At 36.5% G+C, this 69,064-nt stretch overlaps 2 protein-coding genes across 4 annotated transcripts in view; one reads left to right on the forward strand and one right to left on the reverse strand.

The window, feature by feature from the left end:
• The window catches only part of SYNRG (synergin gamma), a 54,265-nt gene extending 46,409 nt beyond the window's left edge, over positions 1 to 7,856 (reverse strand). For all 3 annotated transcript variants that reach the window (XM_072422451.1, XM_072422457.1, XM_072422442.1), the window contains exons 1-4: positions 7,758 to 7,856; positions 4,864 to 4,904; positions 4,173 to 4,297; positions 2,809 to 2,939 (exon numbers count right to left, since the gene is read on the reverse strand). In XM_072422451.1, coding sequence (XP_072278552.1) covers positions 2,809 to 2,939; positions 4,173 to 4,297; positions 4,864 to 4,904; positions 7,758 to 7,804 — 344 coding nt within the window. In that variant the 5' untranslated portion in view covers positions 7,805 to 7,856. The remainder of the gene's footprint in view (positions 1 to 2,808; positions 2,940 to 4,172; positions 4,298 to 4,863; positions 4,905 to 7,757) is intronic.
• Positions 7,857 to 18,740: 10,884 nt separating this feature from the next.
• Positions 18,741 to 57,935, forward strand: HNF1B (HNF1 homeobox B). The gene is made up of 9 exons (XM_072422468.1): positions 18,741 to 19,235; positions 32,991 to 33,190; positions 34,349 to 34,613; positions 35,129 to 35,373; positions 49,349 to 49,509; positions 50,891 to 51,032; positions 51,961 to 52,152; positions 52,977 to 53,095; positions 55,366 to 57,935. The coding sequence occupies exons 1-9, from the start codon at positions 18,898 to 18,900 to the stop codon at positions 55,384 to 55,386; spliced, it is 1,683 nt and encodes a 560-aa protein (XP_072278569.1). The 5' UTR covers positions 18,741 to 18,897; the 3' UTR covers positions 55,387 to 57,935.
• The last annotated feature ends 11,129 nt before the right edge of the window (positions 57,936 to 69,064 follow it).

Here is a 69,064-nt window from a genome sequence, read left to right on the forward strand (position 1 = left end):
AAACGATAATGTATTTTGCTACATTTGTGGTGAATATTCCCAGCAAAAACAGAGAAGAAACATTACAGAATTTGTAAAACAAGCATATCTTGCATATTTTGGTATTAAACTGAGGGACCAAGATAAATATTGGGCTCCCCATATGGTTTACAAAACTTGTGTAGAGTGTCTACATCAGTGTAAAAATGGAAAATTGAAAAGTTTGAAATTTGGTGTATCTATGGTGTGGCGAGAGGATATACAGGGTTTGGAGTGTAATCCAGAAGTTAGCAGTGGAAGTGAATATGAAGGAAGTGTTTCATCAAACCAGAAGTTCTCCAAAGAAGGAGCTCAATGATTTAATATGTGACCCAAGTCTGTCAAAACAAGCATCTGAACTTTTAGCATCCAGGCTAAAAAAAAAACAACTGTCTGAGATGGGAAGTTAAAATAATGGTTTATAGGACAAGAGAGGTGACACTCCTACCATATTTCAGTGAAGATGAAGACTTGGTGTACTGTTGTACCCTGGCATATGGGCTAGTAGTCGAGTACCAGAATACTAAGCGGAAGACTGGCGGCTTTTCTTATACAGTTCCACTGGAAGTTTGAAATCTGTTTTACTGCATAATGGCAACTGCTATGTATCAATTCTAACTGGTCACTCGACAAAACTTAAAGAAGAATATGAAAATATCAAAATGGTCTTACAAAAGCTTTGCTATCATGAACACCAATGGTACATATGTGTTGATTTATAAATGGTGAAATTCCTTCTTGGACAGCAATCTGCTTGTGGGATAGTAGAGCAAAGCAGGATCACTGGAAAAAAGTGACATAGCCTCCAAGAAAACATGAAAAAAGGTGCAGCGAACATCCTAAATGAGCCAATGGTTGACAAAAAAAAAAAAACATTTTACCTCTACTACACATTAAGTTGAGAATAATTAGGCAATTTGTTAGGGCTCTGTGAACAAGGATGGCGATTGCTTCAAATATAGTTTGTAGATTCTTCCCTAGATTGAGTACTGAAAAATTCAAAGCAGGAATCTTTGATGGATCCCAGATTCAGAAACTGATAAACGATTCAAATTTCACAAGTTACATGACCGATACTGAAGCTTCTGCCTGGCACAGCTGTGTTGGTTGTCAAGAACTTCTTAGGTAACCATAAAGCACAATATGCTTTATGAAGAACAGGTACAAAACTTGCTCTTAAACTTTAAAATTTTGGGTTCTACTATGAGCATAAAGTTATACTATCTCCATAGCTATTTGCAAAAATTTCCAGAAAACCTTGGCAATTTCAGTGAGGAACAAGAGGAGAGGTTCCATCAAGATATAATGGAAGGTGATGGAAGAAAGGTATCAGGGCAGATGGGATGGACACACGAATGACAGACTACTGCTGGAGCCTTCAACGTGATTCTCCTGATCATCAGCATAAAAGGAAACCATATACATACAAGTCAATGAGTTTTTCATTGACTTTTTGTGATTAGTTCTGTAAGTATACTGAATATAGAATATATTGACATTAGGTATTTCAAAAATGTAGTTTTGTATGCGTAGGCATATGTAGTTTAATTTTGCTTAATTTTCATGTTTCATTAGTTTTCTATGAGGTCATTATTGAGGTCATTATTTCAAAAACTAAAACCAAAACCAAGCAAAACCAATACCATATTTGCCATCAAACATAATGACTTAAAATGACTTTAATCTGTTTGGCAGGAAAATATTTGTTGACCAGTGTTTTAGATTTGAGTGCTCAACCTACTGTTTTGTTCAAAGAGACCGGTCATGCGAGAAACATGCAGATTGTTAATCTTTTTTATGATGGTAATAGTTACTTCATTGTGATGCCGATTCCCTGATCTAGGAAAAAAATGAGGATAAAAAGTGATAACTTTTCCCCCATTTTCCCTAGCTGCATACAACTGTACCTAACAGTAGGGCACTGTCCTACTGTTAAACAGTTTTAAAAGCATATCCTTAAATACCTTCATGACCTGATGGGCAGTCGTGTCCCACTTTGCCTGGATGTTGGTATCTTGAGCATTGTCCATTTCTAATTTAAGTCCCAGTTTTACATTCTTTATTCCTATTTAAATTGTGCTTTGATGTAATGTATGCGTTGTTTGTGTAGGCCTCTCATGCTCTTTTTTGGTCTACATATGTATACTTGTATCGATAGTCAATAAACTTTGTGAAGACACATTACCAACCAGGAAAAACAGCACCATATTCTCTCTTGACAGGTTTGCATTTAAAAATACTGGCAGGAAATCATCCCTACCTTCCATAATATTCCTTGATTTGATCTTTCTCCAAAGCTATAATTCTATGAAATAGTGGCAAGGATGCCCCAGCATTTTCCACAAAAATTTGGAGACAACAAAGTACAGATCAGAAGTACAGTTTCATATGAAACCAATTATGTAGCATCAAGCCGAATGAGCAGCCTTCTCAAACGATTTAATCCCCAAAGGAACCCTTACAAATGTTTTCAGGTCTTGGGGAATCCCTGCTAAAACCAATTTATTGACAGTTGCACAAAAGCCACACGGAAGTCAGGCAGGTGGCCTGGAAAGGCTTCCACTTGACTTTGACACCAGAACTATGCAGGCATCAACAAATGGAAGGTCAATTAGCCACAATTTGGGGAACCCCTAAAAACATTTGGAGGAAGCCTGGCTAAGAATGATTGATCTAGGGGACAAAGAAGCTTTTTCCTTGAAGAGTCCATCCTCAAGTGAGATAAATAAATGTACAGAACTATAAATTCCTTTGATAAATTCATGGTGCTAAATAATATAATTTACTTACTGTTGTTCTTCAACATACTGTTTTTGCATGTCAGGAGTGTATGCAGATGCTGCAGGAGCCATTCCTAAGTAACCGGCTTGACCCATAAAAGTGATTGGTGTTGCTTGTATGGCACCCATAGGTAGTCCACCCTGCATATTAAAGAGATGCTTCAGTTCCAAAAATCACATGTCTACAAACACAAAACACTTTCAAATGTACAGTGACAGAATCCTATATAACCATAGAAGTGTAAAAATGTGCATATGTCTAAATGGAAAAAAAATACACACAAGGACGTATTTGGAGGGATGTAATGTGTGTGTGTTACTGGAACACAGTTATAGCTAAGATATTCTATGGATCATATATATAGTATAGGTAAAGAAAAAAAGTGTGAGAAAAATGCAGGCCAGTCAGGCAGTTTAAGTCGATAGAAAGTCAAAAGGAAGGCCTGAGCAACAGCAAGTTAAACCACAGCAAGTGACAAAGGGAAGTACATGTGGTAAAATTTTGTAAAATTCCAGGCTAAAAGCGAAGTTGGGTATTTTATCATTTTTGTATAACTTATTTTTATTGGTATAACCATTTTTTTACATTTTAAGCCTCTTTATAAAGGATCAAGCTGTTCACCAGAAAAAACAATTACTATACACAATGTCATTGTACCATTTGCTGAAAAGACTGTCATTGCCATTTGCCATCTAACCTGATCGCCACTTTTACACTTACATGTTCTGTATAAAATAAATATCAGTGCGATGGCTACTTTATACATTGTCAGATTTGTCATAGACTGTTGCCACTTTAAAAAAGGTACCATAGTTCCGCTATACTCCACTTTTAGCAACTGCACACACTGCATTACTGCGTGGCCATCTATGTACATTACCTCTAGTTAGCCCCGGCTGCAAGTGCTTATCCAACCCTAGTTCCCAAAAGATAGAATTTGGTAAGTGCATGCAGCCAGGGTTAGCAAGATTGAGCCCACACAGTAACTCACTGCAAGTGGTTAGCGAGAGCAGATGCTTAGAAGCCTGGACATCTGGTTCCTTAAAATGGAGACAAAAATCCTCTCTACTTCCTACATATAAGAATATAATATAATATTTTATAAGGATTATTTTTTCTGCACTGGTAACTGTGATTTACACACATTTGCATGCCAAGACATGTAACATACTTCATGTTTAGCAATGAAGTTTTTTTAGGTTATTTTTACAGCTAACTGAGCAATAGATTGGCATCATCACCTTTGTCCTGTTACCTGTTACCAGAATAAGTAATGCTAAATCATTAAGTAGTAGTGTGGTGTTTCAGGAAGTGCAGCAGAAAACAAAAGTCACTCAATATGCTACTTCTATAAATATCAGTGATTGAATTACCTGTAAGGTCATTGCTGCTTGTGGAATCTGAGGACTGTATCTAACTGCCATCATATTTTGTACATTTGGTTGCATCACAGGTACCATAGGAAACCGACCTGTTTGCTGTTGCATTGGTATAATTCCTAAAGCAAAAAGTAAATAGTCAAATACAATACATCTAATAGTTTTGGCCTTTACAAACCCAAAATGACAGTGACATACTCAACTGACCATTGCCCTAATTTAGCGTAAAATAATACATAGTCACAAGAAAATAAAATGTTTATTATGGCTGCATGTAGCAGCACATAAACAAAAAACGAAATTATTTCTACGCCCAACTGGCCCAAATGAACATATAGGTCACCAGCTAATATAGTAAAAAGAATATTTTTGCCCTGCTACACTATTGTGCAGTAATAGAATCGTACTATATTATATAATTAGTGTCATTTACTTGTGTACAAGTTTTAATGTATGAACCTATCTGCAGCACACATTTAAAAAACAGAACACAAAGGATAAGGATACAGTTTTACTGTACTTTTATTTGAAACTCATAAGCTCTTTATTACACAGAGATTTGATGTGCACTTTGGGGAGTTCCACTGCCTAGGAATTCTGCTTTAGTTCTGTCTCCCAGGTTTTAGCACTTGTCTTTCAAAAAATTCTAACATTCCATGTCATAAATCGCATACGGCATACAAACCTTGAGATGATCCAATGCTGGTTCCTAAAGGAAACACAAAACTGTAAAAGAAAAAAGAAAAATTACCTGAAAAATGTATATACAGTGCAAGGATTTAAGCAAATGAAATTGCTAGTTTACCTACTGCTGTTCCGTTGGCACACATACATGTATTGCATACATACCTGCTTCTTGGGTGCCAAGAGGGATGCCCTCCTGCTATAATTACCAGACTAGCCCTAGTTTTGTAATCAGAAAAGAAGCAGCTGAGAAGTAAAGCAACCACAAGAGAAATAAACTACCTTTTTGGAGTGTACTTTATAGGTAATGGACTTAGAGCTAGACTATGGACATTAAAGTAAACAACCCTCTACAACAGGGGATCGTTACTTTTATTTATTTTTTGTGGCTAACAGTACAAATACAAAAAAAGCATGAATGATAGAGTGATATGATACAACACCATATGTTTTCACATTAACAAAGCAAAAAAAATCAAGAAAGTATAATTACCACTTTTTCTATAAATTAGAGAGCGAGCAATAAAGAATTTTTGAGTTTCACTGAATCGCTCTTGAATTGAACAAGTAACGAGTGTCGATATTTTTTATACTAACCATCGAACCTTAAAAAAATAGTATGGGAGAGTGTCAGAGAAAGGTCACTAAGCTATCTATTTCTAATAGTAAATTTTTTAAGTGTAAACTTGTTTTCCTGGCTAAATACAAAAACATCTGGGTACAAATAGTACCAGGTAAAATTTCCAAGAGAGAAGCTCTAGAATTTCAAAACCTCGTAGTTTGAATTCTGGGGGGAAAGAAGTAATGCATGTGAATGAACAGCTTTTGCCAGTTGGACTAAATTTGGGTATTTCCAGAATTTGTCGATAAGGTTCTTCTAAGGCACAGCAGCAAATTTCTGCGAGGGAAAAGTACATAGGGGAGTCCAACAAACTCTATATAACAAGAATATCTGTGTGAGTTTCTATGAGGGAGAAATAGACATTTGAGATATGCCTGGCCTTAAGACACTCTTCTTTGGTGATGTGGCCCAGGTTCTGTATCCATTTCTCTTCAGTCAGTAATAAGGGGTTAGGAACCCGTAAGCATAGGGGAATAGATATTGTAGATATTAGAACTTTTTTAGCTATGGAGAGCAAGATAGAGTTAATAAGATGTACAAAATATGGTAATTTAGGGAGAGAATTCAGTCTTGAGTTGTCACAAGATTTTGTGATACTTAACTGAATTAAGCAAGTCATTTGCTTAAGCAGTTTTTTAATTAAGTGATCACTCAAATTCAGTCAATTCGGACCTTCTGATATTTTTATCCTGTAAAGGGGTATATTTATTGAATCATTAATACTGGAACATAGATTTCTTGCGCCAGGTGTTGTAGTACAAACTAATAGTAGGATGGTGTGTATATTTTAGGATAATATTCTCCAGTGAAGACAAAGCCAGTTTGTTAAAAAGATAGGATATCAGTATCTGCTTTTGATGATCCTATCATTAGGAATGAATAAATGCCATCCTCCCAAAATGGTGTTACTGTGGCCAAGTAGTATAACCAAAGGCTAGGAACCACCACATCTCCATCATCAACCCAATGGGTTGATGCCTCAAGCAACATCATGCCTAACACCCACCCATCAATACCACCTGGATGCGCATACATTTTACACTTTAAGCATGGTGGTGCCCGTCTACCAACACTATCCGATAATAAAAAATATATATATATATATTACTGCCAGTGACTTTTACTTTTTATTTAGGTATACATTGTTTGTGTACTTTAAAATTTGCATTGTATTTCTTTTTGCAACTAAATGCACTGGAGCTTTAACAAGTAAAAACCAAGGTATAAGGATCTCTCACTAGCTAGCACAGGAAATACAATTTGATATGTCAAAGGACACTGATACTGTAAGACTAACACAAGTACATCATCAATTATATACACTTCACAGTTAAAATTAGGACAATAAAGAACTCTTCCTAGTCGGTATATACAATGTGTGTTTCTACTAAACCTATAACTAAAAAGAGGAAATGGTAGCTGCAGGAACAAACATTTTAGACCTGCAAGAGCAGAAAAATTATCAACTTTTGTTTTCCCACTTCTGGAAACCTGATCACCACTTTGATTACACTATATAATACCTATTGCTTTCTATGCCATTCTCCACTATCAAAGTGGCTAATGCCTCAAGCATTAAAGCATCAGGCAATCAATCAAGCTGATTTTAAATATGCAAAAAATCATGCAAAAAAAAGAAAATGTTATTATTATTGTTTTTATTTTTTTATGATTGCCATGTAGAACATAGAAATATTGGGGGGATAGGCATAACTTTAAAACAAAGAAGCAAAGGAAATCCAGTGCCATGAAATTCAGGGTAAAGCTTGGTAAACACTTTGCAATTTTTTTGATTATGGCAGAAAGCTTGGTGCTTGTATGGGGGCAGGGGGGAGGGGGGGGGGCAAGCAGGGGGCATCCAGCTGCATCCACCCCAAGTGAAACAGTCAATTTTGGCGAATGGTGTTGGGTACAACTCTGTGGACATTTTCATCACCTGAGACAAACATTCACAATTGTCTTCAGAAATGATCTATCATTTGTACACAGGAAGTGACAGGTGTAATGTTCATCCTGGTATACACGAGCCCCCCTGTCAGGTGCAATGACTGTGATATGAAGTGTGAAGACATATTAGGCTTCCTAATACAAGTTTATAGTGCTTATAGGGCACACTCACACCAGTCTATATGACTGCACACAAATGATTGCTACGTATTGCCTGCTTACACTGCCTGATATGGCTGCTGCCCCCAGATCACTACTGAAATCGCCTGACCACCACATTATCATCACCATCCCTTCACAGAACCTCAAATATAGTGTGTACACACCTGCCGCTGCCGCTGCCGGCACCCCCGGCTCCCGGTCTCATTGCCATCTTTCAGTGCTGTAAATACTGGGGCACAGCCTACTTCCGCCAGTACAACGATGTCAACTTCCGCTCGTTTCTGTGTTGTCTATGTTGGAGAATATTCCTTTATCACTGACTGAGTCGTGCCAGAAAGCTGGGATACCGGCTGGGCGTACACATAGGGTTGCAGCTGAGGGGCAGGCTGACACTAATACCCCACAATAGGGAAGCTGCAAATGTCTGTGTCACCTGGAGCCACTATAACGTTATATAAATGAATAGCTTACATTTCACTTGAGACAAATGCATGCAAGTTGAAGAAGAACGTTTTATTCTATTTATAAAACAGGGATGTGCAAGTAAATGTCAGATTCCCTGTTTTATAAACAAAGCCCTATATGTAGTTGTAGATTTTTCTGCAATTTCTATTTAGTGAGATAATTATCACTGGAACAGTAATGTCCCCCTGGCCCAAGAAATAAAAAATGTCTGGCTGCAATATGTTGTCCCTCACAGTACCCATTCTTTATTACAAGATGTCCTCTAGGTGGAATGACAGCTAGTGCCACGGCAGTGAGCTTGTGGTTATCACCCCTTCATACCATACCATGGGCCAGATTTTTTAAAGCTCTCTAAGACTGGAGAACATATACTATCATAGGAGAACCTGGGGTATCCAACAAACCTGAAATGGATTTCTTAAAAATCATTTGCTATTGGTTGGCAAATGTTTTCTATCTTGGACCAGATCCATTCCAAGTTTACTGGATCACCCGGTTCTTCTCCAGTCTTGGAGCGCTGTAATAAATCAGACCCACATGTAGCATTTCACCTGTTGATTTTTTCATAAGGCCATTTTTTTTTTTTGACTATCTGATCAGAATCTCAGTTGGATGTAATCAATTGTTTGTACATATGACACAACATATACTTTTCATTGAGATTTACCAACATGTATGATCAATTCATACCCAATTTAAAAGGGAAAATGGGTTGGGTATGATCAGTTTAAAGTGGATTTTCCTTCAGATCCAAGTGTTTTACTTGATCGAAAGATGTAGGAACAAATTTGCCTGTGTGTTCCAGCCCTAAGGAAAGAATAAATAGAGGGTACCACAATTCTGATTCTTTCCTTCTTGTTTTGGTTGGATATTAAATTTTTAAGGATTGTTTTTATCTTCTCCAGGCAGGCATTGACATGGAATTTCCAGCTAATTTTTTTTTCTTGCTTTTGGTAAAGACAAGGTAAAACCTTCCAATGGAGATGTTCAGGCCACGCAGTTGCAACAGATATCAAGCAAAGTTACTAACCTATATTTTCACAGACTATTTTGAAAACTTGGTGGTCAGGCAACCCTATGGTAGCCCATTTCAAGCTGAAGGTTATGCAGTACTTTAACAATGAATTGCTGGTGTCTAAGCTGCAAGATAAGACATTTGCTTTTTGGAAAAATTGGTTACCCTGCATTACACATTAGCTTTTCATTGATTTTCCCACCACGCTCCTGTCTATGAAGTCCATTCTCTTTAGCTCTGGTAGTGGAATAATGCAAATTCTAGTGCCAGGGCCCAGCCTTCTCCCCTTCTCCTCCTGTTCTCCACATCCTACCCCTACCTGTGGTTATCTAAGTTTCTTTCACAATATCCTTTTTTCTCTCTATACGCCTATCCTACTTTCCAACACTACCTTGAGCTTTCTCCTTTTAGCTACCTTACTCTTACTCTTCTTTCCCGTCTCACGACTCTCTCCTTTTAGCTATTACATGTCAAGTTATTAGATTTCTGAGGCTGTACAATTAGATAGGTCTGCTTTCTTTAATACAAATGCCATTGGGTATCTCCATGGTGCCTTGCTATCTTAGATCACTGGTCTGTTCATGGCTCACAATATTTTTTCAGTATTTTACCAATTTTTAAATGGAGTGGGCTGAGAATTGAAGAAGAGAGAAGAAGATGTCAGCGTCCGGCACAGAGGACCGACGACAGATACTGAGACGACGCAAGACCTGATGGAAGAAACCTCCTGACGGATAGACTAATCTGCGGGATTGAATTTAAGTATGAATTTTTTGTTTTGGGTTTACTTCCACCTTAAATCCTCACTAACCAAACCCTATTCTGAACCTTTATGGAAGGTTGGAAGGTACCCTGAGCTCTTATAGACTGATTGCTCTTTTAAACACAGATTATAAAATTATGGACAAAATAATAGCCAACAGGCTGCAACTATTCCTACACTCGCTACTTACCAACCATCAGCTGGATTTTGTACACATCCCTCATATCTAAAGAAATACGCACAGCCATAGCAGCTACCACCCTACCATACAACAAAAAACACATGTTGATAAGCCTTAAGAAGGCATTTGATAAAATTCCTTTGGACCTACCTACATTCACTTTTAGATAAGAGAAAATTTTGAAAACTTTCCCAACCTATTACTATGAACAGTGGTACTCAACATGCAGGCCCCCTGTTGCATCTTTTACACTGGGGAATGCATTTTTTGTTGAGTTAGATCTTACACTTGTTTTTTACTAATTTTTCTGTGGTGAATCCAGAAATGACCCCAGTTTTTGCTATCACATACAGTTTTTCCCATACAGGGTACCCTCCATTTTTGTCAAAAAACATACAAAAGTTACATACAATGAAAATGAATAATGAAATAATAACTTGAATGTACTGTTTTTTTTTTTTATTTCTTTTGTTCATACAAAGCATTTATTTATACTCTATGACATTTTTTTTACAGTAAAACATTTGAAAATTTATTAGGTAAGCGGTTAAGGTAAAAATTTACACCTATAGCTTTTCCTGTAGTGTTCAGTGTTAGGACATTCCCGCTGCATGCTCCAACAATAGTTAGCCATCATATGTACATCCCATCTACTCTGATACTGTCCTTCCATGACCTTCAAATCTTGGTGGAATCGTTTACCTTGCTTATCACTGACTGCACCAAGGTTTTCCAGGAAGTTAGAACGATGGCTATGCAGAAAATGCACCTTGATGCTCATATTGCTCATATTGCAACCAAGCATTTTGTAGCTCTCCAAGAGTTTCTGAACAGTTTCTGTGGAATTGCTCCTGTTTTTCCAAGAAAGTCCTTGACAATGGCTTTGAATGATAACCAAGCATTCTTTTCGACATCTTTTCTGACATTGTCCTGATGAAATGTTTATCTTTGATGAGCTGCCAAATCTGTGGACCATCAAACGCACCAGCCTTTTTTTTTTCAAATGACAGGCTAGGAAATGCCTAAATGAGGTACTTGAAACAGTCTCCTTCAGTTGGCAAAGCTTTAATGAACTGCTTCATCAGACCCAGTTTCATGTGCAGAAGAAGTCAGCAAAGGACATTCACACCGAGATGTCACAAACACTGGGGGAGAAGTGACCTTCCTTTCCCTGGAGAAACAAAAACTTCATTAATTTCCAGAACAAACTATGCTGTCATTTGTCATCCCTTCTATCTTCCCAAGTGTTTCATGCAGGTCATAGAATTAATTTTTCCAGAGGAAGCTTTCTTGAAATTCTAATTGCTCCATTTCCAGATTTCCTGAATCTAACCAGTGTAAGCAGGAAAGATCAAGTTCTTCAAATTTGGCTTTATCTGGAGAAGTGAAAGAACACTTTGTAGCTGCTACAATGCTAGAAATGTTCTTTTAGATTTCCTGATGACTTGTAGGATTGTCTGCAAATGTTGTAGAATTTTCTAAATCCATTTTTAGATTTGCAAAATAGTTCAACAGCCCACTTTCAAAACACCCTGTCTGCTGTTTTCCCTACGCCTTGTAGTTGTTTGTTCAGTACATTGAAGTGTAGTGTAAAATCTGTAAAAACATAAGGTTGGTAAGCCAGGCCACATCAGTGAGCTATGGATATTCCTACCCTTTTTCATTCATAAACAGCCTAATTTCATCCAAGCAGGCCTGAATTTTGCCTGAACCTCCGCAAGAAGTGCTTGAAACTGTAGAAAATTCAGAGCACGAGCCATGATGTACTTCACCATTTTTGTTGAGATCTTTGAGGACATTGTCAATTTTTTTGCTGCTTTCCCTGGCACAAAGAGCTTCTTGGTGTATAATACAATGAAACTGATTGACTTGATGTTTTGTTTCATTAACAAAGAACTGTATGCAACCAGATGTTGCCCCCACCATAGAAAGTGCACCCTCACTGGTACTTGAAACCACTCTGGTCTTTTATCTTGTGACAAAAAAGCCTCCATCACAGAATTGTAGATCTATCCCTTTTTTTACCAGCTCCTCCCTTATGATGTCACATGGAATATCCAAGCACATGGAATAACAGGCTGCCTTTTGTAAGTCAGTGGTGAGCTGCTGACTAACATTCACTTGCCATGCACTGGACTCGATCTTTAACAGTATTTCTATTTAGTGGCATCTCAAAGATGAGTTGAATAATTTTATCCTTGTTTGTGAAATCATGAAAAAGGGAATAACTCCCAGAGAACATGGCAGTTTTGATAATATCCCCATCAGAGAGGGGCTTACCATGTTTTGCTATGCACAGTGAAATTTGAAAACTGGCAGCTGTCAGATGATTTGTTTTTGAAAGATAGTTGCAAAAACTAAGATACTGGGAATGATATTTCCACAATTTCCCTTTAAGAAACTCTCTTCTTTCAGTTTCACCAAGTTTAGCAACACTTTTGTGGTTGGTGTCTAAGTGCCGTCTGATACTAGATGGGTGTTCAAGACATAAAGGCTGATTTTTTTAGGCGAATGCGCGGAAGCTCGCCAGGTGCATCTACGATCCGTGGGGACAAAGTATTACTGAGATCCGATGGCAAGTGCTGGTGCTCTCGACTGCCGGCTTACAGCATTGATAAATGAGCAGTGGGGTCGAGAATTCACCAATTAAGGTGATTAATTTTCAGCTGCACAATTGAGGTGGTTCTGTTAAGCTCTGTCAATGGTGTCATAGCAATCAATTAGGGCACACCTGGTTCCTGTTCTGTGTGGACCTGCAGTCCATTACAGGTCAATTTAAATCTTTAGTGCTTGATCTTTTTTTTTGCTACATTTATATGTTACATTATACTAATTCAGAAAATTGGTTCATTTATAGTTAGATTGGCTTCAATTGTTGTTTTAATATGTTTTTTTTATACTGGTTGCAACAATGCAAACTAATTCATATCAAGCTGTATAAAAATTTATTAGCACTTTATAATATGTCATCTCATCATATAATAATATGAATGTCAAAAAAAAATGTTCCGAAGCATTTTGGGTCTGATTCAAATTTCATCATAGTTTGGCTTTAGAGAAATCAAATATTTGAAAAAAAGATTGTTGGCAAAGATGTTATAATACATGTATCAAGGAACATTTAGTAATTTCACTTGTGTGTGTTGATGGGACAGGCCAATCGAGGACAGCCGAAACCTTACTTTGGTCCATGGCAATGTCTTGAGCCCAGATATCGAAGCCTAGGAGGTGTACTTGATCCCTCTCAAATTCACATTTTTTAATCCTTGCGAAAAGATGATTCTGCAGGAGTCAAGAGAGGACCTCTTTTACTTGTTCATGATGCTCCTCGAGGGAATCTGAAAAGATCAGAATGTCGTCCAGATAGACCACAACATATACATCCAGTATGTCTTTGAAAATGTCATTAACAAAACTTTGAAAGGTCGCTGGGGCATTACACAGCCCAAAGGGCATTATTAGATTTGAAATGCCCGTACCGGGAGTGGAAGGCAGTCTTCCATTCATCCCCCTGTCTGATTCGGATCAAACTGTATGCCCCGCGGAGATCCAACTTGGTAAATATTCTTGCTGTACGAAGCCTTTGGAATAGTTCAGATATCAGAGGAAGTGGGTATCGGTTCTTGATGGTTATCTGGTTCAGAAGACGATAATCGACACATGGTCGCAGGGACCGTCCTTTTTTTCAACAAAGAAGATACCCACTCCGGCTGGTGAGTGTGAAGGTCGGATAAATCCCTTGGCGAGGCTTTCTCCCATGTAGGATTTTTATTCAGGGAGTTCTAGATAGTAGACCCTGGCAATAAATTGATGAGGCAGTCATATGGCCTATGAGGGGGCAAGGTATCGGCCCCTTTTGGATCGAAGACATCCAGGAATTCTCTGTACACCTCTGGGAGTAATGCTTCCTGTTACAAAGACATGGTGGCCACAACTAAGGATTCTGTGGTCTCTCGGAAACAGTTCTGCTGGCAAAACTTAGAAGAAAAAGAAATGGTACCCTTAGACCAGATATCGGAATGGATCTGCAGCCAAGATAGTCCCCAAATAACTGGAAATATTGGAGAGGGTAGCAAGTCAAAGGATAAGTGCTCATGATGCCCTGAAGGGGTATGTACCTGCATTAGAGTAGTACAGGTGGTAATTGGCCCAGTACAGGGAGTGGAAACGTCGGCCAATGAAATAGCAATGGGAACGTTTCTTTCTTGAACTGGGATTCTTTGAGTGTGGGCGAATTGTATGTCCATGAAACAGTGAGTTGCACTGTAATCAATAATTGCATTGGTCTTGGCGAGGCCTCCTTGCCACTGAAGGATAAGAGAGATGGATATAAACATCTTTCCCACAGTCATTAAAGGATGGCATATAGTTGTCTGTAAGTGAGACTTACCCACTGGGCGGCGTGGGCAGTTCAGGCAAAAGTGTCCCGCAGCATAGCAGTATATACACAGTTTCTCATCTCTACACCGCTGTCTTCTGTGTCAGAGAGGGGTGGATGAATAGTCCCAATTTGCATAGGTTCCTTTTCCTCTGTAGATGGGTTATTGGTGGAGACCGAAGGAACGGCTGCGTACTCGACTGAAGTTTTTGTCAATGTCCCTTTTCTCACAGTCTCTCTCTTTCAAGCGAGGATCGATCTGGGTCACCAACATGACAAGGTAATTTAAAGACTCAGGGATGGAGACATGGCCCCTGATTCATCAAGCAAAATACGAGCGCATATGACTCCAGCCCGCGGTAAACCGGCTCGATATAACGGCGCGAAAGTACACGCGACCAGCAAGTGCGGATTTCATTGATAAATTAGGCCCAGTATGTTTTTCCCTAAAAAAGCTATATTTCTTTCTTTTCACTAAAACAGTGACCAAAATAGGAAATATAGTTAGGGCTGCTCAAACTGTTAGTTCAACTGTACTTAGTAAAACTGCAGGAAAGAAAGAAAAGAGCAATTTTGGTTATATAGCACTAATGTCAATAATCTCATTTGTGCAACCTGAGTTGCATAAAATGATTTCTCTTTCCTGTACACAGTGTATTTTTTATTTATGATTTCATTTTTTGCACTCTGCTAGATATATAATTCCCTGATGGTTAAAGCTTAAAATTCTATACTAAAACAGGGGATGGAGTAGAACAAAACATCATCCTTGCTTCTGCTTTTGTATTTAATAGGAGGCAGCCTACACAGACAGAAAAAGGTTAATTTACTAAAGAAGCACAGGTTGTAACCTAGAAAAATAAACAACGTTTGTATTATTTTTTCAAAGAAAATGTTATAAAGATCTAAAGGCCAATTTTTTTTTTTTTAAGAACACAGGACGTTTACTCAACCTTCTCATTAGGAGAATTTGAAAGAGTGTATTTTTGGTGATGTGCTTACCTAAAAAATATTTTTTTAGGTGAACACTTAAAAAATATTTTGAACTAACCACTAAATACTTAAGGGTAATAAGTTATATAAGAACTCCAAATTAGAGAGAAGTTTGAGCAAGCCATGTTTTGTGGCAGTACAACCAGTGTCTATTACAGTTAGGTCCATACATATTTGGACAGAGACAACTTTTTTCCAACTTTGGTTCTGTACATTATCACAAATATTTTAAATGAAACAACTCAGATGCAATTGAACTGCAGACTTTCAGCTTTAATTCAGTGGGTTGAACAAAAAGATTGCATAAAAATGTGAGGAACTAAAGCCTTTTTTTAACGGAATAAATTCATTTCAGGGCTCAAAAGTAACTGGACAATTGACTCAAAGGCTTTTTCATGGGCTGGTGCGGGCAATTCCTTTGTTATGTCATTATAAATTAAGCAGATAAAAGGCCTGGAGTTGATTTGAGAGGAGGGGGGGTGCTTGTATGTGGAAGATTTTGCTGTGAACAGACAATATGCGGTCAAAGGAGCTGATCAAAGGGGCTGATCTCACCCTCCGGGAGTAGGGGATGATGTCCCTGCTGCTCACTCTCCTGCTCGCATCACCCGGAGATCAGCCGAACTAGGCTGATCCGTCTAAAAATAGTGACCAGAACCAGGCTTATTGGAATCAGAAAATATTGAACAGAACCAGGCTGATCTTTCCCAAAACATAGCGACTAAAACAAAGCTTTGCTGAAAATGACTAGATGAAAATGACTAGATCCAATCTAATTTGTCCCAAAAAATTACTACAATAAGGCTGATTTAACCCATATATTTACAATTAAAAACAGGATAATTCATCAGAAAAAAATTTAAAAAAAGAACCAGGCTGGTCTGTCCCAGATATTGAAGATTAGAACCAGGCTGCTTTGACCCAGAGAATGGTGACTAGAACCTGGCTGATGGTGACTAGAACCAGGCTAACCTGCCTCCAGAGAATTGTGACTAGAACTAGGAATGTTGACTAGAACCAGGCTAATTTTTCCCAAAGAATGGTGGCTAGAACCATACTGATTTGTACCAGAAAATTGTACCTAGAAGGAAGATGATTCATCCTAGAGAAATGTGAGTATAACCAGGTGGTCAGTTCCAGACAACCATGACTAGAACCAGGTTGATTTCACCCTAAGAATGGTGACCAGAAACAAGCTAATATGTCCTGAAGAATGGTGACTAGAACCAGGCTGATTTGTCCCAGAAAGCCGTGACTAGAAGCAGACTGATATGTCCCAGGGAATTTTGACAAGGATCAGGCTGACCTGTCCTAAAGAATGGTGACTGAAACCATACTGATTTGTACCAAAAATGGTGACCAGAACCAGTCTGATTTGCCCCAGAGAATGGTGATTAGAAACACACTTATTTGTCCCAGGAAATGAGGACCAGAAATTGACTGATATATCCCAGATAATAGTGACTAGAACCAAGAATGGTGACTAGTAACCATGCTAATTTGTACCAAAAAATTGTGACCAAAACCAAGATGATCCATCCTAGAAAATGTTAACTAGAACAAGGCTGGTCTCTCCCAGGGAATAGACTGGTCTGTACCAGAGAATAGTGACTGGAACCAGGCTGATCTGTCCCAAATATTGGTGACCAGAACCAGGTTGATCTGTCCCAGGGAACAGTGACCAGAACCAGACTGATCTGTCCCAGAAAACGATGACTGGAACCAGACTGATCTGTTTCGGAGAATTGTGACTAGAACCAGACTGATCTGTCCCAGGGAACAGTGACCAGAACCAGACTGATCTGTTCCAGGGAACGGTGACCAGAACCAGGCTGATCTGTCCCAGAGAACGATGACTGGAACCAGACTGATCTGTTTTGGAGAATTGTGACTAGAACCAGACTGATCTGTCCCAGGGAATGCTGACCAGAACCAGGCTAACTTGTGCCAGAGAATGGTGACCAGAAACAGACTGATCTGTCCCAGGGAAGGAAGACCAGGACCAGACTGATCTGACCCAGGATGATATGAAAATGGTAAGCCCTGTAGGTATGACAATGAGAGCTGTGTACTGTACAGTTTAGATAAGTCACATTGACTGATCAATTGTAAACTGTCCTGCCATTGTTAGAGGACTGTGTTCTGCCAACACGTGGAGACTGAAGGGGTCAGTGACAAGAGACTCACCAATAGGCTCATCTCTTCACCTCTGCTATGCACAATGCACTTAGAATAGAATGGGTGTCCTAGGGGCTATTGTTTTCAGCAATCCGTTTGAACATGGCCAGGATAACAAGCCTTACTGATAACCTGATTAAACTGAGTGGATGATTGAGAATACAATATTGGTACCCTGTATGATACTTTTCCTTCTGGATTTTTTCTGGATGCTTTCCTATACACAGATCTACATTTGCTAAATAATCCAAATGCTTGTCAGGGTTAAATGATTTTTGTTTTAACCTCTGCATAACCTGACTGGCTATTTAAAGACGACCACAATTTTATAAACTTTTTGAATGCTCATCTTTCTGTGATCTGCAATTTCAAAATCAATATGATTGATTTGCTCAAGTAAAAGAGACGTTTTTTTTTAACAAAATTGATGGTCACTATAATCTATGATATTACATTGTATTTTTAAAATGTTCAGATGAACAAGGGAAAAAAAGAAAGTATGCTTATGTCTGATTGAATGATTGCATTGAACGCAGATTCACTTTACTTGCATGAATATTCACTTTGCTTCATGAATATTTTGTATACATTTAGTTCATCAGCCCCAGTGTAATTACTAAAAAAATAGTATTGTTGGTGATCTAAGCAAATGATAACTGGATCGTACCAGGAATTAGTATCTAGGATCCCGGAGACAGTGACACCAGCACTTTACTAAACATAAGGCAACTTTCAAAGTATATTTTAGTACATTCATTTGCTGTGCGCTTTTGAAATATAAACCAAATAAATGCTACTTCGTCAGTAAACAGAACGTTGTCACATTTTCTAGGCACATCTAACATTCCATCATATTTGTTCACCCTTAAAACAAGCGTGAGTTGGATTAGATTATAATTATTTGATTGTTTATGAGATGATACCTGAGGTATATTACTTGTTAGAATAAATTTCAGCTAGAAGCAACAGCAAGTTTTTTAATGCTTTGTGCACTTGGTGGCTGGCTTCTGTTGTAACAAGTCCAAAGTTCACCTAAAGTCTGACCAATAAACAGAGCCAATAAATGTGTTGTCACCAGCACGGAGTGGGAAATGAGACCTGCCTACCTTCTCCTCCTTTCCCTGCACTCCAGATGACTGGCTGCCTTCCCACTCATTTGCATGAGTTATATTGCCCGATGGAGAGGAGCATGGCTAGTTAGAAAGAGCAGGCCCTTTGTAGGAGCTTTCCTGAATCTTCTGTAGGCACCACAAGAACAGGTGCTCAGTGCCAAGAAGATTCTTTTTTTTAAGTTCGTTTTTTGCCCCCCCTTTTTCCCTTCTCCTGTTAAAATGGTTTCCAAATTGTCCTCACTACAGCAGGAACTACTTAATGCTCTCCTGAATTCTGGAATAACCAAGGAGGTGCTGATCCAGGCTCTGGAAGATCTCATTCCCTCGCCCAGCTTTGGGGTCAAACTGGAGAACATGCAGATGTCCCCCGGACAGGACTCTGACACCAAGCCAGTCTTCCATACCCTCACCAATGGGCACCATAAGGGCAAGCTGTCTGGGGACGAGGGTTCAGAGGATGGAGAGGACTTTGACACCCCACCAATTCTTAAGGAACTGCAGTCTCTGAATACTGAAGAGGCGGCTGAGCAGAGGGCCGAGGTGGACAGAATGCTAAGGTAAGTACCTAGAGGTACCTACATGTCCTATCATCGGCTTACTGGTGGAGAATATGCGGGGATTTAGTCAGGGATAAACTCTTTCTGCTATTTAGAGGATTAGATCACTGCACAATGTTATAGAAAATAATAATATACTAGCCTAATTTTTATTTGACCTTTTAATAAAATGAGGTCTTTGGGAAAAGAGCAAACTACATCTCATCTGACACTTCTCTATGTTTTATTCTAAAATATTGGTGTAATCCTAAAATTTTATATCACTAGGTTTTGTGTTCAGCACTTTTGTTACATTACACCACACAAGTTAGGTATTTTTTATACAGCACAACATTTGATTTGTTACATTTTCCGTTAAATATATTTATTGTATTTTGTTTTTAGCTACTTACATTGTAACGTTGTATAATAGCCACAGCATTCTAGATCGCAATTCAGAATAGTGCTCAACAGATCATTTCCCCGAGTCTTACTACTGCCGCTGCAATTACTTGCAGCAAGATAAGTAATACTGTGATATGGTGTCACTGAATTTATCTGGAAAATCCCACAACATCGTTTTGCACATGTGGAATACAAAATACATTTCGCTAATTCTTTAGTTGTTTTAGTCACACTTTCGTTAATGTTGCAATTTAATTAAAAAACAATTGCAATGGAAACGATATATTAAATAATTTAATTGCATTACATTACGTGCTTTTGTTTGCATTAAATACACACGCATATATTTATAATATATATACTATTATACTAAAATATATTTATATACTATATCACATATTTTATATTTATATAAAACGTGTAAATATTATATCACACACAGAAATATATTTCATTTTATTAGTAATTTATTTTTAGTAGCCTCAGTTATTGTACACATGTCCTGTTTTGTTGAAAATGAGAGAATTCTAGTGTATCATAATAATAGAAAACATTCAAACAAAAGTAATTTTTTGAAAGGCAACAGTACTAAGTATCTAAATATTTGTACAAATACATTTGTTTAAATTCGTTTTTTTGATCGTATCCAGGACTTTTTTTTTCTTTTCTTACCCTCTGCATCTTTTTGCATTATTTTTGTATGCATTTGTATGTTAATTGTAACTAAGCACTGATTTTTAGGATTAGCAGTTTTTAGGAAATCGACCTACACTTTAAGCTTATTTAATTCATAGTGATCTAGTCTCTGCCCAATGTGGTTTACCATGCCCAAGTATTAGTTCAGCAGAAATGTACAGGCTTGGCACTTGCCGACAGATGTTCCGTGTATAATGCTCCCCACAGACCCGAGTTTTTCCGATCGAATTCTTCATCTATAATAGAATAGACCAATAAGAAAAATACATGCAGCCTCTTGTAGCACGTAGTGAGCATGTTTTGATGATGTTGACTCTTTCCTTTCAAATATTTGCTTATTGCATCCACTTTAACCAGGAAATTCCCCTGTCCTATAATATAAAGCAGCAGAAATGGGGCTAACTGGCTGATATATTTAAGGGGTAAGATGCATTTTATGAAAACTTTTTGTTAGACTTGCACAAATATAAAAATATTAACCAGAAAAAGTAAACATCATAAACATAAATACAAATAAACTAATGCTTATTAGTTTATTTGGGGAGGAAGTTTGTCTTTAAAGAGAATTTGTTTCTTTTTTTAAGCACTCCTTGCATTACAAAGGTGAATATGCAGCTAACAGTAAAGTACATAAATCAGAGTGGTTTTAGTGAACTCATTTACTCCAGGGCATCCCAGTTCTCCTGCTTGAGGGGGGCTGAGAGAAACTACTTGAGCACATTATAGGGGGTGACTAATGGCTTGGCACTAAGTTATGCACAGAGGTGTACAGGTCTCTCTACATATACCTATGTGTAATGTTCCTGGGGAAAACTGAAAATGAGCCATACACCTACTGCCCTGGCACACAGCTAAGACAATGATGTCTGTAACCTTGTTCAGTCTAGGGTGGTAAATTACTATAGGATTTTTTCTTTTCACTGAACTATGTCTTGCTAAATTTAGATAACAATTCTTTAGTAAGTAGCAGCTTTGTATTGTTTTATATAGACAGGCTCTGGTTATATTTAATATCTTTTTAATTCCCATTCCAATGAAGCATTGTTAAAAGTGAACACAGATTACCCAGGATAGTGTTGCCCTAGTACATTACTTTCTTTACACTATACTGTTAAGTGCAGATTGCAGGAATAACTCATGAAAATATTAGACAATTGCTCACAGATAAACAGATTTTTTTTATTTGATTGATTTTATATTTTGTGTGTATAATCCTTTAAATTCATCACACATTTCAATTTGATTCCACAGTCTTTTTACCAACATTTATGTAGTGCAAGGGGCAGCCTGAATACAACTGGATTGGATAGTGTAGGTAGGTCCTTATATTATAAAGTTTTGGTAAATGTAAGGGACATATACAAAAATTAAAATGAGAGACTGTAATGTAGGAAGGTCAAATTTTACTAATTTAAGTTAATGTGGGCAGATCTAGTTGTCAGCAATATATCCCCCTGTGTGTGGTCCCTCCTATGATGGATCCGGGATCCAGTCATGCAGAAGTCCAGAATTTTTCAAATAGTGTAATATTTTCTGTTATTTGCACAATACATGTTTTACTGCCTTAATGGCATTGCTTTTTACGATAGATTTAAAAAGATCTGTGCTATTAACAAGTATTCAATGTAGTATCCATCTGTTTGATATTTAATCTGTGTTATAATTACTTTAACTAATTTATCTAATTCAAGTACCGATCCTCAAACAAAAATTGCTTTTGATTTCAATACAGTTGTTAACCAATCAACCAAAAATTTGCCTTTCCGATCAGCATTGTTCCCAAAAGCGAGATGTAAATATGATCACTAATTTGATTGAACATGATTGCGTGGTATATGGATTGAATTACTACGAAAAAAAGAGAATGACAGAGGCCTTCCACTGTACTTCTCCATGTTCTATAATTTAGCAGTTACTTTATATCACGTTGTCACCAGTGATGTTTGATGGATATCACACGTAGTATACTTTCAGTATAGCAGACCTTTTTATGGAGTATTTTATGGTGAATTCAATCTGTGTTTGTTTCCAGTTTAGGTGGAAATAAAAAAATATAAACATAATATATTCCTTGTAGCTGGACCATAGACACGTGAGGACAATCGGGCATGTGGGCTTGACCTGACCCCCTCAGGTAGCTGTAATAGCCATTATCTTGGGCAAAAATCTAGTGTGGTTACAGTGATCCCTTTGTTGGACATTGTTTAGTCATCTTCAGAAAATTAATTTTCATCGACAACAATTTGACATGTGTACAAAAGTTTAGTTGATAGGGTCTGTAGTTTTTTTGCAAGCCACTCAAAAATATCTAAATGTTTAAAGTCTATGGTCACCAGAATGGAACATGTTTGTTGGCCCGGTAGACCTTTGGATATCCAACTGTTTTACAAAACAACATGTAATTTGTGAGTCTGTCAGCGTCCACATCACTTTTTATTGTAATGCTCAATGCAGTGTGGGCATCACTATTGAATATATATTCCATTGTCCAGGCACAGATTAGTTTGGTACATTCTCAGCTTCATTGTGCTTTCTGCTACTATACCGGAAATGGAAAATAAACTGTGACTTGTAAAGCAGGAATACGGTGCTGAACAGCATGGTTTTTCAAATGATATATTATCATTTTATATTTTCTTTCAAAGTGATTATTTTAGGTTTTGAATAAAGCCTTCTTGATGTAACAAACTAACACCATAAAGACTAGACCAGGAATACAAGGTTAATATGACTTGTCAAAGTAAAGTACCTTTTCTTTTTTACATGTGTGTGTGTGTGTATATATATATATATATATAAAATATTTTTTACATTTCAGCTTTTTTATCATAATACCTCCAAAAAATAAATTATGTCAGCAAGTAGCCACATAACGGTTTCACTTTGGTAGCTCTGTTTATGCCTTAATATTATAAAATCGAAAGAAAAACAAAAGTCCATTAAGTTTTTTTTCTTTTCACAATAAAAGTTGAATCAGAAAACAGTATGTTATGTTTTTTTGAAGACATATGGAAGTGATAGGATTTCAGTACACAAAGTTACAGTGCACAGCCTGAATAGCTGTCTGGAGTGCCTGCTTTCTGCTCCCCTTTTTACCTCCCACTTCAGTGAGGTTATCTCAGCTTAACTTACAGGTTTATGAGGCTCTCCAAAGGTAACTTGCTCTGAGACAGACAGCTTGCCCTGACGGTGGTCAGTCTGTCTGTGAATCACCTTTTATGTCTATGATTAGTTCACAGTGACTGAAATAAATTGAACATCTCCTGAATGTTTTTTTCTTGGTAAACATATATTATTTTACTGTTGTTAAACATAAAGGTAAATCTCCTTACAGGCAGATCAATGCATTTCATTCGCAGATAAGTTTCACTCTATCTAGGGACATAACCATTGAGTATAGTAGTTGGAGATTAGCCAGGAGTTATATGTATGTTTAGCGATGCCTGTACAAATCCAAGGCCCTAAAGCAGAAATGTAGATAGACTTTGGTTATTTTGTAAGTGCTGCATGACCATCAACTGTTTTCATAGTGAATATTTTTTTTAAGTAGAAGGCAATAAAACATAGTTTTCCATATCAAATAAAATTGGAGTTATTATACACACCGAATGCCCTATTTATATATGTATAGAGGCTAATAGTGAACAGTGTTTAATATAGGAAAAACCCTATCATAATGTTATATTCTACACAAGTGATACAAATTTTTTTTTATCCTGGTAAGTGTGAAGGAGTGTTAGAGCCTTTGGCAGTTCATTGATAGTGTCCCCATTGAGATTTTTCACATTACTGTCTTATTGTATAATCTCCTATTTATTTAAAAATGTAGAATGAGAGTGTACACAATTAAACAGAATTGATCAAATTATTTAGATTTTTTTGTACTAGAGTTTATTGTTACATTATTTTGAAGGAGAGTGTACAGAGATAGCACACTATAACTGTAATGTGTATGGCTAACTTCATGGCCAGTTCATTAAGACAAAGGTAAGTTGTAGATGGTTGATAAAATGAGCATGCCTCTGAAAATAATTTTAGCAGCAAGTAAAATTAGATTGAAATAAAGACTTTTGATCTACACACACAATGTATTTTAAAGCCATAGGGTCAGTATGACGACCAGGCAAATAGTATTATAAGAATCTAGTTTCTCTCATAACAGGTCCTCTCCAAGGCACTTATCATTATCAATGCTTCAAATAGGTGCATGGTTAGCAAATATTTGCCGGACTTTAGCAGCATTTGATGCTTCACACTTAGGGGGAGATGTCATAAATTATCTTTAGAGCAGGCAACCATGGTCACAGAGAGAACCTGTTTTTAGATGGTAGTTCAGTTTCACTAGTTTTACAAGCATTCTTACTGCTTTGTTGTGAGTTTCATTTCAAACTGCAGAATGTTTAATGCCGCTTATTTGTTGCTGTGTGCTAATGAGGCATATGCATGAGAACAAATATCTGATTTGCTGATGTAAAGTATGGCTCATTTACTCAGCAGCATTTGTGTACTTAAACCATATGCTCACTCTACTCTTTTGTAAATCTTCAAACTGGAACAAAGACTAGAAAGAATGACCATTGCAGCCTCTCCACCTGTTGGCTGATTTTGTTTAATAGACATATATTTGTATAATGAAAATATGGCAAAAAGCCAGCTCTCCAAAGTGGTCACCCCAAACTAAAATTGGTATTTTAATAGATAGGGAAATATTAGGCTTAGTCTACACAGACATTTTCCCCAGTGTTTAACCTGATGCTTTAAAAGCCCATGTTTGAAATTCCTATGCATTCCAATGTGCCAATCTACACCAGGGCGTTTCCTTGAGGGACGTTTTTGAGCGTTATAGATATTGCTCCTTGCAATGTTTTAAAAATTAAAGTGCAATGTTAACACGGGTAAATGTGTCCATTGGTTTCAATGGGGTTGTTTTTCAATATTTTCTCGCGTTTAAAAGTGTTTGAAAATGTTAACGCTGAAAAGTGCAGCATAGACATTGTCCAGCGTTTTCCAGCAGTTTAAAGGGAAGTAGAAACGTTTACATGTGTTTTTAAAACTGTCTGTGTAGAGCCAGCCTTAAATGACCTAAAGGTTTTCATATCTAAATGGGGCTCTGGCGGTGATATCCCTATCCTGGAGTTTCCAAGTCTGCATGTACCTGTCATAGCAATTAAACCGGATGTCATGTTCCCTTTTGGCTTGTTAATGCATTTTATATTTTCGAATACAAAAAGAACAATGGGAGCGTCTGGGAAAACCTTTGGAGCACAGCAGTACTAGTACTAATAGCCAGAGTTCAATATTTAAACAGAGCCAGGAATTATACTGAAAGATCTCTCCTCTTTAACCTTTAAGATATGTAAGAATATACTTAACCTATCATACAAACAATATGCACACATGCACTTGTGTGTGTGTGTGTGTGTGTGTATATATATATATATATACACCTTATAATAGTGATTTGCCACTACCACCTTTTTTATTTTATTTTTTTTAATAATAAATCTTTATTGAAGTAATTCCAGGTACAGAAATAAATCACATTTACAAATAGCAAAATGTACACGGTAAAAAACAAAGTAAAACAACAGTAACACAGGAAAGTATGAGCAATACTTTGAAATGTGGAGCACCCGGAACATCTCAGAAACCATTTTTTCCATGTATACAGTAACAAATAAATAATAGGGGAAAGGGAGGAGGGGGGGTGGTAAGGGAAGGGGAAAAGGGAGGGGGGTGGCACAAGTACAGTAAAAACAGAAACATTTTTAATACACAACAAATCGCAATTAGTACTTTCCTTGATATGAATGGAACTTTTAAGCATGTGACTACTGGGAGGAGAGGGCAGTAAAATCGAGAGTGGTATTAAACTGAATCCAGTAAAACCAAGTACGGGTAAATTTTTCGGAAGTTCCCGAGTCTGTGGACATTAGGTCTTCCATACGATATATATCTGTAACTCTCCCCAGCTATTGTCTAACTGATGGTGGTGTCTCACTCTTCCTACATGAAGGAATGCAGGCTTAAGCCGCGTTCGAGAGTTGGCGTAGTAAAGAGAATTTAAATTGTTTCCTTGTCATGTTAGAAACGTGCAACAACGCCAATTCCGGTCTACTCCTTTATCTATAGAAGTAAGGTCAAAGGTAAGTTTCCCAACAGCTTCCCAAAAGGGTGCAAGTTTAGGACAATCCCAAAATATATGACGTAGGGAGGCGTGAGCCGCCTTACATCTCCAACAAGTTATGTCTACATGAGGGTATATTTTTTCCAGCTTAACCGGTGTTCTGTACCATCTAGTGAGTAGCTTGTAATTTGATTTATTGCTAACTGAAGCTTTGTGGCTAAAGTGTAACATCATCTCGTTGCTTGTCTGTGAATTTGAAACCCAAGCACCTTTTTTATTTTTTAAACACATTTCAGGAGATATTACTGCATTGTTTTCCAGCATTCAGCTAAATTATACCCAGTTTACATATGTGATAATTAAGAAGGTAATTTCTGCTAAAACTTTTTATTCACCAACAATCTCAAATATGATCAGAATAAATCATCAAAAATTAAACAATTTACTACTCACTGATTTAATAACCCAAAAGATTTTGGAAAGCTTAAACTGAGGAATTCAAAATGAAAAAAAAAACTACAACATTTTCAAAAGCAATATGATTTTCCTGCCAGTTTCATCAGGGTAATTTTGAAACCATTGATGCAGTGGTTCGAAATTTCCATTTTATGCTTTGGAATTTCAACAGCAATTGCCTTACTTTGTGTTAGGGAACAGTAAAATATAACCACTGTGTAAGACTACGAAAGAGAAAGCAAGGCCTGTGTAGGTGATTGCCAAATTGGTCTGCCCCTATACACTTATATGTTTGCAAACTATATAGAAAATAATGTTCATTTTTCTAAATACTAAAACAGATTTTTAAGATTAGAATTATTAATAATATCAAGCTGATCACATTTCTCAAATGAATATTATTTCCATAGTAATTTGACAACTGAGGATTGATTTTATTTATTGATCTTATTAGGGCATGATGAAACTCTGCGGAAATTAAGTTGACTTTTTACATTCATAGGGAGGTGGGTGTCAGCAGGTTTGGAATGTTTTATTAAAATATTTAGCAGTTGTGCTCCATTTGGGCTGCTGCAACTCAGACTGCTAAAAACTGACCTGTGTCTGCAGAAAATTATTCAACATGGAGGTGATGGATGCTAATTTTATATCTGATTTATGAATAACTCTGTGTAGATACAGTAGGTAATTGTCGTCCTCTGTGAACGATTTCACAATCTAACGTCCCTACCATAGTTTTATGTCATTACACAGTCTAAGGCCAATTTTGGGGGGAAGCCAAATAATCGTAACTGCATTTTTTTGGATGTGGGAGAAAACCAGAGTACTCGGAGGAAACCTACACAGACATGAGGAGAACCTGCAAACTTCATGCAGATCGTGTACTGGCTGAGATTTGAAACTGGGACCTAGTGCTACAAAGGCAGGAGTGCTATCCTCTGAGGCACCTTGCTGCCGGTAAATACCTGTGTGTATTTATTTAAATAGAATAAAGAACCTGCCTATGTGCTGTAAACTAAGAAGACCTGAAAACTACTACTCTTTTATCTATACCCAGGTGACAGTTATGCTACAGTACATGCAATTTACATGTGTATATTGAACTTTTAAACATTAACATTCAAAGTTGGCTTATTTATTTTAGAATACTGTATTTTAAACAATACAATGGGTGTTTAATTTGGCCACATGAATAAAGTTTGGTTCATTTCAATCAATCAATCAATCAATATTGTATGAAAAACAGTATAAAAACATAGATTCTCATTAGGCTAAATATTCACTTTGCTGCATAAATATTTTTTACACTGCTTCAGTAAATCAGTAACATTGTTTTCAGCATCTTTTAGTTGAACTAGTTCACAATATAGTCCTATACATATATAGTCCTATACATCTAATAAGCTTAAAGGATCGGTTAGGTCACTAATTTTAGATGGTAGATCTAGAATTTTTTACCTGGGTCTGCACAGCTATGTAGTGTGCCTTTAAGTCCAGGTATGGGGGTACAGGGTAAACAGGATTGGATTAGTTGTTCTTGAATAAATAAAAGTTTACAATTCCTTTAGCATCACTGAAGACAGATCATCATTTAGTATAAATATTACCCTGGTAAATTAGTTCCTGTGATTCACTTCTGTATATTTTATGGAGGTTCCTCTACATCATGGATGAAAGCACACATATGCAGAACGTCATAAAGTAAACAATATTGGCAGACTGGCACTAAGGTTCCAGCAGCAACCTGTCTGTTCAGGATGCTGTGGCTATGACCACTACTATTACATAAATACTAATGGCTCATTTGTTGGAGGGGAAAACAGAAGAATGACATTTCGCCATTAGTATCATCATGAGTGGGAAGACTAACTATAACTTCATACTCTGATTCCGCCTCCTGAGAAAACTGAGTTTAGTTAGGGAATTGAAGTTAAATTTAAACCCCATTTTCCTGCAGCTAATATGCAGATTAAGTGCAACAGCTGTCTGATTTCACTTGCTGCATACTTGTTCCAGGTCAGTGATTTAGAAATAAAGTTATTTCAGAAGGTTAGCAATTGCAGCTCATAGATTTCTCATCTGATAGATTTCCTGAACGCAAAGAAAAGTGGTGAGTTACCTCACGGAAATTATTATTTCTTCATTATTTATTTTCAGAAAACAGAAAATTGGTTGGTCAAATGGGATTTTATTTACCAAATAAACCTTAAAAAGCAAAAATAAGGAAAACTAAAATGGCTTTGGTTAAAGGTGTTCCTTTATTTAATTTCAAGTTGGAAGGTATGGTGTAAATTCATATGAGCAGATGTTCCTTCTGTACTTTCCAAACTGTACTATTGTACACTTTATTATTATTATTATTATTATTATTATTAAGCAGGATTTATAAAGGGCCAACATATTATGCAGCGCTGTACATTAAATAGGGGTTGCAATTTACAGACTAATACAGACAGTGATAAAGGAGGTGAGGACCCTGCCCCGAAGAGCTTACAATCTAGTAGGTGGGGGGATTTACACACAATAGAATGGGAGATATGTAGTGGTGGGAAGTAGTGACAGTTTCAAAAGACAGAAGATGATGGGTAGGCAAGTTTAAAAAAATGGGTTTTGAGTGCTCTTTTAAATGAGCAGAAAGTAGGAGCAAGCCGAATAGGATGAGGACCACCATTCCAGAGAGTTGGAGCAGCTCTAGAGAAGTCTTGTATCCATGCGTGTGATGAGGTTATGAGTGAGGAAGTCATTAGTAGGTCATTGGAGGAGCGAAGAGAGCGGCTGGGGGAGTATTTTTTTACCAGGTCAGAAATGTATGTGGGACAATAACTGTGCAGGGATTTGAAGGCAAAGCACAGGAGCTTGAATTTGATTCTAAGGTGAAATAGAATCCAGTGTAGAGATCGGCAAAGAGATGCAGTGGAGGAGGAACGGTGGGAAGGATGGATGAGTCTGGCTGCAGCATTCATAATAGATGTAGAGGAGAGAGTTGGGTTAGTGGAATACCAGAGAGGAGGAGGTTACAGTAGTCCAGACGAGAGATGATAAGAGCATGTACAAGGAGTTTGGTGGACTCTGGGGACAGGTAAGGGGGGATTTTGGAGATATTGCGTAGATGAAATACCCCTAGACCTGGCAACAAAGTAGGGGGCGGTGTGGCTTTGTCCTGTCACTGAGCACACAGACAGCCTAAATACAGTGAAGTGTAGCATTGTGTGATATTGTGTTAGATTTTAATAGTTCTAGGTTGTCAGAAAATACATAGCACTAAGTGAGAAGATTGTAAATGATCCAATTCCTATTATATTGATTTGGTAAAGTGTAAGTGGGAATCTATAAAGGTTAAAGGTTGTCCTCCTTGGAACACTGAGGCTCTGTTTATTTCAAGTTTTTATTAAAGTATCTATTTTCTTGAATTGTGAACGTTACAGTGCAGAAACCCAACAGGGACACAACCTGTGCAGGATTTTTAGGATAGATCAGTGTTTGCACTGATTTCCTACAACAGACAAACAAGAGCCGGTAGGTTAAGGAATCTGGCCACCCAATATTCAGATTTCCAGTTTTTGTAGATGTTACTACACCAGACAATTTTATGTATATCTCAGAAACTCACTTAGAAAATAACACTGCTGTTCAAGAGGAATAGATTTTCTGGGTTTTTTTACACTATGAAAAATGCACTGCAAGCAGCTGGAACAAACAAAGGTAGATGACAACACCCATCTATAGGTTTTCATGTGGGTTTCACCCAGAGGCCGGGACAATACCATTAAACTAAAACTTGTAAAATATAATAAAATATGACAAATATAGTTCAGTTTTTAAAATGAGAAGTCCCTTCAACTTTTCATATATTTTTGCTACAGTAAAGTTACAATCCAGTTGGACCTTTTTTATGGTCCTCACATATCAAATATATGGGATGAAAACTCTGATCATGTAAAGAATGCACAAGTTAGTTTAAGCAGTGTTTTTTCAGCTGGATCTGTTAGATTTCCCTCTGTCTTGGGCATAGCAAAAGCCTTGGCAACATGTTGTTGGTATACATCTGGCAAAGCTAGTTGTAGAGTGAAGCATTTTAGTATAGACTTATGTGTACATGACAGAGTTAAAATAAATCTAGAACTACAATGCCTAATTGCCTTTAGTGATTAGAATCAGTTTTAATCATGGCTAGCAATAACTACACATGGGAGAATGAGGTTAGAGAAAACATTTACATTTGTACATGACCCAGTGTTCCACTGTACAAATAGTTTACAGCATGCCTATAGAAATAATACATTGTTTGAGGAAACCTAGTAAAAGAATATACAAATTTGGATGGTGTCCTGTGTTTGCTTTTTTTTCCTTACAATACTTGGACTGTCTGTGCTTCTAGTGGGAAACTGGGTAACATTTTCTAAACCAGAATACAGAAAAAAGCTAAATCCTGTTAGTTGCTGATGGGTATATACTGTTATCACTTCTTTTTACCTTTAGGTATTGTAGACAACACAATATCCCATCACATGTTTAAACTCCATACTTTTCTTACCAGTCAAATGGGTTCGGTCTTCAGCGTGTTGACAAAATAAACGATTCATCTGATATCAAAGGAATGCCAAAAGAAATTGCTTGTATAAACAGGTGTATACGCTAGTTATGAACTTGTGTGTGCAACATACATTCATTTTGTTTGAGGTGACAGGAAAGGGTTTTCTGAAAAAATAGAGCAGTTATATATATATATATATATATATATACCAATCCTCAGCCCCCCTTCCCAAATAGACTAAAGCAGGTAATGCATCATGTGCAGTTTTTACTTGATTTACCAAAAGCAAACCAGTAAGGATGGTGCATTATTTTCTTTCTTTCTTTTGCAGGCCAGCATAATATTAACATGCTTGTGCGTTTCTGTGTAAACATGTGTGTTGTAACTGACTATGGTTGAACAATTAGCAAATAAACAGCTGTGGAATGAATTTCTAGCATATTACATAAACTACACAAAAAACAAATGATGAACTAATTTGCACAATGTACTTTAACATTTGTGAAATAAAATTTGAATTTCCTATGTAACAGTAAATATGGCCTTTGAACAAGTTTTGAGTAGAAGTGCATGTCCATTGAACAAAACAGTGTCAGAAAGTGCCTATTTGTGCTTTATGTCAATAACCAATATATGCGATGGTTGAAATTATATTTGTGCAATGACTTTATTATAGAAGACATTATAAATGTTTGTATACATATGTTTTTTGTATTTCCAACATTTTTTTGTTTTTTACAAAATATTTACAACATATTTGGGAGGAAAATTAAGAGTCCCATAACAACAAAAAATTCCAACAGTTCAGATGATGGATGATGGGCGCTGTACACACGCCAGATTCTCATCCGATATTGGCCCCGAGCCGATTATTAGGCGAGAACAATTGGACGTGTGTACGTAGCTTAAGACTCATATCAGATTAGCTTTGCTGTCTATATATCTTTGCTCTTTTACTCCCAAAGCCCAAAGCTGCCATTCATAGGTTGTTTTTTTCATTTGATTATATGGATTCATTAGGTTGTAACCAATATCTTAGGTCAGCAATTGATACTAAATGTCTAATCCACTGTAAAGAAGTTTGGAATTTGGGTTCCTTTACAAAGGAATACAATATAAAGTATTTGTTTGTCCCTAAACATGAATCTCAAGACAGATAAAAATGAGCATTTCATCCAGTAATGTGTTTATGTGAAAATAGTTGCATGCAATAGTACATAGACATAGCACATATATGGGAATTTGTTTTAGTATAAGCTTTCAATAGTGGCAGTCATGCAGGCAGAAGGAAGTCCAAGTAATATTGTCTGCAGCTTTGTCAGTTGATCTGGCCAGTCGACTTGTTGTACCTTCATTTTCCTGTTACAGGCAGGTCAGAAAAGGTCAAATGCAGGTCAAATGCACTTGTCAATTGATTAGCAATTGCTTTAGAAATGTCTTACATAGGCTTATAGACAAATGTACTACTTTTTGGTCATTGTCACCTATAAGGTGTAGCATGTATTACCTGTAAATCATTTTGTTCCATAACTTTGACGTTGTTTTTTCTTCCCTACAGTGAAGATCCTTGGAGAGCTGCAAAGATGATAAAGGGATATATGCAGCAACATAACATTCCTCAGAGAGAAGTAGTTGATATTACTGGACTAAACCAATCACATCTTTCTCAGCATCTAAACAAAGGCACTCCTATGAAAACACAAAAACGTGCTGCCCTGTATACCTGGTATGTGCGGAAACAAAGGGAGATTCTCAGACGTAAGTATAAAGAGGGATATTATCGCTTCTTCCCCTTTTATAATATGTTTTACCTTAGTGATATATCTTGCTGTAGGCTAACAATTTTTCAGTTAAATACAAAAAAAAGAAAAAGAAAAACTACTCTGATCCTAAAAAGTATGCAGCCTGTAGAAACTGTGGTCATTATTGTCGTTTGTAAATAAAATGTCACCCCTATATTTTACCCACTGGCTTTTTAACTGTGTTGTCCTTACTTATGAGTTGCTGGAATTTTAATGTTGTAAGAACAGCTTATAAAGGTTTTTTTTTTCCAGAAAGAACTTTGATGGGGAAATATACATTTTTCAGGATTTATTTTATCCTTTTTAATGAGGTGTACATTAACACATCTTAGCACTGCATCCTATTCTTGGTTTACAAAATACACAGCTAAAGACCCTGAAGTCAAACTGGGCAGTGCAAATCTGAATCATGGTGCTCTGACTGAAACACCTACTAGTCATGTAGTTAAAGACAGGGGTGACGGGGGAAAGCCACACTCACTGGCTATCGTTCTTGCCAAGGCCTAGTCCTTACAAGGAATGTATGGCATATAAATACAAAGAGTACATTTCAATCTTAACAACAATACTAGTATTTGAAATGTCTTGTTTTTGTTTGATTTGCCACATGTTTTGCACCAATAGCATTATCCTTAATGATTGAATTGATGCTTGAATTATGGTTATTTCCCATCTATGGAAGAACAACTGTATTTGGTTTACATAGTGAATTTTTCTGTGGCTTATTTATTAAAGGACTATAGGCTGTTTCATGTCACCCTTCAAGGGAATTTTTACTTAACATATTAATGAAGTGAAAATTTATAATCATGTGGAAGCAAATAAATAGTGTTTTTTTGCATGTGAGTGTATTATTTGAAAAGTGAGTTTTTACAGAATTTGCTAATCTAAAACAAAAGCAGCATTTGTTTTAAAAAAATTGCACTATTGGCCTTTCTTCTAAAAATCTACCTTACTGGTCAGCTTACTTAAACCCTTATCAACTGTTTCTTGTTTGATTTGAAACCCTGAATTCCCTAGCTGGGGGTCTTTCTCAAAGCAGAATGTAAGTCCTTTTGTTTATACTGCTTTATATATGTTTCCACTGGCTAGACTTTTTTCCCTTTCTTTACAGAATTCAACCAGACAATCCAGGGTTCTGGAAATATGACAGACAAAAGCAGTCAGGATCAGCTGCTGTTTCTCTTTCCAGAGTTCAATCAACAAAATCAAGTCACTGGGCAGTCTGATGATTCCTGCTCAGAACCTGCCAACAAGAAAATGAGACGAAACCGTTTCAAATGGGGACCTGCATCTCAACACATTCTCTACCAGGCCTATGAAAGACAAAAGAACCCAAGTAAAGAAGAAAGAGAAGCATTGGTGGAAGAGTGCAACAGGTAGATTAAAAGTAGTAGCACCAACATCCACTGAAAACTAATTTTCTTGCCCGTCTTGCCAAACCCCTCAAGATATTTATTCTTTATAAGATCCTCATCCATATGGTCTACATACTGCTAGCACAGACAATACATTACAGCAAGGAAACCATTGTATCAGAGACAACAGTGTTCACAAGAAAGCTGAATAAGCATTGACAAAGCTGTGATGGAGAGTTTGAATTAGTAAAGTGAGAAATTCCTGCAAAAGTATCTCGAAGTATCAGAAAGATTGCAAGCGATCAAACCCTCATTGTCTTCTGTAAAATTAGTTGTGAAAAGTGTGCCTTTTACATTGTCTATTCAGAAATATCCAGAGAAAATGAGGCATAGTTTGCACTTGGCAGCATTTTGGAGATGTATAAATTTTGCACAAATATTGACACATTCATGGTTTCTGTGCTTATAGAACATAAAAAAGAAACTATTTCAAATGTTTTATGCTTCATACACTCTTTTGTTGCTTATGTTTACAGAGCAGAATGCTTGCAACGAGGTGTATCACCATCAAAGGCTCATGGATTAGGATCAAATCTGGTTACAGAAGTTCGTGTTTATAACTGGTTTGCTAACAGGAGGAAAGAGGAAGCATTTCGGCAAAAATTAGCTATGGATGCGTACAGCTCAGGATCCACACATCCACACAGTATGACTCCGCTTATGGCACATGGCTCTCCGCATCACACTCAGTCAAGTTCTTCTCCTCCAAGCAAATTGCAAGGTAAGAATAAAAAAAAAATGAATGAATAAATAAATATACAGAGTGAGTGAATCAATATAAGTATGGAGACTTTTCATGCCACAATGTAAAAATAATAAACTAAAAAAAGTTTAAAGTCCTAAACAATAACTTGGCCACCACCAACATTTTGGAAGTTTCTAACAGGGCTATAGCTAATGAGCAAAGAATTTCCAATATAAATTGATCCCCTTTACTACAGCATGAGGTGAGATGACCAGACCTGTTGTTTAGATGTTAAAAGTGACCACAGGTCACATCACTGCTTTTCACCTAACTTTAGGCATTAGTTAATCAGACTCATAGTACATGAAACTTCCAGATGACAGAGATTTGTGGTCAATGTGTAAATCCTAATTATAATGAAATAACATACAAAATTAATTTATAGTTTTGTTCAATACAATATTATTTTACTTAATAGTAAGATGATTACAGTGTTGTTTTATATAGTGGTATTTGTGTGATGGTGACTATGATACAGCATGGAACTTTATCAAGTTTTGTACTTTTTAATGTTTGTCAAAATAATTTGAAATGGTAAAGAATTAATTTATGAAAGTTATTTTCTAATTGTGAACATCCTCTGCATAATGCCATGTATAGTAAGTTTACATTATTGATGTTCCAGTAAAAACAGCAAACATGTTTTATTTCATAATAGGAACAACGAGAAAGAGTTGATCAATTATATTCTATAACTTGTGAAACTTGTTATAAATTTATAAAAGTAGCTATGAACATGCTTGCACTTAGGCTTTTTAAAAAAGACTAATGGTCTCACTGCAATGACAGAATTCACTCTAATGAACCCTATTAATCACCCCCCTTCAAAACATTGATCACATCAGAATTAATAACGAAGAGGTTATCTTTCTGTTCAGTTTGGAGATCTACAACTGGATTATGGTGTTTGGAGATGTAGTTCTGTTCATGAAGAAAGGAATGAAACTTCCCTAGCTTAGTGTGTTTTTGGAGGCGTGGTGCTTGTCTGGAATGTTCATTTGTGTAACATTGTTTAACCTTTTAAGTGCTGCTCACAGATTAAATCATGGTGCATTGCTTCTCCCAGGGGGCCAGAAAAGTACACTTTCAGTTACAGTCATTCCTATTGGAATGTACATGAGGTCATCAGAGAAACCAGGAAGTGTCAGACCAAAGGGGTTAGAAAAACACCCAGTTCAAATGATTCACTGTTCTGATTGTTGAAAACTAGCAATGATAAGTTCTGTTTTTTGTTTTTTGTGAAAAATCATGATATTCTACTTCAGTTAACATAACGGATGGCATTTGATAAAAATGTGTTTATTAAAGGAAAACTAAACCCAGGGAAAAAAAAATAAAATAATGCAGGTTACCAGTCTTTAGATATGGTGGCTGCATTAGTTTTTATTTTTGCAGCCTACATAGATTTTCAGCAAGTTCAGAAAATACCTATTATTCTGAAAATGCCTTGTCCTTGTAACATCATGTTAATTGGATGAAAGCACAAAAACTTTACAATATCCCCACATGTAATAAGGGAAGTCCAGCTTGGGTGACATCAAAAGCTGCCTCAAAAGATATAAGAAAGGAAATCCACCCATGGACAAGACATTTATTAATCTCAAGGTTACCATGGAAAAATAAAAGGAAGAAAACTTGTATGCAATTCATCTGAAGACTGGTAAAGTGCAATGTATTAAACTGTATTATTGCGTTTAGATAGCTTTAAGATGCCATGGTCTAGGTATATTCCTTGCCCGATCCAGATTAATGCCATTGACCTTTCAAGCCAACTAATCCCAGAGAACTAGTAAACAGTGGAGATTAATCAGTGCCTGAGGGTGTCTGACCAAATTCACTTTCCAGATCCCATTTTCATATGCATAGGTGCCTATTTAAGCCATGTTAATATGTTTTCAAATAACAATGAGTCTAGCATACATTCATATGACTCTCTTAAGATTTCCTTTTATTTGGACCATTTTGATTTGCAGTCTTGAAAAAAGGGATGTTCTTGACCTTGAAATATGTGGCCAGACTATTTGTTTTAACATGAAGTTACCCTTGTAGAGTATAACCCAACATCATTGCAGAGGATGGCAAGTAGGGGAATTGATGTAATTACAATGTTCTCTTCTTGTCATACAGCTAATGCATTTTAATTGTTTTTAAGTGTTTCAAGATCCACAGAAATATAAGAAATTCTTTTCTTATAACATGATGCTGAATTTTAAAGACCTCATTTGGATTATTCAAACATTTCTTAATAGTTCTGTGGGTGATCTGGAAATGTGGAATGATGGGAAATGGCTAAAATGTTTCAGGTCATTACCAGATTTTGATGTCCTTAAAGTGGACCTCTGAGTAACTTAAATACATTTTTACACCTATTATAAAATTAAAAACGAGTCTCAATATACAGTAACAGTATACTTTGGCCCCTCAAAAACTGAACAAAACCCTGTAACTGCACGGACATTAGGATTTATAATATTATATCAACTATGCTAGCATTTCAAGGTTGTGAATGATCCCCACAAATGATACTTGAACAAATATGGTGTGATGAAGGAGAGAAAAGCAAATGAAGGCATTTTCAGGTTGAGCACTGTTCTGCATCTCTGTGAGAAGTAATAAAGTACCTGTAAGTTTTACACATACACGTTACTTAGTGCTTAGGTCCACCTCAAGTTTCTTGTTTTAAATATTTTTACCATAATCAGTCATCAAACCCACCAAAATGATATTCTACTACAATTACTACAACACACTAATATTTATAAGTTCTGATTTGAGCAGTGCTTACAATCAGAGAAAATGTCAAGCTAGCATCCTAAAGGAGGGTTTAGAGTGTTGCACCTTCAAACATGAGACCTAGTATCATCTTGGTGACATCTATGTACCAGTATTGTGGGGCCAGGTGATAAGATTCTAGACTACAGGTCTGAGATGAACAGTAGGGCAGGAGGCATTGTATGATAGCAAACCCATTGTCCTTTTACCTGCAATCTAAACACCAGCCAAGTCAGAATTCAAACAAAGGACTGCAGACCATGACAAGCACAAAGGTTAGCATGGGGTCAGGAGAGGGTTACTGTTTATATCTATCTGAAGCTTTGCCCTGTGTATTCATACATTTGTTTGTTAATACAACTTCTCTACCCTAAGGTGGATGTTCAGTGAAATGTAAATGTAATAAACTGACAAATGAAGACATGTGGTCTTTAAAGGTGCACAGATAGAAATTATTGATAATAATGGTATATATGTAGATTCAAGTTAGCAAGGATACAAAAACACAATACTAGGACTACCTGTTTTTAGATATAGGATAAATAAAAATATTTTTCCGATGCACATAGGAAACCCTACACACATAGGAAACCTGTTCTGGAAGAAATAAGAATACTAGCCAATTGTCTTCAATACCCTCCCATTCACTGACTTGGAGCAAACATAAACATTAGAAAGTCAGAGTGATAGAAAAGCTGTTTGTCCACATTTCAGGTCAGTGGGTTTCTACACACTCAGGGAAGCCTGTAGATTAGTTTGATGGTTAGGCAACCCTGATTTCTAATGGAGGTCAGCAGTTCAAGTTTCTTTTAAAATTTGGTTTGATGTAAGCGCCTTATGAGATGCCTTGTTAATTGCAATTTACCTACATATGTCATGTACTGTGGAGGTAGCTACACAACACAGCGGCGGCGGGGTGCCTCTCTGTTGTTCTCCCCCTCCCCTCTCCGTAGAGCAGAACGGTCCTGTATGTACAGCACTTGTTTATGCATCGTGCAGTCGTTAGTCGTTGGAAAGGATCGTGAAAGATCCTTTCCAACGACAATTATTGCACGTGTGTATGTAGCCCTACTCTCTGTCTTAGTGACTGGCACTGGCAGGACAGAAAGTGAGATAAGGTGGCCACAGAAAATTAGATAAAGTGCCATATGCACCAAAAGACAGTTTTGCCTCAAAACTGTTGCCTTGAATTTTGTATCTATCCAAAAAGCCTACATAATGCAACCTCCTATATTTTACTGAATAAAAATGGAATTGTTACTGTCACCAGCCTAATCTATCTAACTTTATATCTATTAGAGTACAAGATTCCAATGTAACTAACAGACAGTATCAAATTTCACTGAACATTACATATTACTACACTGGACAAATTGCTTCACTGTGCATAATCTAATAAGCAATCTCAAATGAAAGCACACACATACACACACACATTGGAAAGATTGTTATAAAAAAGTTGAAACTTGCTTTGGCATGTGAATAATAGTGTGGTGAATGTTTTGCTAGATTTTAGTAGGTAAAATGTGCTTTTTATAGAACTGACCTGTGAAGACCTGTCTTTGCTCTCTGCAAAACATCAAGCAGGTTTTGAAAATTGGCATTCTGCAATTGTGTGTGAAAATATCCCCACTATGGCTGTCTTTTTTATATTTAACTTAAATGCCAAGTAAAAAAAAACACAATTTGCAAAGTGAAATGTTCTGTTGTCACCTGGCTGTTTATTGCGACAGTCGTGACAGTGTATGGCTTAATTTAAGATAAACTCTACGTTGTTCTGAATAATCATAAAATTGTTGATAATTTAGGTTGTACCTAATTTATCCATGGTCTAAATCCTTACTTATTCCCATTTTCCTAGTGTAGCCACAATAATTTGTTATGGCTTAGGTTGTATTATACTGCTGTGAAGGAATAACCGTTCTAATATCACAAGTTGTTTAAAATTATTTTATTGCGTTATATAAAATTGCACATGTATTTTATGATGACTCTTATCAGTTTTAAGGGTATGAACATAATATAGAGTACAGGTGCTCCTGTTGCCTTCGCTGTCAAAGGTGTGTTTATGGCAGCTACAGTAAAGAAGTATTTACTACACTCTATTGAGTGCAAAATCCCTATTCCATTTCTGTTGTTGAATGTCTTTGTTGTCATTTTCTGTTACAACTGTTTTTATTCTATTTTCACTTTTAACTGTTTGGGCCATGTTTGAGCTAAGAGATGGGAAAGCAACATTGGTAGACCTTGATGGAATGACCAAAGGGTGACCTTAATTCAGGAATGTCCCACATAAAAGACTGACAGAAGAGTTCTGCTTTCTAAAACAGATAGCTTTCAAGAAGCCCCAAAACTGAGCACTGTCAGCAAAGTCAGCTGTTTTCAGTGTTGTTCACTGGCTGTGTTATAATACACCAGCATGCAGCCTTCTGTTGTCATGGCATTGTTGCCTTTATGCATAGTCAAGACAATTAAATGGTACCTTTGTACAAGTCTTGTAGTCTTTGATGTGCCCTTACCCTTCCATTGCGTACTCAGTCACACCATGACACCCTTTGTTTTTTTTCTCTTAAAGGGACTGCAATTACTGTACAAGTGTTCATTTATCTTTACCCAGAAGGCCTCTTAGACTCGTAGTTTATTTTACTGGCACTAGGCTGAGACAGCAGGAGCTGTCCATGGGTATAGGAGGTATAGTGGCAACCCATTCTGTTGCTCTCTTTCACCAGACAGGAGTGATGGTACCTCTTTAATACAGCTACTGAGGTCATGTAAGGTCGGAGTGAAAATTGATTGAATTAGCTGGAGACTGGTGCGCACATTGATTAGATTCCATAAAACAAGGAAATTTACACAGGACATTTGTTTGTTTGACACTAAAGTGCAATGATACAAATATGGCTTCCTGGCAACCTCTCAGAGTTTCTTCTTCATGTTAGAAATATGTCAATATAAGATATAAAAGTGGGGCAGGAATTTGGATAGGAAAAATGTTAGAATTATGTCTACCAATAGTTTTTTTTTATGTTTTGTACATATAATGCATTTTCACTGTAACTTTATACATTTTAGTTGAAGGATGGGTTTGCTTTTAAACACAGAATCCTAGGTAGGTAAGAATAAGATTTCAGGTTTTCCTTGTCCTTGAAATATATGAAGTTTGTATTTAAGGACTTATGGATATTGTTTACACCATATGTTGGAAATAAATGTCTGTAAAAAATAATTTCTTCAAAAACAGATATCCTTTGGGTTAACTTATTCTCTATATTTTTTTTATTATTTGTTTAGGACATAGTTTATTCTTATTATACCAAGAAATTATTCAACTTGTTGTACTTGGGCCAACTTGGGCCAGGAAAAAAATCATTTAGAGGATCTCTCTAATGGAGCAAACATATGATGTTACCCAAAAAAATCCTAATTATATCCCACTGCAATAACATGGGAAATAAGGATGCAACTGTCTACTTTACAAAGGGGAGTAGACCTCATTTTAAGCTGTGCATTCAACAAATTTCAAGTTCTATATTATCCACTATAGAGCTTTGAACCTAACTGACTAGATCCATGCTGTATATGGTGTCATGGTTGAGTTGCAAATATTGTTCCTCTACGTTATTAGAGAAGCTTAAAAGTTTTACATGTAGGTATTGCTGTTAAACATATCCATATGAATGTTCTATTAAAAAAATTGCAACTTTATTGTAAAGGCAGACAAATTTGTTGAATGCACAGCAGGTTACCTGTTCATCTGAAGAAGGAAGCCCAGTATTGTAAGCCTATTGAAGAACACAACAGGACATCACTTAAAGCTGACTAGGGAGGAGTTCAGAGGTCAATTGCTTAAACACTGCTAGCCAAGAGAGAGTGTATGGATAGTTACACATCCCACAACTTCAAAAACATTTGTATTAGTTTACTAAATTGGATAGACATAAGGCACATTTTGCTTAATATTTTTGTTAATGAATCTGTTGCACAGTTAGAAAAGCGTCATTTGTAGTTCTTATGCTAGACCACAGTTCTCTAGCCAATTGTCATTCTGACTCTGAAAGTAATTCTGCATATTTAAGTGGTACCTCGCTCTATTTGTTACAGCTAAACCCCAAAATTTAGCTATAATTGTGCTAAGTAGTCATCTATTTTCATATATCCTTCATGTTCAATATTACTTCAGTAGAAAATGAAGCTTGTTGTCCTTACTTGTTTGTGGCCCTCGGGGACTAGGTTTGCACAGCTTTGGGTTAGAGAAACTACTGCTGCATAGAGATCTTTTCATTTTTGATGTTTCATGACTGCTAGTAACAAAAAGAGGACATAGTGTTTTGTAAACATGTACTATATTATGTTTAGGAATAGCTAAAGCTTAAATTCCAATAGCTAAATGAGATAGAAAAATGACAATTAGGTTTAGAGTACAGACACAAATTTAGGGATGCTTGTATATTCTTCTAGCAGCCTCCAATTTCCTGTTTTGGCCAGGCATAATAGTGAAATATGCTGCAGGTAGTGCAAGCAATTTGTCTGCTCTGTACGCTGTTAGAGAAAAGTAGAGAAAGCCTAAAATTACATATTATCACAAAATGACACTTTCAGGAGGGCAGTAACCACTTAGATCAGCTGCAAAAGCATCCCTGTCTTCAATGCCACAATGCAAACCTTACTGTCTGCATTCCAAGGATTGTTCAGGTATGCTTGAGTATCTTGGATCCTCTTTAGATTTGGCCTCACTGGTTATTTCTTTTAATATCATTGTGTAGCAGATACACAAACAGCTGAAATATCCACACCTATAAGCTGCTATTTTGAGTAATAGCACATACTATTTATGAGCTCAGAAATAAAGAATTTTTTACAATTGCATGGCAATATATATGCATGTTCAATTGTTAACTTTTTACTTTTAACAGACAGCAAATACTGATCTCGCACTTTTACCGACTCCTATTTGTGCAATAATATTTATATTATTGAATACAGACCCTGATATTTTAAATTTGTCGACACCATTGGGTGCAATAATTACTTTGCAAATATCAGAGGTCAGTAATTTATTGTTGGTATATTTTTTTTAAATTATATAATATATTATATAATATTAATAATAAACAGGATTTATATAGCACCAACATTTTATGCATCGCGTGGCTTTTTCACCTCGGGTCTCACATAAAAAAAACGTTTAGCAGACTGAACAATCTCTGGTAATTGTGTAGCAGAATAATGTCTGCTAATGCCCAATAGGAACTGGTAATGCTTCTTCATCCATATCTATAAACAAGTATAATTGTGGTCCTGTATATTTTTTATAATATAAATATTAAAATGTAAATTCTCTATCTCCTACATTGTAACAGCAGGTCAATTGTTTAGTATGTTTTTAAACAGCAGATAAATTATAGATATCAAAAAGACATGCTCAATTCTTTAACTATTCACATACTTCATTCATCACTGCAGTGGACTTTTTATGTAGTTGTGATAATGTGAAAGACATGAGATGTGGATGGCGTGAGTAATATGAACCTGGTAAATAAATTGGACACAAGCTGACATGTAGCCAGTTTCAGTGTATGGATGGTTAAATAGCTGAACTTAAAGATTTTATTTTCTGGATATGTAATCAATTTCCCAATTAGCACATCTGCTTGGTTTAAAGTAGACCTCTATTCTGATTTTTTTTTTTTTTTAAACTAAAATATGGAGGCATAATTACAGTTACCATAGAGAGTTATAAATGGGTTTAGGGTTGTCTGTACTTGGGTTTTAAACCAGTTTACTGGGCTGGAGAGGCTATTGTTACACCCTGATACGCTTGCTAATGCATAAAGATTGTAAATCTGAAGAGCTTGAGGCTATTGCAGTAAATGAGAAATGCAATGTGATTGGAATTACTTAGACATAGGTGGCTGATTCACATGATTGGGCAACAAATGTTAGTAGTTTACTTTTACAGAAACAGAGTAAATGGAAAATGGCTATTTTCTCTGCTTTGATAGGGAAGAGGGAATAACCTCACCAACTATGGGTACATGTTAAAAGACTGGTGACTAGTGAGGCATTATGAACAGAAAAACACAGTAAAAGTAAACTAAACAAATTATTTTTTTAGCTATTTGAATTACACCAACCAAAATGTCTAATTTATCACAGTGCATATAATAGGATTTCTTCAAGACTGCATACATTTCCATTTTCCATTTTATTTCTGTGAACTGTGATAGTACCGATTTGATTGGCAACAATGGGGAACAAAAGATATTGGACAACCTATTATAAACATGCATGTTTTAATGCAGATGAAAACTCCATAGTCCATAGTCCATACTCTTATTTTTGGAAAATTGTAATTAGACTGAAGTGCTATGCAGAACAGAACAGGTTAACAGATGTTCTCTTGAATGGAATGATCCCTTAAGAGTGTAAATGCAGGCATGAAATGGATTTGAGAAATGTCTAGAAATATACTGGTATATACTATTTTTATATCAAAATTTTATATCAAAAGATCCCTACATCCTAAAGACATGAGGTGAAAGAGAAAGACATGTACTGTATGTGATAAATATAAAATGTGCAATATATATTGTGATTATGATGATTTCAAAGAAAAGAGGCAAGTTAGATGTATTGGTATAGGTTAGAAGACATTGGGACTGATTAACTTAAAAAATATAGGCTGTTCACTTAGTAAAGCAAATTTTTATTTTTGCACAGGGTATTTAAGAAATGTGGTGAAGCGCTGCTAACTTCCAAATATGTTAAAGCAAAATTGCTTTTTTTTATAGCTTTCCATGTTAATGTGTATAATTTTCAACACATTCTCTAAAGGAAATTTAGTTTTCAAAGGAAAAATTCACTTCTAAATGAACATTCTAATCCTCTTTAATTAATCTAACCCCATTACAAAGCATTCCATGATGTGTTCTCATGTTTAAGTAATTGTAAATAGGGAAAACTAATATTTGTGATATGAGACATGAGCATTACATGTAATATTGTACACTGGAATATTATTTTATTTTAGTGTCATACTGGAACAAAATTGAAAAGTACCGTAATGTCATTAACCTTGAAAATTTCAGATCAATGCAAAAGTAAAATCTCACCGTTTCTATTCAGTGCAATGACATGCCACAACATACTGATGCTGAAAAAATCTTCCAGTTTTATTGGGGTAATAAGTGCTTTGAAACCACTGCTGAGTGGGTTGGGTTGGTGGCAGTAAACAGGTTTATGATGGAAATAAAAGCTACACTTTATAATGTTTTGTGACATAATAACTCTCAAGGAGCATGAATGTCAGACTATTGAAAGGAACAGCTAAGCAATCTTTTCAGGTTAACTTTTCTTGCAATATCCTACATATGTAGTTGATTTATGTTTTGCCTATGTATTACATGTATACGTGTCACAAGTGGAAGTTTTACTTATAATGAACTTGTGTTCTTGTTTTGACATATGTCAGTTGCATTTTTTTAAATGGTTGCTCAACTCCCTCACCCTCCCCCATCACAGACTTCTTATCTTTATTGACTTACAGATAAGGACACACTTGGTTGCTTGGCACTGGAGAACAACGGTGGGATCACTTAATACATTTACTGCACCTTTGCAACTTAGCAAATCTTAGCATTTTCTTGCACCTCTATAGCATTTTTTTGAAAAGCTAGGTATAACTAGGTATAAGGTTAAAACTCGGTACCTAGATCACTTTAAAGGAGGTATGGTTTAGAAGCTAATTTAGTTAGGTCACAAAAAATAAATGTATTCATTTCAGTAACATAAAAAATACTACAAAAATGTGATATACCATTCCAGTTGCGGGAGAGAACTGGTGCAGCAAACCTTTGAAAGAACACTGCACTATTGATTTTCCTAGTCACTACTCAGCCCAAAGTGGCTGACATCACAGTTGATTGTCCTTAGCTATGCAAACATTGACGACAGAGTGTAACAATATCTGAACCAATTTACATAAATCTTAATATATTAGAGCCTATAGGTCTCACTAATGATTGTAAGCATCACTACTCACTGGAAGATTTCTTTTGTGATAGTTTCCAGTGACAGAAATATGAAAATACAAGCGCTATAGACACACCATTTTCTTCTATGAAGAGGGGAGAGGATGCCACAGTGCTTTCTTCCAAAGGAACGCACAGCGGTCTTTGCCTATTGGTCATTCATCAATTCACCACAGTGGATCTGAGATCCCTTTTTTGTGAATCTGATTGGTAGCTTGGTTAAGATGCATTGGTGAATCATGCCATACACTTTAGAGTTCTTACAAACACCTTATCCTGCTGATCCTTCTGGTAACAAGGGAGCATTAGTATGTTTGTGGGGTGTCTTCCACCACGCTGACTAAAGCTACGTACACACTTCCAATTATTATCGTTGGAAAACGAACGACGAACGATCCTGCACGATATCTACGAACGATCGTATAGCACCGATCCTGCACATAGAGATAACGACACGATCGTTCGTAGATATTGTACACACAATAGATACGATCGTTTGAGCGATAGAGGAACTATGTGCACGACAGGAAAGTGAACGAACGTTCGTTCATTACGCATGCTCAGACCATGGACGATCAACAAACGACCGTACACACGAACGATGTTCAACGATCGTCGTCCAATCCGATCCGCCGGTCCGGTCGTTCGTTTCCAACGACTTTCCTCGTTCGTTGGCGTCGTTGGTTACTTTTTTACGAACGATTTTTTGCCCAATCGATCGTTCGTCGTTCGTTTTGAACGATAAAAATTGGAAGTGTGTACGCACCTTTACATTTACTGGCTCTGTAGACAGAATTTAGAGCTGGTATGGATTTTTCTGGTTGAATGTAAAGCTGCGTACACACTTCCAATTTTTATCGTTGGAAATGAACGATGAACGAACGACGAACGATCGATTGGGCAAAAATCGTTCGTAAAAAAAGTAACCAACGACGCCGACGAACGAGGATAGTCGTTGGAAATGAACAACCGGACCGGCGGATCGGATTGGACGACCATCGTTGACCATCAATCGTGTGTACGGTCGTTCATTGATCGTCCATGGTCTGAGCATGCGCGGTGAACGAACGTTCGCTCACTTCCTGTGGTGCACGTCACTTCCTGTATAGTTCAAACTATCGCATCTATCGTGTGTACAATATCTGTGAACGATCGTGTCGTTACCTGTATGTACAGGATCGGTGCTATACGATCGTTCGCAGATATCGTGCAGGATCGTTCGTCGTTCGTTTACCAACGATAATAATTGGAAGTGTGTACGTAGCTTTATTGTTTTGCACTGAGCCAAGCTGGTACTTGAAGTGTAGCACTTGTCTTCATTATGTGTATAAACCTGGTGACTTGGCCAAAGTAACAGAAAGAGAGGATTAAGCAATATAAATGGAAAAATATCCAATTCATCTAATTCAATCAGGATTACACTAGATGATTGGTTCAGTTGAAAAATAGTACCTACTGTCCCACTGACAAATAATTTAGAGAGCTCTGCCAGTCTATGGTCTACATATTTGCAGATATATTATTGTTGTTAATATGGTATACTAGATGATTCATACATTTATTGATAAAACACAAATATATAGCAACATTTTTTTAAGTAAAATATTTTTTTCCCACTGTGTGACAAAATGAAAGAAGTCAACACTGGCTTTTTGTTTGCCTTGCTTGAGCAACAGTGGGGTAATGTAGAAGCGGTTGAACTCCGTGGACTTGCTTTTTTCCAGCTTAATAACTATGCAGCTATGCATGCGGTTAAAAATACAGTAAAAGAATGTGTGTAACATTGCCTGGGTTAATTAATGTTTATGCTGCATGAAGCTGGGGCTTTTCCAATGGCTTGCTTATTTGTATAAAGGATTTTAGCACGGGTATAAGTAACCTTTATTCTGGTAAAGAAAACTGTTGCCACTGAATGTGAAATTTCTCCTGCAGTGCCTAAAATCTAACTTTTCTAATTATCTAACTATCTTCTTGAAGAATCAGTAAAACAGTCACAGAAAAAGCAGAAAAATCAAGCAGAAAAAGTTTGCAGAATGCCTCTAGACCAAGGGTGCCCAACCTTTGGCCAGCGGAGCTATCAGATCCTGCCCTGTGCTCATTCCATCTCTGCTCCTTGTCTTGGGGGGGACGGGGTGCGCGCATCTCCTATGCTCCTTTATGAGATTCTGCTGCCAGGAGAGGATGTGTACTATAGACCTGGCAATCAGCTGTGGCTTCTCCCCGCCCACCTTGTACTATGAGATAGTCCTAGCAGCAGCATGACAGCTGTGTCTGTGTCCATGCTGCTGTAATTTCCCCCTATGTATAAACCTTCATATCTCCAACATTGAATGTCATAGAAATGTGATATTTTTAGAGTACACAGGGGACCCTAAGAGCTGCTAGTAAATTTAATTTCAGCCTCCTGAACATAACAAGTTGCCAGATACGGGGTCACAAGCATAAAATCCTAATAATTGTAAATAATTACACTATGATCATAGTTATCTGCAATGTATAATTAACATACCATAATCATTTCATTGACATGAAAAGATCCCCATAATAGCGGTCACAGACAGCAATAAAATCTTGATAAAGGTTTAAACCCTTATTAAGCAAATGTTATGCAAGTTTGTCTCAGTGGTATTTTTAGTCAATATTGCATTCATAATTACGATTGTTTTACATCAAACCTTGTAATCCACTAAAAGTAATCAATGTTCTTTCCACTTGTATAGTGTTTGATTATCATTAGGGTCATTTTACTATTTTATTCTATTGAACATATTGCAAAGCATTGTCTATGACCAGCTTTACATATTAGGCATGATTTATCAAAGACTGGAGAAGATAGATTATCATGACTAAACCGTGGTTATCCAGCAAACTTAGAATGGACCTAGTCATATTATTAATAATATTAGTGCAGGATTGAAAACATTTGCCAACTAATAGCAAATGTTTTTTAAGAAATCTGTTCCAGGCTTGCTTTATCACCCATGTTTTCTTATAATTAGCTATCTTCTCCTGTCTTAATTTGGGTCCATAGTGTCTTGAGCAAAATTAATCTGTTTATGACAAAATAGTACCAGATGTTTTGAATATGATTTGGCTGTATATACTGTAAATACTTCTATACCATTTAAATAATATGAATATTTTTCCAGGCATAAGATACAGTCAGCAAGGAAACAGTGAAGTCTCGTCATCATCAACGATTAATCACCATAGTAACAATGCTATGTTGACCAGCCAATCAGTCCTGCAACAAGTTTCCCCTGCAAGTTTGGATCCAGGCCATAACATGCTTTCACCTGATGGTAAATTGGTGAGTACACCTGGCCTATTGTAGCTGCAGAGCTGATAAGATAAGAGAGACAAGCAAGCAAAACACACAGTATTCTTTTTTTTAGGTTCTCACAGGGTCACCAGTAAACAAAGAGGCATTGTGGATAAAAAAAATCTTGAATGCTCAGTTTGCTCTAAAAACCAGTACTCTGACCCACTTTAAGGCCTTTTTTGAAGCTGACCAATAAATGTAACAAAGAGCTGTTCACTTTTTATTGATTAAATGCCTTACAAAGTAGGAAAGTGGGTGGAACAGTGTTTGTTTTTCCTCACAGATGACTTGCACATTGATAAAACTGGCTCTCCCAAAGCCTTCTCTTTAAAGAAGTAGACTAGGTGTAGACAGGACATGATTTTTTTTTCGCTTCAGGCAAAATACTTTCCCTTTTTTTCAGTCATTGGCTACTTTTTTTCACAGCACATAAGTAATCAGCAGACGGGGGTCAGATGTGTCATTAGGAAGATAATCACTTTGCCACTCCTTATCACATTATTATCCTTTTACTTATTGATTTACATATACTTGAACACTCATGTAGAATTATTTTACATTTAGCATGTTTAAATTTCAGAATGGCGTTCGATTCCACAGATGGGCTTTAGAAACCTATTTATATATTTGCATTGGTTTTACTAATGTGTAACTAATTGCAAAGTGCGGTAAGTCAGTATTAAAGTGACATTCACTTTCAATGGCACCCCAATGCACCAAGCAACACGCAATATGTGCAACACACAGCAGTGCAGAGCATTGTGTTATGGAAAAAGGGGCTTTGTGCTTTTTGTGGCATGTAAGAGTGCATTGGCAACCCATTCAGTTTAAATACACTGCAATAATAAATATGTTATTTGAGAAGAAGATTTAAGAATGTATGCAGCTGTGCTTGAATAGAAACTGCAGCAGCAAAAAAATGCCACATTTAACGTACTTTAACTGCAGTTCAAATACACCTAATAAGAAATTCTGCATTGAATAACACCCAGTGCAATGCAAAGCAGGTGTAATACAGCCTCTGAACCACGTGTATTGCTCATGCAAAGTCATTGGAATGTTGCTGACCTGCATTTGATTTCAACTTCAAACTGATATCAAACACAGGAAAAAAATTTAATATGGGGAAAAAAAGCAAATACTTAAAGTTTTACTTGAGTGACAGTCTTCTGGGGCTGCCTCATAGGGTATAAAAATATAGTTTGAAATAACATAATATTCTTTAAAAAATACTGTATACCATTTATTTTCCTTTATCCATATTATTTTCTGTGTCATTACTTTCCTAAGTCATCTTCAACTGGTTCCTGCATGTCACACATTTCTATTATTATGTATTTTCAACCATACTTGTTTCCTCTTTTTGCAGATATCTGTGTCAGGGGGTGGACTTCCACCAGTGAGCACACTGACAAACATCCACAGTCTGTCCCAATCAGTCCATCACAATTCCCAACAATCGCAAAATCTTATCATGGCACCCATATCTGGAGTCATGGCAATAACACAAAGTAAGTTTGAAAGAAGTTTTGTTTTTAATTCGCTTGAACTTTTGTGAATAAATACTGGGTCAAAGTGGTGGAATCTTAGAAAATTGTCCTGTGACAAGATTTGGGTTGGGTCCCAAGAACTATAATATATATTTAAGTGAGTAGACACATCAAGTTGTTATTTTAATGTTTACATGACAAAACCTTTTGCTTTCATTTTTATTTGAAATTGTTTTTTGTATGCAATTTAAAAGTTTATTTCTATAGTGGATAATATGATGTCAGTCACATAGCTATCACCCCAAACCATTGCCATATAAGAATAGTTGAGTAATCAAGCAACAAAGTCATATCTATCAGCGTTTCTGAGGCATTGGGTTGGCCACTGTCACAAAAAAATAGTCTATTAGAAAACATGTCCAAAATGCTTTTATTTACATAAGCTAGATAACAGAAATAGCCAGCACTGGGCTATTTCCCTCTAGGAATAGAAAAGTTTGATCAGGCTGGACTTTCCCATTAATGAAAGAGCCAAAAGTCGAGAATGCCCCATAGTGGATGTGTGCAAGTTTGACTGTTTCCCAAAATCTGAGTCTATATTGTATTGAATCGGCCAAAGGAGACCTCAAGACTTGCATCAAGATAGAAAAAATAAACGGCAACCACCATGCAATACTAAAGAGTAGCACATGGTTTCCTATGTAATCCCCAAATATGGCAGCTGTAATCTACATTAGTCTATACTGTTAAATCTATTTGTGATTACCAGGTTGTATAGAAACAAAAACATTAATAACGTTGTTTCCACCAGGAGAATCACATTCCTACTATGAAAAAGGCTACAATTTATTGTCAAAGCCCTATATATGAAATGCATACTTTTCCAGGCGTGTTGCTGATGCATGGTTGTAAATACATTTTAATAATCCAGTGACATTTCTTTTTCCAGATTTAAACACAAGTCAAGCACAGACTGTTCCTGTCATCAACAGTGTTGCTGGGAGCCTAGCAGCTTTACAGTCGGTGCAGTTTTCACCTCAGTTGCACAGCCCGCACCAGCAGCAAATCATGCAACCATCCTCTGGTCACATGACACAGCAGCCATTTATGGCCACAATGACTCAGCTACAGAATTCACACAGTAAGTACCGCACTCAAGCATTCCTTTTTAGGAATTGATTTAGGAATGAACATATGTACCAGATTAAAAAGTTAAAAACTAATTAGAAATTTTCAATATTACAAGTTAGAAAGTTTTAATGAGTATAAGACACAGTAGTACGGAAAGTGTGTGTATGTCACTTTCATCTTTGGTATTTGTACCTATAAATACAGGTGTTGGATTAAGCTGAGAATGCTCAAGGGCTATTGGCTGAATTTGCTGTAATCTGTAACCAGTTCACTAGCTACTAGTGATCTTTGCTGGCTAAGAAATAAAATAAAAGCCATTACATATCTACCAACCGTTCCATATGCAACATGTATGTAAAAACTGTTTTCATTCTATTAACTCTGTAACAATATTAAATTCATAATTTTTACTCTGTTAATTATAGGGTAGACTGTGTTTTCAGACAGAACATTTTTATTATCCCAGGCTGCCATGGTCCCTGGGGACTCCAAAAAGTTCCCAGGCCAAAAGCTGAATCCATGTAGTTGTGGCATGTGCCTAACAGTTTTAAAGAGGGACTGCCTGGAGCATTTGTACAAAATGTCTACCTCAGTTAGACCTTCTCAATATTAAGATACCAATGGCTGAAAACAAGAGAACTAGAACTTGTGCAAAGTGCCCTCGATGTAACTTGTTACGTTATTATTATGGTATTGTTAATATGTTCTCCTTATAATGCACCCTATAGGGTGTTTGACTGCAATCATTTTTGATGGTTTTTTTTCATAAAGATATCTACAGTGTATTGATGGATGATCACATCTTTGTTCTTTTTGTGTCTTTGATGTTCACAGTGTATGCACACAAGCAGGAACCTCCCCAGTATTCACACACATCCCGCTTTCCGTCAGCCATGGTTGTCACAGATACTGGCAGCATCAGCACGTTAACAAACATGTCTTCCAGTAAACAGGTAGGTTACACATATCAAAGTTGCAAATAAAGCTTTACATTTGATAATCTTTAATTTTATGCCATTGGGAGTAACACATTTAACCACTTTAAGTTCCAATCATTTGTCTTATATGGTTTTGGAATGGGTTGGAAAAGAGAAACAGATGGTAATGAAAAACATAAAGCATCAAATATTGTAGGTGACTGAATACAGATCATGTTGTTTGCCTTTTTTGGAATTTTCTTGTGCCATATTGTCATATAAAGATAATAGAACTGTATTGAAATAGCACTTTTGCAACTAATTACTATATCAGGTTACCTACAATCTAGATGGAGTGAGAAGTTTTTGAGTGTTTTAGAACAGTTCCCTGGTTTTTGTGATGGCTTTACCGTGTTATCTTGCCAAAAAGTATTTAAGTATCAGTTGTTTGGTCTGTTCATTCACAGATTTGTTGCCAGTGGTTTGCATATATAGTTGTGCCATGTAACTTTTCATTAAGTATGAAACTGCTTGTGTTTTGACAAAACAGCAAATTCTAAATACAGTTTAAATAATAAGGTAAGACAGAAAATGTCAATAACACAATGTTCTGTAAACTACAATGTTGCCTGTTAGTTTTACCTTAAATGTAAAGACAATTTAATTCAGCCCTAGCTGTTACACATTCATTGAAGCAGTAATTATTGGGAGTTGTGACATCTTAACGGGCAGAATCCTAATATACTTGGATTAGATAATTATGTCCTGCATCTATAGGACTTGTTTCAACAAGCATCAAAGTCAACTCGGGCAAGATGAATAATTAATCAGGTTGGGTTAGGGCTGAGCGCCCACCAGATGGATTGATAAGCCTTTTCAAGGAAATAGTATTCCACGGAGCCTTGATGTGCTTGATTGCCTGACTGATTATGATTTGTGGGGTTAGATAAATGTTTTTCTCTTGACTACAAAGAGTGGGAAATGCAAAAAGGAATGGATGAGGAATACATGGAATTACATTTTCATTACTGGCTCTGCCAGACAGGGGCAACATTAAATAAACCATCCTTTTATTATTCACCCATTATTTTCGGGCTTTTGGCCAAAATAATATTTGTTACATGATCGCAAGAACCATCAAATCTTTCCAGTGTTTAAGTTCAAGTCCAATTCTGAATAAATCTGTTTTTGAAATTTGAAACAGAGCAGTAAAAAAAAGCCTAAAACATGTACATTTTTTATTGCTGTCTTTGTGCCCACTAAAGTAAAATCTGTTAATTGGGCCAAAAAAAAAAAACGTCAGACAGAACACTTTATTTAAAACTGAAAAAATGTCTGTATTTTTCCAGATATTTTACTGTTCAATATTTTCATTGTTAATAAAATAAAAAAAACATGATCATAACCATCATTTTCCTTATTATTACCACTATTTATTAAAAATCAACAGTTATGTCCTTCTTGTTGGACAACTGGCATGATAATAATGACCTACTTTACACAAGTCAAACAGGTTCACATGGCTGTACTAGGGGCCTATTAGAGGAAAAGACAATATTAGAGCACCTCTGTCATATCTCTTTGAATTGTTTCAGCTAATATAAAACCCGGCTCTCTCAGAGGTTTTTATTTTTATTTTTTTTTACACAACAGAAATTAATAACTGCAACAAATAAAATGTAATTAACATCTCCTAGAACATTATACACAGCAAGCATTTACATATTGCTTATAGTCATTCGTGAATTTAAACTATATTACAATTATCTTTTTAGCAAGTACTAACAAAGTTCCCTAAAGACCTTAATGTCTGATATTGTGAAAAAATGCATTTCCCTTATCTGTGTTGGTGATACAATGCTGTGTCCTCCAGTGCAATTATATATTAAGTCACTAAATACCATGTCTTAATGGCATGCAATACTTTACTTCTTATCTTGCTAACAATGTTTGTTCTTTATATACCAAAAATATGTAAGTTTGCAGTTTTTCTCTCTGTTTGATCTTTGGTTTTGTCTGTATTTACAAATATCACAAATCCCAACCCTATAGCAATAAAGTTTTACACCTAAAGCAAATTCTACATTTTGGTAGTGCCCTGAAGCTATTTGTGTGAATATTGTAGTTGTGCTGTTCAAAGAGTAAAAGCCTTCTTACTGTAGCTTTGAAGGGTAAATGTCCATATTCCATGGCCAAGAAGCAAAGTCATAAAAGTTATTTGTGGTGCAATAAAATAATTTTGCTAAATTAGGGTAATATATCATAATCAAATGCTGTTTCTGAAAGTGTTTTTTTTTTTTTTGCAGTGCCCTTTGCAAGCCTGGTGATATCCTGCTGCACTTAACCTCCTCCCTTAACAATATGGACATTTTCTTAGAACTTTAACGATAGTAACTTCTACGACTTTCAGTTGTTACTGTGTGGAATTGATTCAAGATCAATTTTAGATGTCAACCACTAAAAACGGGAGAGGCAGACTCTCTGAACAAGGGGAAAAGCCCATGCATTTTCACTCTTCGTCATCGCAATACTTGATTTTCAGTCATGTTCCCAGGTGATTTGAAGACTTTCCTGTGTTGTGTGACCCAGACATGACACCTAGATGGAGTGTGATAAAATGCAATTACTTATTTGTAAGAGGAACTGCAAATCTAAGTGGTGCATACAAACTGCTGCTGGAACATTGCCATAAAAACTGGAAATTCTGGAGCCGAAATCTGTGTACAAAGCTGAACTGAGCCACTGTAAATGTTTAAATAAGTGTACGAATTCTATAGAAGTAAATTTGTTCAATAGTTGTAAATTGTAAAAAAAAAAAGTGCAATTATTTTGTAAATAATGCATTAATATGATGTTTAGGTTGTTTCGAAAGGAAAGGTCAAACATCCAAGTAAAAATAAGCATTTGATCAACACAAAGCCATGGGATGAATTTGCAGTGTTGCACAATAAAATGTAGCATATTGTATGCAATTGGGTTTTTCCCATCACTCTGGGATTGAATTATAAAGGCAGGAGAAACCGAAAAAGAATAGGATAGGAATAGATAAAGATAAAAATAAAGGGAATAGATAGGAAAAACAATTTGAGATCTTGATTGTAAAAAAAAAAAAAAAAAAATTCTGTTTTTAAGTTTCTGGTCTTTGTAAATCAGACCCATTGCTTTTATTAGAACCTGTTGATCACATAGGACCTTCTGGGGCATTCATCAAACCCTATGTTTGCATCAGTGAACAAGAAATCTTTAAACATATACAACAAACATAACCCAACAAGATGTCCGTAGATGTAAATATTTATTTTCCCATAACAATTGATTATGATAATTATTAGTTTCTATCACTGCCTTTTTATCTTTCCATTTTGATAAATATAAGTACACTGGTTACATGGATATTTTATTTATTCACTTCTAAACATTAAAGGCCTAAATCACACATCTAAACTTACAGGATAAGCATTTTCTTATAAAAAATGTAACAACTGAGTCCAATTGGTTAAAAAAAACACTCAAATAGCTCAAATAAAAATGCATATTTGCAATAATTTGTAAATTAAGCATTTTGTCTTGTAGGTGAAAAAAATCAAAATATTGAATGTTTGATCTTGTTAGGATAAAGTTATGGAGTATACTTAAAGTAATATACAGACTTATTAAGTGCTACCAATTTTTAATTTGTTTAAAGGAATTTGCCACTTTTATAGATAAATACTCTCTTTTTATTTCCCCCTCATGTAGATTGTGGGGAACACTGCTAGAGGCCATGACCAATTTCATACTGGGTGTCAAAATCCCTTTGGAACAAAGTTTAGAAGATGAAGGTGAACCAATAATAAAAAATTAGCAGTTTAGCAGTCTTCCATCAAAGCCTTGACTATATCCTTTACAATGTTGGCAAATGCTGCTTGGATAACTAGAGCCAGTAAAAATAAAACTGGGATTGTTTTAAAGTGTATATTATAAGGCTTGTTTGAGCTTTGCCTGCTATTTGATTAAGCTGAAGTTTGGTGGTAAGTCAGCAGCACTAATGGCTTTGTCCTTAGATAAGAGTGGCATGAGAAAAAGATCTCCCTAATTTCATGCCACACGACCACAGAACACATGATTGCAACTGTGAAGTTGGCTTGTGTGTCATGTGACTGTTCCCATCATTGGTTATCTAGCTACTTCGCCTCATTGAACAGAGCTGCAACTTCATGCAATTGTGTTTAGAGCACCAAAAGTCTATATACATCATTAAATTAGTGATTTGGAACAAAGGTCAGTTTAAGCCCCTGTTCACATGTCTAAGAGGAAGTGAGAAAGGAAGGGGGGGATAAATATACATATCCATCACTAAACAAAGAGGGAATAAAATTGTAGGCCTGTCCTAGATGCTTTGTCTACAGGATTTCAGACTCTTACAGACATCATGATACAAATATGTCCATTTAATTACAGACAGTATTATTTAAGAATTTCTTGTGATTTTTTAGTGCATTTCTAACTCTACCATACATGCAGTCTATTTTTAAAAGATCATTTTTATATATATACAGCAGTATTAATTTAATGTTGATGTTTTGTTTCATTTTAATATGTAATACAATATGTGTTTTGAATAATACATCAAACATAGTGTTGGCACTGGACAAATTCTTCCCAAAAAAGGTTTTTGGCTAAAATTAAATTGTGTTAATGTGGCAAAGAACAAGATGTATCAAACTTACTGCCAAAGATCGAGTTTTTTTGTTTTAAAGGGAAGTAAGAATTCACATAATGATTTATTGTAATATATTGTTTGTAATAAATTACAGCCAATCCTTGTTTTTTAAATCATATTTATATTTGTTGTAAAGTCAATTTTTTCAAGTAAACTGAAAAGATGTATAAATTATTGTGCGTACAAATTTTTTTTAAATTGTATTTTTATAAGTTTTTCATAGAAAAAAAATACAGAACAGACATAAAAAAATGAAAACAATAAACACAGCAAAAAACAAAGAAGTTGGGTAAAGGGGGGACATTTTGCTATAGAGTAGCATGTAACAGACATAGGAAATAATGCTATAAACAGTACCACAGTATCTGAGTCCGTATATCTCATAAAGTTCATACACAGGTAATGTCCAGTGATAGACGAAAGGAAGAGATAGGCATTCAAAAATTTTGGACTTGTGTATAGTACCAGCAACTAATGTATCAAACAATGTTTTTCATGGGGTAACCTCATAAAATTGTGTGATTATAAATAGAAGGCAAAGAAAAGAAAAAAGGGGAAGGGGGAGGGGGAGGGAAAGATTTAGGGAGGAGGGAGGGTCAGGGCGGTAGAGGAGGGGGGGGGGGTAATTCTTATGACTAGTTAAGTAGTAAGGTTGGCAAAATACATATCCTAGTTATCCTACACTTTCTGAAATTTAGTTAACTTATTACGTAGCATAACAGTAAGATTTTCCATTAGGTGGACATCTTGAACAACTATTATATAGTGTCACCCTAGAGGGGGGTATAGTGTTTTTCCACTGAGAGGCTATGAGGGAGTGAGCAGCCAGTAAAATATGGAAGATTAGTTTGCTTGGGCAAGGTGGGGCTTGGGATATAGGTAAAGCCAATAGATGCGTCAATATTTATTGGGAAATCATTGGGAAATCAAACAAAGTAACATTGGTAATAAGCTGCTTCACCTGCGTCCAAAAATCTTGAATCAGTGGGCAGCTCCAAAAAGTGTTCTAAGGTGCCCCTATCGACCCACCACAAACACACTGGGTCCAGCGCAGGCAAAAGTCTATGGAGAACCTCTGGAGTATGGTACCATTGGAATAATGTACACATTTTTTTTTAATTTTTGCTGTTGAATTCCATTTTATTCTGAAGTTACTTTAAAAGCATTAGGAAACTGCTAAAATGAAATATATTTGATAGTAAATTTAAAAATATTGTTTTATAAATATTTTCCTTGTGTGAAAAAGGGTGCATAGTCAGTTTATATAGAAAAAAATATTGATCATTTTAAAAGATGTAATTAAAGGTAAATTATAATGTATTTTTTGTAGGTAGATTTTTTTTACTTTAGTTACAGTTTAGTTACATGGACATTGCAGGGTCTCTACATCTTTTCCATTTTTTTTACTGTGATACCATACATACCTTTTATACATATCTCATATAGCTAACACAGGTTGACATTTCATACTGATTAATGTCATTGTATATGACCCAGGCTGCATGGGGAGACCTGCTCCTAAGCACATATATATATATGACATGTTGCCTGACAATTCATAAATGTGTCACTCTGCTAAGCTCTAGTCTCTTGGCATAGGTGTGTCATCTGCAAAACAGCTGGACTGCCACCTTACAATTTGGGAGGAAGGGAATTAAATGGTATTCCTGTTTAAAATCGAGAAAAAATCTGTGGTTAATTATTGACCAATATATGACTGGTGTATTCCAGCCAGCTTTCCTCTGCCTATAATTTGCTACTTCATTCACATGATGTAAACTTGTTTGGTGAACAGCTGCTCCAGCCCTGGCTGTGTGTATAGGGTTAGAGCAGTCAAGGGAGGCACAGTGTGCATGTATAGGGGTGCAGGAAGGATTGGATTCCAATGCAGCTGTCCTCTCATTTGATGATTATGGTTTTCTCAAGATTATTTTTGAAAATACAACTGCAAACACCACTGAGAATAAAAAACAAAGTGGACCAACATTGATACAGGTAAAATGCATTGAAGTTGATGCTTATTTATGAAGTATTGCCCCATTAATATAACAAATTAACAAATATTACAAAAAAGGGAAATTTAGAACTACACTACTAAAAAACTGGATTTCTGCATGTTTACAATATAATATAAAAGTTCATAATATTGTCATTACTAGTAATTGGAGTATATTGGGGGCATGCTGTATTCTGCTGGTTGCATTATATAATAAAATTCTGGTTGGCTACTTGGATTTTCTTTCTTATAATTACTTTATTCATATAAATAATGACAACATATTACTCATCGCTTTAAAGAGCCCGTATTTATGTCACTAACTCCACTTCAGAGGAGTTGACAATCTAATATCCCTATCACAGTCAAATTCTATAGTCTCTAAAATTTGGTGGAGTGCCAGTTAACCTATATTAGGTTATGATGTGATAACATATGTTTTATGATGTGGGAACATACGGGAGAACCTGGATGAAAACACATGGAAAACACACAGACTCAAAGGCCTGATTTATTAAAGCTCTCCAAGACTGGAGAAGATACACTGGAGAAGATTCACTTTCAGTGAAGCTGGGTGACACAGAAAACCTGGAATGGATCTGGTTCAGGACTGAAAGCGTTTGCTAACAAATTTAAAAATTCCATTACAGGTTTGCTGGATCACCCAGTTTCACCAATGAAAGTGTATCTTCTCCAGTGTTGGAGAGCTTTAATATATCAACCCATACAGTCAGTGTCCTGGCCAAGAATCGGTACCTTAGTGCTACAAGGTGAGAGTGCTAGCCACTAAGCCACCATGCACTTTTTGTCTGTTAAAAAAATCAGACTTAAGCTGCGTGCACACGTGCAACTCTTGTCGTTGGAAAGGAACTTTTATGAAGCTTTTCCAATGACAAGAACCACACGATGCATGAACGAGTGCTGTACATACAGCACTGTTCTGCTCTATGGAGAGTGGAGGAGTAGAGCGACGGAGTGGCACCCTGCTGCGCGCTCTGCCCCTTTCCTTGCATTGGGATTACTCGTCGTTCATGGTCCGTGGATCTGCCAGGACGGATCCACGGACCATGAGCGACGCGGGCTGTTCACACGCCTGCGTCCTTCATCGTCCAGATTCTCACCAGATATCCGCCCTGAGCGGATTATCGGGCGAGAAAAATTTGACGTGTGTTTGTAGCTTTATGACTCCTGCATATATACTGTATCCAAAAAAAAAATAAAAAAAGTATCTAAAAAATATATTCCTTCCCAGTATTACAAAACCCAGTGACCCAAGATCCTAATCTGACATTTTTCATCTTGTATTGATTTATTGATTGATAACAATAGAAATTGTGCCCAGTCATGATTGTTTTTACCTTTGCCCTGTTACATTTTTTGGGACATCTTCCACAGTTCATTTCCTCTTTAAATTAACACAAGAAGGCCATTAGGAGGTTCTGGGGAGTACATGCACATTGTTGCAGTGCTTGGTGAGATTTCTGGTGCCCTGTTTTTTGAGCAGAGGTCTGTGTTATAAAACCAATTAAACAATTAGGTCCACCAGTATCTTTTTATGATGTGGGAGGACATTTGAGTGCCAATAGGTGACCCGTGTAAAACACAGGAAGAACATGGTTCTTGCATGTAGTGTCCTTGATGAAATTCAAACCTTGATCCCTAGTGCAGTAAGGTTAGAGCGCTACTAAGCCACTGTGTTTATTATTTATTTTGTTGTATGCCTGCCCACTGAGCTGCAATACTCTTTATAAAAAATATACCTTTAACAACAAACAATTGTATACAGCATATGTTTTTATCTATGAACAGTTTTTTTTACAATATAATGTAGAAAACCAGGTGTTGGATCATGACTTTGTCTTGATTTACCAAAGGCAACCCAAAAATGCTTTATAAAAATCAAATAAGTAAATAAGCACTAATTATTTTTAATATGAAATATATTTTTAATAGGAAAAAACATAATCTAAAAGCAATTTTCTTGCAATTGTAATTATATGTAACCAATTGTACAGAATAAAATAATCGGTCAGTGGATTAAAGTAACCTATCATCAATGGGTACCTGGTGGATAAATTTACTAGAGAATTATCTGTGTGTGTGGCAAGCATTACTCCTTATAGCTGAAGGTGTCGACAATGGCATCCAATCAGGTTTTCCATGCCATTTTCTGTAAAAAATAATTCTGATAAATTCTAATTCTGGGGCACTGTAGACAGAAACTCAAATGTTGTGCTTTTTTAAAGAATTTTTATGCAGTTGTAATGAATTGGACGTTGTTTCACTGCTTCAAGCCATATACAAGGAAAGCAAAAGTTTTCTTTTACTGTACAGCAAGTTACCTAAAGGGGGTAGGAGGGGGCACAGGGTCAAGAAGTTGTGACCAGGTTACAACACAGGGAACAGAAGGATAAGACAAAGCAACAGAAAGTGGAAATGGTCAAATGAATAGAAGAGCATGTTTCTTTCCTGAAAGAGAATAGGTGCTACATCAAGTCATACTGAGATCTAAAGGACTCAAAGCTTGCTAATGGTTTGGAGAGCACAGCAGGGTTCCCAGGTCATGAGTCACAGCTAGAATCACTGCTAGTTAGGTGCATATTATCTAAGACAAAAAAAACATTAAACAAACTGATTTACCAATATTGGTCTAAACACAATTAACAATGGAGGTTTTTTGATGATGTTCCATTAATAATATTGTCAAAAGATTTGACAACCTCTTTTAAAAAATACAGCAGTTTTACAGAGAGACTTTATATTTCCATGTTTTGGTGTATTCATTGTTAAAATGAATGTGCGTTAAATTGGCCATATGGTGGCTGAACACTGCTATGAACATTATTAAACCTCCATTGCTATAATATGATGACTTTCAATGGCACACGTTAATTATGTGTTGTATAAAAAATGAGTGACAGCTCAGTGTGCTTGCACCATATAGTCACAAAATATGACTTTAAAATAAGCAAGCTAAAACAAATCAGTCAGTAAATGAGAGTATTTTAATGGACACACTGCCACCTCTGCTGACACCCTTTGCCCAACCAGTCTCAGATGACAAATTTTTTCAGATGATTGCTATAGTTTGCCTAAGATAAAGCTGACTCTGGGGATGTCTGTTCAGTGCGCAAACAGATATGTCTAGCTGCAATGAATATGCACAAGTTAAGGGTAGAAAAATCTTTTTGTAGTTGGATATTCCATCCACCATCTCATATTCATGGATAGATTAAAAGGTTCCCTTTAAATCACCAGTGTTGGGCTTGTGCTTCCTCAAAAACAGTGCTGGTCATCACCAGGAATACTCAATTTGGTATGGGATTCATAGGGTGGCACTCCCAGGTCATGACTGTCTTGTTTGCTCCACTGCTGACATCTGATGAACTTGCAAGCAATGCAACAAATTGTCAGACATTATTCTATATAGACAAATATCTGTAAGAACTACAGGTGAAAAGGCACCTGCTCTTTGTGCTATCATTGTGTAATCAGGATCTGATCCAGTGGGCCATCTCATTACATTTTTACTCCCACAAATGAAGCATTGCCACCTTGTCCTGTATATATTTTGCAGCATGATGCAATTTCATGAACATGTGATGAAGAGTTTTTTTCCTGGTTAGTATCATCTGCTTTCACCCCAGTGTACATGCTCCAATTATTGCCCAGTTTGAAGAACCACTCAGCAGATGTGTAATTTGCAAAGTTTGGATTGTACATGGTCAGATTGGGAGATATTATATGCAAAGGTATGTTTTAGTGGTGTTTCTAAAGGTTTAGAGCATGCAGAACATTATGTGAAGAGAAAATTGTAAAGAAATGTGAATATGTCTGAGGTCGACTAGAGGACTAGTGAACTCTCCGCCCTAACTGAAAAATAAGACAATTTTTTTTGAAAGTTTGAAAATGCAATACATCTTTTTTTTTCTCATGTAACCAAGAAGCCTACCGTGGCAGTACCTTCTAAAAAATTTCAAGAGCATGACACACGCTCTGAAATGACAGGGCATGTAATTTGTTTTAGTTTAAACTGTAAGCACGCTTATCTGACAGCAGGCTGGCAATTTAGATTTAACAACTGTATTAGCATTTGTCAAATGAATCTATTGCAGATTGATAAAAACTGGGACAACTAAATGCTCACTTGTACAAAAAAATACCTACTGGAACCCTGCTTTCCATGCAAGAAGACACCTGCAGTTTGTATGTGATTCCCTTGTAGGTGTCTTAGGCCATGGACACTGGCAGATTTTCACTTCTGATCCAATTTTCATTTTTGTGGATAGAATAGATATGTTGGTAAACATCAATCAAATGCACACAAGTTGTATAGTAAACAAATGATCAAGTATACTGAAATTCTGAAAAACAATCAGAAGGGCAGAATGTTGTACATGGTTGTACAGTATTTTAAGACTTCCTATCGAATGATCATCAATTGAAACATAAATCAGATCAGTGAGTTGAGTGCAAAATTGTCAGATTTGTTCACGTGTACTAGGTCTTAAAATGGCACACCAACCAGACCAAAACTTGTAGCTTCAAGCTGGTTGATAACCTTATTAGTGTACAGAAGTCACAATGCAAACATGCAAATGTAGACACCATACTAGTTGCTGATGAGTTCTGACTTCAAAGTACCAGGGTCACTTTGAGTTCAGACAGGGGGGTGGGGCTGCACATTTTTCTAACCATGCTATTTTATATAGACAGTACTAATTATATTCAAATGGACTTGCAAATGCCAAGATGTATTTGTAGAAGCCATTAGTGATAATGACTGTTTTTTCTTTCAATGAGTTCAATGAGTGAAACTTCAATGAGTTTCTGATTTGATACATATATACATAGTGTAAAAAGTACGACCAATCGAGGTCACTTAACAGGTTTTGTCTTTAGCCTGTGAGAAAATATAAAAAGATTGATAGATTGCTCCAATACAATTTTCATCCCAGCAGAAAATTCCCATGTGAAGCCTTGTAAAGTGATTGATAGGAAAGGGGCTGGAGACTTAACACTGTATTGAAGGACTAATTATACTGTAAATCATGCAGATGCAGACACCAGTGAACAAAAGTTATTTGTGGGGTTTTGTCTTCGTATTTAAATTGAGTGGAGAGTTTTTTTTTTAATGAAATTAGCCAATTCTTGGAGTTACTTTCACATTAATATTACTGTGAAGACCAAATTGGAGAAATGAGCCCATAAAGTTGTAACACAGTTTTATGGTTACAATAAATGGTAACATTTTCTAAAGTTTTAATTGTATTGACATTGCATTCTGAAAATCAAAAGCTCTTAATTAGCTGTATACCACTTAATCTAGGGTGAGTAAAAGTTTTCTGTTAATATATGCAAATTTGATGTACAGATTTATGACAATGAACTGTCTAAATAATTAAGGATGTTTAGGGAAGAAATGGTGTGTGGGGTGTTCATAGTTTGAATAATTACACAGCTAATTTGTAGCATATAACATATTTTCACATCACATATTTTAACTTCCTAAAAAATGAGAAATTTGACCTACTTTAGCCAAAATATATTATTTTGCACCTGGAACAGATATGGTTGTTAAATAAAGTTGAAAATAGCTAGGTTTTGGATCATTTTTTACCATTGTCATTGTCACTAAAACAATTAACCAGAAACAAACTCTTAAAGCTGAACAAAAAAATATTTTGTTCAAATATAATCCTTAATACTGTTTGTACACCAAATGCTTTTTTCAAACACAGATTTTATCTTGTATGAGTATTAATATTAATAATATTATTATTAATAACAACAATAATAATAATATTAAAAAACAGGATTTATATAGTGCCAACATATTACGCAACTCTGTACATTAAATAGGGGTTGCAAATGACAGACAGATACAGACAGTGACACAGGAGGAGAAGAGGCCCCTTCCACAAAGAGCTTACAATCTAGAAGGTGAGGGAAGTAACACAAAAGGAGGGGAGAGTAGTGGTCATATCATTATTACTGCACAAAGCCTTCACAGAGAGCAGAGCTATCACGGGACCCAACAGGTCCGCTAACTACAGGCTGCCTGCTGTAAGCCACAGAAGGTTCAGGCAATGTACTTTCTGCAATTAAATACATAAAAACATACCTGCCTGTTTTTCTAAATACGTTCACCTGTCCTACTTCTGTTGCTGCCTCTTCTGATCTTCTTGATTGCTAGGTTGGGATGATGTAATTGTGAATGAAGTTCATTCAGCCCCGGTAGCCCCAGTGGATGATGGGATACCCGGCACATCCCGGCATAGTACGCTGAACAGTACTCAGCAGGTTTTTTAAAGCAAGGTAGTGAACAGCCAGTAAATATGTTTTTTGATGAAGGGACATCACCAAGCAGAACTATAGTTAGTTCTGCTTTATTGTAGCAATTTCCTGCACATAGTTTTACTCTAGATTAGTGGTGTAGAGAACTGGAAGAAATGCACAAAACACACAAAGATTTAGGTAAAAATACACATGGCTTATACATTTTGGCAATATATGCTTATCCTAGATTTCAGCTTCTCATTTCAGCTGTCATCTTCATTGACTAAACTTGAACATTGGACCAAGCCAAAAGTGTGGGTGTTGTGTGCCACACAGTGAGGGTTCGTGATTGGTTTTTTTGCATTCTTGTCTGACATTTAAGGGCACCTTTATCCCTTATCACTCTTATCACTTCCCAATGTTATTACAATTCTGTTGTTGGGGCTTTGCTCCATGGCAAGTGACACAGGATTATCTATGGCAGGGAATATATGTGATTCCTGCTTTTCACCAGAGCACCTTGCATGAGGTAATAGGTCAGCAACCCCAGTGGCCACCACAATACCTTGGTAAAGGGATACCACCAGACCATGCACCCCAAGCTCTCCCCACCAGAGACAAGCAGGATCAAACAGCTTTGATGTAAAGACTGACAGCTGGCAGGTACAAGACAGGCTGGGATCTCAGAAGAAGGTGTTGAAGCAGGCAAGCCAAGGTCAAGGCAGACAGCTAACGGTAAGCAGGGTGGTAGACAGGCCCATGGTCAGGGCAGGTGACTGGCAAGATTCACAGTCAGAACAGGGCAAGATCACAGCAGATGAACGACATTAAGCAGAGTCAAGCTGAGGTCAGTATATGAGAAGTCAATCAGGAAGAGTATTGCTGGGGAGAGTAGGAGATACACACTGAAGATCCAGCTATCTGGGCCTACAACTGGAGAGACTTAAATAGCCATCGTGCATGTGTGTGTGCAAGTTAGTTCATTCATAGTGCACATAAATTCTTGTGTGAGGGAGTAACTGCACATTTTCATGAGTGGCAACTGAAGGGAACACAGCTGGCAGAACAGTAACAACTGTATAGAAATGTATTTGATACTTGGCTGTCATTTTATCGATGTGCAGTATCTTTATTAATATTAAGCAGCTGCACATTAGTCCACCAGATTCAATAAAGCTATACCTGCTGTTACTAATCATCTTATCGTTTGCATAACCTAAAGGTATACCAATCAATTATCTCTTGCCCTCAATCATATTCTGGACAAATTAACCATATGAAAAAGTAACGGTAATCATAGAGCGTATGACTGTTTGGATCTTACTTGGTTTACAAAAATAAACGAGCATTTTGCCTATAACAGGTATTTTGGTTATTAATAGCTGGTTTTACTTCTACCTACCTTTTACTGACAGCATTATGAGCCAAAGTTGGGAATAAGTAGTGCTTTTTGCACTTCAGAAACCACAGCAACAGTATATAAATGTTACTTAGTCATATTGAGGAAAAAAGGAATAATTGGCTTATTAATTAACAGAATAGTACTAATACATTTCAGAAGTCAGGGTATCCTATACAGGGGCACACTTATTATAAAGTGTGCCCCTGTATAGGAAATGTATTAGGAAATATAAATAACTATCTGGCACAATTTTTCCTTCTGCACCTTTTTGTTTTTTTTAAACTTCTGTACCATTAAGTTTCATGGTACTAGAACAAATTATGTCACACTAGGGCCAAGGTTAGATTTTGATTTGTTAACGAACTGGGTAAATTTCTCCCTTTTTTATTACATGGAATATAAAAAAAACAGGTTACCTATTTTTCTAATTCTTTTCACTTCTATACTAATCGGATTTTTTCCTATAATTTGCAAACTCAAATTCATTTAATCAGTGGGATCTAATGTGTCCTCATTTGGGTTGTACATGCCGGTAATCAGTATTGCTGTTGACTAATCGTTACACAACTGTATCTGAGCTGCCTTGTGTCTCCACGTTTAGGCTTGGTATTGCTGCTGCCAAACTGTGCTGCCACTGAACAGTTTCTACTAATCTGTCAAAACATATCTGAGGACTCTTCTGATATATTTGAAAAAATTGGGGATATGGGGACAATTGGTTCAAGAAATGCAGGGTAGTGGTGTGAGGTGTTTTTTTTTTTTTTCTCAATTTGTTTTCGTGTTGTTTTTTCAAGCTTTTAAAATGTTGTGCCATGCTGGCAATCTGTGCCATCAGATTCTACAGCAACTATTTTTAGCCACATGCTTTGCTCTGTTGAATCTGCTACAATGAATGCACATCACTGTTCAAACATGAATGTTGAGTATTTAGTAATTTCTAAGTAGTGTCCTGCACCACACAGAGCCTTTTCTTCCTACAGGCTCCTTTTATTGATGCCAGGCCTGATAATTCCCATTTATTCTTGTGAGCCATATTTCCCAAGAAGTGGACGATCATTAGAACAGGTAGCAACAGATTAGAGATTAGCAATGTCTGAGATTAGCAAATATGTTGACCTCCAGCTACATATAAAATTACAAACTGTACATAGAAACATTCATACAAAATATTAACATTACTTACATTGACACTGGAAGAGCTAAACATTCCTTCTACATTGCATAGGAGACAATCAACAAAAAGCATCCCCAAATATATACTAAACCAGGGGTCTGCAACCTGCGGCTCTTCGGCCTCCTTGTTGTGGCTCCCTTTGGCTGCCGCGGGGAGATCTCTGATGGGGGATCCCCTTCCTCCCAAGACACTGCGGAGGAGGGGGATTCCCTATCCAGTGTTCTGGGTGATGAAAAAATCTACCAGTGAAATAAATCTACCACGGGGCGTGTACAAATGGGTGTGTACAATGACACCCCCCTCCTTTGAACCCCAATTCCTCTGGAATGGGGAGATGTACCAAACCAAAAATGTAGGTACAAGTGGGGGACACCTGTGACCTGTTAGGCTATCATTAGAACATAAAGAACTCTGCCCATCAAAAAAATCTACCGTTACACATTGCTGGAGGC

The sequence above is a fragment of the Pyxicephalus adspersus genome, chromosome 1 (assembly GCF_032062135.1).
Source record: "Pyxicephalus adspersus chromosome 1, UCB_Pads_2.0, whole genome shotgun sequence".
Taxonomy (NCBI): Eukaryota; Metazoa; Chordata; class Amphibia; order Anura; family Pyxicephalidae; genus Pyxicephalus; species Pyxicephalus adspersus.

What these genes read in the sequence shown, in the direction of transcription:
- HNF1B (XM_072422468.1), top strand. Translation starts at nt 18,898, where the DNA reads ATGGTTTCCAAATTGTCCTCACTACAGCAGGAACTACTTAATGCTCTC. An exon ending in GAGGTGGACAGAATGCTAAG is followed by an intron (nt 19,236 to 32,990) that starts GTAAGTACCTAG and finishes TCTTCCCTACAG; the next exon opens with TGAAGATCCTTGGAGAGCTG. An exon ending in ACATGTCTTCCAGTAAACAG is followed by an intron (nt 53,096 to 55,365) that starts GTAGGTTACACA and finishes TTTTTTTTGCAG; the next exon opens with TGCCCTTTGCAAGCCTGGTG.